General features: G+C 33.1%; 1 protein-coding gene across 1 annotated transcript; it reads right to left on the reverse strand.

Moving 5' to 3' along the window:
- Window positions 1-38,676: 38,676 nt before the first annotated feature.
- LOC133186204 (uncharacterized) lies at window positions 38,677-47,745 on the reverse strand. The gene is made up of 4 exons (XM_061321439.1): window positions 47,695-47,745; window positions 41,322-41,461; window positions 40,735-40,916; window positions 38,677-39,485 (listed from the first exon to the last, which is right to left on the reverse strand). Exons 1-4 carry the CDS (start codon window positions 47,743-47,745, stop codon window positions 38,677-38,679), a joined length of 1,182 nt encoding a protein of 393 aa, XP_061177423.1.
- Window positions 47,746-72,089: the final 24,344 nt, after the last annotated feature.

A 72,089-nucleotide genomic window follows, 5' to 3' on the forward strand; every position in this document is an offset into this window, starting at 1 on the left:
ATATGTTAAATTTTGAAAAATGACTTGTAGGTAGGCGGCAGAACAAAACTATCGTTCGCAGTTCTTTACATAAAGTGCATCGTCTCGACAAATAATTACATTTTTGTAATTTTTTTCAGATAATGAAAAGCGTTTGATGCGCTTCCTAAAACTAGTAAGACTTTCACGAGATGCCCTTCAAATATTTTTCGATGACATCTTCCCTGGACATGAACTGCAGAACATGTTGACCGAAAAAAAATACCTCATTGTGAACGGAGAAAAAAGAGTACAAAAAGATCAGATACCTGTCCTTTATCCAGGTTAGGGAAAGTAGGCCACCACGCTCACCTGAGTCATTATATGGCCCTTTTTTCCTCATCATCATGTATTTTTTTCCCAATATATATACATGTATATTACTTTGTAAAACTTTGATCGCCTATTCAATGCCACAAAGGTCATAGATTGAACAAACTTAAATCTGCACTACCTAAGGATGCTTCCATATCAAAATGACATAATGATGTATAATGCTTCTGCTATTCTTGAGAAAATTTTTCTTATATATTTCTATGTTTAACTGAGATCACCCATTATGGGGGTTATGATTTGAACCAACTTGAATCTACACTATATGATGAAGTTGTCAAATAAGTTTAAAATCTTCTTGCCCAGTGGTTCTTGGGAAGTTTTTGCTTATAAATTCATATGTAAAACTTTGTTCGATCATTGTGGCCCCATCCTACCCCCAGGGGTCATGATTTAAACACGTTTACATCTAGTCAATTTAATAAAGTTTTTCCAAAAGTGTTATCTTTTCTAGCGCAGTGGTTTAAGAAAAAAAGATGTTTTAAACATATCATAATTTTTACTAATTCTTAATTATTTCCCCTTTGAAAGAGGGTGTCGCCCTTCATTTTAATCCCTTTTACCTGAGGGTGCTTTGTGGCAAATTTGATTGAATTAGTCCAGTGGTTCTGGAGGAAAAAAAATACAATATAAAAAGTTTATGTACAAGGACTTCAACAGACATTTTACTGTCCTTTTTAGCATAAAAAAAATCTCGAAACATGTATTTCTGTTATGCAAAATCTTTCATCAATATTTACATTTGAAAAAATTATTTTCATATATGTTTGTTTAAAATCATAATGAACATTTAGGATTTTATAAGTATTTTGCTTATCTTAAATTCTGTACATATATTGCCCATTTATTAGGTGACAAACATTTCTTTTTCACTTGGTGATTAATATTTGCTTGTTTGTTTATATGTTTGTAGCTTAATGTCCCTCTCGAGAATGTTTCACTTATATGGAGAGGCCAATATTTGCCAGTTGAGGGCTGCACAGTTATACTGGTATTCGGCGCTCAAGGCCATTGAGAAGTGAGGGATATTTTTTTTTTTCGAGCTAGCATCTACTGCAACACGAGACCTCGTATTGCCGTCTCATCCAAAGGACTTGTCCCCACGTCCCACAGTATGATTCGAACCCGTGACATTAGGATCAACTCCAATCTCCGCGACTCTAGATCATTTGCTCTAGATACCCCTACGCGACGTTAATTAATATTTTAATAATTAGAGCTTGTGTTGTCATTAAAAATTCCTTTGTTAATGAGAGATAATTGCCTCATTTTTTAGCTCATCTGAGCTGAATACTCCAGTGAGCCTTTGATCTTATTAAAATAATAGACCCAGGTCCTTTCCAAATGGAGATAATCAAGAAAAGACAAAAATATATTGAATGCATTAAAAATGTCTACTCCAGAACCACTGGGCCAGAAAAAAACGCTGAAACTTATATGGAGGCTTTCTGTGTTAGTGTAAATTCTAATAGTTCACATCATTGCCCCCAAAAGGATAGCGTGGGGCCACAATAGGGAATCAAAGTTTTAAATTGAAATATATAGGGAAAAAGTTTATAAATCTCCTTCCCAATAACCACTGGACCAGAAAAGCTGAAGTTTATATGGAAGCTCTATTCGGTAGTGTAAATTATATTTTTTTTTTCCAAATTATAACCCCTGGGGGAACATGTGTGGTGGGGTTGCAATAAATATTAAAAAGGTGGAAATCTGGTGAAGAACAGCAGGGCCAATGTTACTCAAGTGAGTGTTGTGGCCCATGGACCTCTGGTTTTTCTTTTCTAACATAAACCAAATTCATGAGGTTGAATATCCTCTTCCTTGCAGAAGGAGGAAATCCTGCTGATTCTTGTGAGTTCGAAATATCAACAATGTACACCTTGTTGAGAAATTATGCAAAAAATGTCGACCTTCCAAGCAACGGATGGGGTAAGGAACCTAACATTGGCCACAAACGAAAAGGGGATGATGTAGAGAGGATAAGATTTCATAGAAATTATATCAGTCAGATGATAGAGTTTGAACATGAGATCGATGATTTCAACTTAAAGTGGGAGGATCTCAAACAGGTATAAATATGCATGTAACGGTACATTAGTTATGGTTCAATATTTGGGTTTTAATGAATAATACACTATATAAAGCATGAAGCAGTACCTATGACATATATATAAATATATGTGTGTGTGTGCATGAACAATTTGTGTGCAATTATTCGAGCATCATTGTAAAATGAAGTATTTCCATTATTTTACTGTTTTAAGCAACTATTCTTACATAAGTAATAAAACTTGACAAAACCTAGTAATCACAGATTGAAAAAATTAATTTACAATTCTATATAACTGATTTTAAAACGATTTTTCACCTTATAGGTAGATTGACATCGTAATAGTGTTATGATAAATGGAAGCTCTTTAAGAGGGGTCATAATAAATTTAATAAAAGAAAAAGTATTAGATATAAGCTCTTGAAATTTAAAACATAAAAATTTGAGAATTTTACAATCATTTCTGTTTTTTTTTTTAAAATAAATCTTTGATATTTGTCATATTTTGTAGTACTCCATAAAACAGGAAATTTCATCAATTTTGACGTTTTGAGATACCCCTTTAGAAACAAGACGATAGAATTTTATGTTTGTTACATTTATTGTACAATATAGATATCTCATCAAATGTTTTAATTTGAGCAAAAAAGTTGATTATAGTATTTGTATAATTTGCTTTGAAGTGCTTAAAATTGGCACTTTACTATACTAGATGTACCTGTATTTTGAGAAGGACCCTAAAATACATAGACGGCAGATTTTCCCTAAAATTGGCATGTACCCTGAAGTCAAGTTACGTATGATAAAAAAGTTAAAAGATTCTCTATAGTTTTCACAGTAGTTTTCACACAATAAAACCCCAGTCGGCTCCCTTAAGGGATATTTGAGAAAAAAGAGTATTTTTTGTGTCTAATTTCCATTTGTTACTTTTATTCACATTTAGGTCAATAAATGCTCAATATGTTCTTTCAGGCTGTCATAAGACTGAGCAAAGGCACACTGAGGGGAGATGTAGCAGCACTTTCAACTTAAACTCGATTTCAGTGACCAGAAATTGGTACATCGAGAGCTGATTATGAGACAATTTGCATCTATGATTCATTATTTTTTCATTATTTAACATAAAATCCAGATTGACTGAGGGAATAAAAACAAGGTTCATTAGATACTGAAATGGTGAAGGGAAAATACACACGATCCTGCCTTTGCATATTAAATATTCACATTCAACACTGGTCTGAGGAGAGGTAGTGGTTTGCAAGTTTTTAAATTTACTCTCTGCAAAATAACCAGGAAAGTTTTTAGTGACTCATGAATAAATTACACATTATAGTTGAAAAGAAATTGATAAAATATATTTTGATCACAAATCTTCTACATCTTTACCTGAGAACATGTACATTTCTAACTCACAAACAATTTGTTTTCTTTAATGGACTCTTGATAGAATTATGAAAATAAAATTCCCCTAGATAATCATTTAAAATGAAAGATATTCAATTAAGCACTTAAAATAACAGCTGACTGAAATAAATGGACGGTGTGCATAGCAAATAAAATATATTTCATGAGTAAAATTTAACTTAGTGTATATATTGGAATGTGGCAATATAATAACAATACTTCGTATACATGTATGCAACAAAATAAATAACACCTTTTAACAAGATAAAATTACTGTATGAAAAAATATTATATGTCAGTTTTCAACACAATAAATAAATAAAAATAAACATTTCAAATCCGAGAACAAAAATCTTTTGATTAAAAGGCAATGGATGAGAAACAATGTATATAAATTTTGTTTTTCCCTTTGAATAACTCAATTTTGGTGTAGATGTTTTGGGGATTTTTAAAAATACCTGGTACTTTTTGATAATATAATGTTTGAGAAATGAAAAAAAGTACATTAAGTTAAAACATTGTTTTAGTGGTTTTACATATTTGAAGTTGTCATATGTGACATCATCTGCTAAAAACAATACAAATCTAAGTATTTTTTAAAATTATACATTAAATGCAAGTTTATGAAGTCCACATATTATAACACATTTCTGTAACCAAATTTTAGATCATATATATTTGTGTTTAAACCCTATTCATCCCAATAAATACCCAAATACAATATGTATACACAATAGATATAAAAAGAGGATGCTTACTAGATTGGTCATTCAAACTCAGAGTTTTTTGGCTTACATTAGACCAAATTAAAATTTAAGCTTTTGGGTACAGGTTACTTTCTACCCTAAATAAAATTTCATATCTGTTCAAGAAATCATTCATGTAAAGGGAGAGAATGGCAAGGAAAACAAATTGTCATGAAAAAAATGCAATATGTTCCCTTTCTTATATATTGAAGCCGGAATGAATCAGTTGTATTCAATGTCAGGTAAAAATCAGTTAAAGTATTGAGTTGTTTTAATGATTGAATGACAATCAAGTTAGTTGAACATTAGTTGAATTTTGAAAAAATCAAACAAACAGTTCATATAATACATTATTACTGTACTGTATACAAGAAATTACTCTACGTGTATTAGCAACATTTCAAATTTATGTATGTCCTTTACTTGAATACAGTAATAACTTAAGGAATATCACACGAGCACCTTTGGTGTTTAAAAAAAAACAAAAAAAAAAAACAACAACAACAACAAAAAAAACACTGAATTTAAATGCACCCAATTTAAAAATATTTGGAGAACACGAAAACCATATGCTTTTTTTCAGGCCAACAAAAATGATGTTTTATTTATAATATAAAAACAGATTTGCTGGCTATGTGTGAAAAAATAAATACACTGAAAAAAAATACTGTAAATAATATACAAAAATAAGTATATGATAAATAAATTGTGCAAGATTAACAGCATAATACAATGATTATTGAATTTTTTCCAGTAAAAGTCTTCACAACCTTTTGCAATATCAACAATTCCAAATATATATATTCTATACTGACTGCTAAAGAGATAAGACGTGTTTTTATGAGCTCTTATGAGCTCAGCTGATAAGAAAAAATGATGAAGAAATGATGGATCTTAGTGTAAATTCCAGTTTTTTTTAAAAATCAACTTAACCCCTTCAGTGAGTATACCAGAATATCTTCAGGTTAAGCTTAAAAAAGAAAATGTGACCATACAAAACGATGGCAAGAAGCATGAATTCGTTTTATCTGAGCTTCAGAAAAAGCTTTCATTTCATAGGAATAATAAAAGAAATGGGTGCATCTACAAATCTGCATGTGATTCAGTAACTGTAGCGATTTACAGAAGCACTAATACCATTCTAATTCAAGGGGCTAGTGCTTATGAATGGTACAGGAATGACTTTCTGAATGAAATAAAAAGTCAACCTGATCTTGATACTGTAACTCAGTATGCCAGTCATAGTAATACAGAAAGCAAGCTGGTTATTCAGCAATCATCTCCATATTATTCATCCACTCCAAAAATACTTGCAAATCCGGAAAAAAATAACAGACTAGCTGTGGATCTTAATTGTTACCAATGCAGCAGTGCAGAGATCATCAAACAACTCTCTGAAATGGTTGAAACTTTAACACAGGAAGTTGAAAATCTAAAAAAAGCCGTTGCTTCCTAAAAGAGGGATATGTAAAAGTACTTCAACTCAAACATCAAATAAATCTCTGAAACAGAAAGGAACAACTACTGAAGGTCTTCCTGTGTTAAACGGAGTCTCCAGACACAAACAGTGCACCTTAACTGCTAACAGGACAGATTTAAGCACATCCACGGATGCAGAATCCAGTCCATATTTACCACTGAGCCAAAAGACGAAGAAATTTCGGAGACAGCCAAAAGATGGGAAACATGTGCTCTTGATTGGGAGTTCAATACTGCAGAGAATCAAAACCTGTAGATTACTGCCCTGTGTACAAGTTAGCACAAACAGAGGAGCCCAAGTCTCTCATATTCCGGCAAAATTAGCTAAGATAAATGTCTCTTCCTACAGTAATGTGGTTATTCTTGCTGGGGGAAATGATGTCGGAAACAACAGCGACATGGAGGCCATTGAAAAATGATCTTGTGGAAATTATTATCGATCTCAAGTCCCGGAATTGTAGTCTACAAGTGTTTATTTGTGAAGTGTTGGCAAGGAGTTATATCAATGTATGTGAAATCAATAATATGATTCGATATGTTTGTGAGGAAAACGGAGCTACAGTGATATCCACAACACAGGCGTTTAAGGAAGAGAAACCTCACCCGGAATTGTACTGGAAGAACGGAATCCATCTCTCTGACAAGGAACATCTTCCTTACTCAGGATCATGCAAGGACATGTAAATATTTTGAAATGCGACAGAGTACACGACCGCCTAAATACACCCCTTAAACACACCCCTGTCGAATCTGTGGTGAAGAGGGGCATTGCGCACGTAACTACAGGCATTGGAGAAAAGTTACTTGCTGGGAATGTTGTCACAAACTTAAATTTTGTGTATACATGTATTAGGGAATCCGCAATGAATGTACAGCCGTCATTACAAATAACAATTATCCTAGTTGTAAAAACCATTATGAAGAACTTACAAATTTATGTCCAGAAAGCAATAACGTAAAATGTTAATGTTTATATACTGCCAAAGGCCTTAATTCAAACAAGCCACATATCCCTAATTTTTCTGTAAATTCATTATCAAAAAAGAAACTTCAGAAATTCACACAAACAATGATGCATTCAGAAACTTCAAAGCTCGTCATGAAAAGTATACAAATCATCCCCCCGAAAAATCTAGAAATTCATTTGGCCTAAATAATAAGGCATTAAAATTTGGGAAATCTAAATGTTTGTCACATTTTGCCAAAATTTGATCAAATCTAAATACTTTTAAATAGTGAATAACCATTGGATGTGTTTGGGGTTTGTGAAACTTTTTTTAAATAAAAAAAGAAAATCGAGGTAATAATGAATTAAGTATAAATGGATATGTTTTTGAGAGAATGGATAGATCATATAAAGCAGGTGGAGGCTTTTGGTCTATGTGTCTAAAGATCTAAATTATAAGCGTCGAGATGACTTTGAACAGAATAAAATAGAAACAATATGGCTTGAAATTATAATTCCCAGTTCTAAACCAAGTTTCTATTGTTTTGCATATCGGCCTCCATCTGTTACTTCCAACTGAAAACAAGTGTGAAATTCAAGTGCCCCCATTGCTTTGTCAGACCACTAACATGTGTGTTTCACAAGAAAAACAAATAAATTCTTTATACGTAAAGGAAAGCACATTGAGATGTCATACAGATGCTTTAAAAACTTCAATGAGGTCGATTTCTCTGAAACCTGATTGTGTGATTTAGATAGTGCTAATTTTACCTCATTGAAAGTATATGTGACCCAAATGAAATTTTGAAAAACTTTTATACCATATTTAACAAAGTATTAGACAAACATGCAAAAATTAAAACAAAGCGAGTAAAAAACAAGAATATTTCTAAATGGTTAACACCAGAAATCACTAAGGCACAACATATGCGTGACAGTTTCCATCAAGGTGGTGATTTCGAAAACTTCAGAATCTGGAGAAACAAGGTCACGGCACCTATAGACATGGCAAAGGTCAATTATTATAGGTCAACCATAGAGCAAAGCAAAAATCCATAACAAATGTGGAACACATTGAACATACTAGCATCAAAATCGCATAATTTTGTACTAGGGGTGTCAATTTTACTCGGACAGCTTAGTCGAATAGTCGGAAGCTTTAGTCGAACGATAGTCGAGTACTCGTTGAAATTTAAATTAATTTTTCATGTCATTATTATAGAGGAAACGTTACTAGTACAAAAGATCTCCCCTTCTAAGCTATATTATGCTCGCTTATCACTCCCCTTGTTTATTCTATAGAGTTTTGCACCCAGCCACCCCTACCAACCCTACTAGAGTTCAAAATGCTTCAGTCCCTTGTTTGCATTTTAACTTCACCAAGAAATCCCGCGGGTCGTGACTTTTTGTGTGAAGTTTAGTTTTTAAAAATTCGAATCAAACAGACTAAAAGGATAAAGTATTTGTGAAAGTAATCGAATTTAGTTGGTAAACAAATTCCAAAATATTCATGCATGGCAATATTCAAAATTGACAGGAAGTCGTTTGATTTTTTAATACACTTAAAGATATGGTCAAGACGAAAGATTTTGAACACACGCAGGAAAATCACTTCTCCTTTTTAGTGCCTTCATGGCAAAAATCAATCGCCCTCTCTTTTTTCTCACTAGCACTTTGAATAATTTTGCTCACTTTCTGCAGGAGCAAATCGATCATTTCTTCTATTGAAAGAATGGAAGTGTGTTTAGTCAATAGTCTTTGGCTCTTCTCTGAATCTGTTTCAAAACTAATAAGTTTTTTTTTATTTCTTCATCACTAAAACATCTTGACGTATTTAAGCGTTGGATACTGTGTAAAAATTCTCTCTGTAAGTAAAAGAACATAATCACTGAGAATTTGCATTTCTGCTCTTTTTTGTGCGATAGACCTCTTCTAATTCATCATCTAAATATTTTCGATTTAAGAACAAAAATCGTTTTATGTTGCCTTTGTTGTCCCCCGCTTTCGCAAAAGCCAAGGGACATTAAATCGTATTAGTTTGTCTCCCAGTCTGTCAGTCTGTCTGTCTCCAAAAACTTTTAACTTTGGTCATAACTTTTGAATGAGAAGGGAAAGGGCTTTCATTTTTCACATGTACATTACCTGTGACAAGACCTTTCCAAATATACAATGATTTTTACCCCGTGACCTTGACCTTGAAGTTTGACATACTTTTAAAAAAAAATAACATTTCTTTAAATTGACCATAATTTTTGAATTAGAAAAAATAGGCTTTCATATTATACATGCATATTACCTGTGGCAAAACCTTTCCAAATTTATAACAATTTTGACCTTTGATTATTAAGTTTGACCTTCTTTTCAAAAAAAATTATCTTTGCCTATAACTTTTGATTGAGAAGAGATAGGGCTTTTATTTTCGACATGTGTCTTACCTGTGACAAGAATTTTCCAAATATATTATGGTTTTTGGCCCCTGGACCTTGAAGTTTGACCTACTTTTAAAAAAAATTTCTTTGCTTATAGCTTTTTTTCCCAGAAAAGATTGGTCTTTCATATTTGACATATGCATTACTTGTGACAAGATGTTTCCGAAAATGCTATGATTTTTGATCTTTGACTTTGACCTTCTTGTTTGACTCAATTTTCAAAAATTTTAACTTTGATTATTTTTTTTAATGTCGTGTAAAACGGCGTTCATATCTGAAAAGTGAATTATCTGTGTCAAAATGTTTCCGAATGTGCTTTGACCCCGAGACCTTGACTCTCAAGTTTGAGCTAATTTTCAAACATTTTATCGGTGTTGCTAACTTTTGCAGGAACGAATATAGGGCATTGTATTAGACACGTGCATTACCTCTGACAATCATTTATAAATGTACTATGATTTTAACCCCATGATAATGACTCTGAAGTTTGATCTAATTTCAAAAATTTAAACATTACTGATAACTTTATTGTATGATATGGCATTTACATTTGACATGTGCATTACCTGTTTCAAGACCTTTTCCATTTGTATACCTTGGTTTCTTGATATTTTTTTCCCATGTGCATTACTTCTGGCAAGAGTCACCCGCGTGGCGCAGTGGTTAGAGCGCCTACTCTAGAGTCGCGATGTAAGGAGTTGATCCTTACGTCGCGTGTTCGAATCCCACTGTGGGATGTGGAGACCGGTCCTTCGGATGAGACCGTAAAAACCGATGTCCCGTGTCGCAGTAGGTGCTGGCACGATAAAGATCCCTCACTGCTCAATGGCCGTAAGTGCCGAGCATAGGACAAAATTTGCAGCTCTCCACCGGCAAGTGGTGGCGTCTCCATATGAGTGAAAAATTCTCGAGAAGGACGTTAAACAACATACAAACAAACAAACAAACTTCTGGCAAGACCTTTTGGATTTTTTATTATATTTGACCTCATTGACCTCATGACCTTGATCTTGACGTTTGATGTAATTTTGATAAGCTATAATCTTTGCCATAACTGTTATTAATTCAATTATTTATACCTTTTTGCATGATGCACAAACAAGACAGGAAAAAAGGGAACTCGGAAATTTTCACGTCTTGTAGATCGTCATATACAAAATTACTTTGTTAAATATCATTCTGATTCAACACACAAGTACGGTACTCTGAGGTTGATATTGAAAGGATGCAGTGGTTCCTCATTGACAACATGCAGTCTACGGAGACCAGGTCGTCCAAAACAAACTGTTGGGAATTCGATGGGCACTAATTATGCTCAATTACTAGCTGAACTGTTTTTACATTCCTATGAATCAAATATTTTTCAGAAACTTCTACATGAGAAGAAAAACACTTGCCATTGACTTCAACTCGACATTTAGATATATCAACGATGTAATATCAATTAACAATAGTTACTTTCATTCACATCGATCGATATTTCCCAGTGAACTTGTAATTAAAGACACCACAGAGTCTGCCACATCTGTTTCATATTTTGATGTTTTACTGACTATACTGACTATAGACACCTGATCCATCTCTGGAATATCCAGTGATCCCTGTTTATGCTCTTTTTCACATGTTTGTATTGTTTGAAGTTTTTGTGAGATCGATAACTGTTATCTTCAGACTTTATCATGTATGTCAGATATAGACGATAAGTCGAGATAATGCTTCTAATTGGTACAATATAATCTTTCCGTACAAAGATAACCTAGTTCACTCTGCACATAATTTCTGCTAGTTTTTGCTCTGGTTGATCCACAAAAATGTGTCTCTCAAACAGAAAACTCATTCCTTCATAAATTTGTGTATATTCTTTACATTTGGTGAGTAGTAATATTTATTTTAAACTTCTTGCACATAAATTTTCTAATTCTTACTAATTTCCAAGACGATCTGAGTATTTCTTTAGAAAACAACTGTTTTTAGATATGAAATTGTACGGTGACTACTTTTGAGTAGTGTAAACTATCCTTATATCAACAGCAACTGCATACTGTGAAGTTACCATTTTGCCAAAGACAACAGAACAAATTTTAAGCGTTTTCCATAAATGTCATTTATTTTAAAATGATGATAACAAATCCAAATGTTATAAAATAGTGAGAGGCCAATAAAACCAACAAATAATAATAAACATCATAGAAAAACTATTTATTCTTCTGTCCTTAATAATTCAGATGTGAAAAAGGAATTAGATAGAATACACGATCAGTATGTACTGGTCCTAGCTGACACAGCAGGTACCAATATTGTCTTTGTTTGTAAGGCTCATTATATTTAATGTATTTTAGAGGAACTTGGATTTAATTCTACAAGTGGTAATCCAACTTATACTCATAGTTCTCTTTCTAAGGAAGAAATTCTTCAAAATCATTTGTCAGTTTTGAATATTTTTAATATTCCAAACAACCAAAATGAATTTGAATTACCATATCTATATTGGATTTCGAACTTCATAAAAATCCTTACAAACAAAGATAAATAGCGATTTCCAGTAAATGTTCAACCAAGCCTCTTTCTTTACTCCTCACTAAGATATTAACAATTGTGAAGGAGAAACTTCAAGAGTACTGTGCAACAAAATATTCGAGAAGTTGTGTAAATCAGATGTGGATACTTAAAAATCCCAAGGAACTTTTGGAAAATTTCAAATCACGAGTTTACCAAAATCAACAGCTTAAAAACTTACGACTTTTCGAATTTATACACCAGGCTTTTTGATATCATTGACAGCTGCTTTTTCAATAAAAACGGAACTCGTAAATTTACCTACCTTGTTATTGGTCATTTTCAAAATTATTTTGTTAAGAAGAATTCTGATTGTACACACAAGTATGCTGAAGTTATCAGTAAAAAGATGCTTGAGTTTCTGATTGACAATATCTATGTGGTTTTTGGAGACCAGGTCTTCCAACAATTTATTGTAATTACCAGGGGTACGAATTGTGCCCAGTTATTAGCAGACCTTTTTTGTATTCATATGAAGCAGAATTTGTTTGGCTAAGACAGCTTGTAAAAAGGCACGTAAAAGGGGGGCATAGAAGCAAATACCGTGAATATTGTGAGTGATTCATGTGAAGTTAAAGTTTGTTAAACAGGTATGCTAATTTATTTTCATCTTCTTTTGAAGACAGTTCTTCAGAGCTTTACTCTTTCCATTTAAGAGTTACCTGAAGAGCTGTGAAGAGCGGACAGAGTTGGATAGGTAACCTGATGAGCTATACAACACGCCTTCTGTCTGATTATGTAGCAAACTTCATCATAAACCAAGGAGGATGGGTAATAAACATGTTGTCTATAAGATATACTAAGAGAATGACAGACGACACAGTACTATTTAACAGTCAACTGAAGATTTCTTAGCAGCTTTGCATTCCTTCAAAATAATTGCATGCCATTCACATTATTACAGTTGTGTATTTTCATTAACTGAGTCAGTCTTGAATACGCCCACTTAACAAGATGTCATACAACATAAGTTCTACGTTAAGTGTACAATAAAGGTGCACAATATTTGTGAATTGATATTATTTGATTAGATACATTTAATTTTGTGGAAGAAAAGGGACCCCACCTTTTCCCCCCATATGTTAATGAGAATTTTCCCGTGAAAACCACACTATGTTTGTTTAAGTGTTTTGATGTGAAGCAGATTATTTATTTGTTAGGGATCGGATTTTTTTATTGCTGCAATATTCCTACTAATTCTGTACATTTACTTTCCCATCTATATTTACCAAAAAATGTCTCGACATTTGACCATGAGATATTTGTATGGTGGAACAAAAAATATTTTAAATATGCATATTACAGATCGTTCTTAGGATGTTAACTTTTACTAAGATTTTTGTTGTTCCAACTCCCTATCATAATATGCCCTTATTTGTTATTATGTTAATTGAGGGAATAACCAATCTCTCATTTGTTATTTGCGACCGTTAATGATTCAATGGTCACAAACTGAGTTTTACCGGTGATGCATAAGCAGAGCCCTTAAAACGGATGTTTGCAACTATTAGATCAGCATTAACAGTCGCAAGTAACAGATGAGAAGATAGTTTTCCCCACTGTAGTGCAGTTTTTGCATTTGTTTGATGTTTATGTCTTCTTTCGTTTAACTTTGCTACATGAAAAACGTCACAAACCATTGTGATTTTGCACCGGTCTATTATGACATCACAATCAAAAGCATTCATTCTCATTAATGCTTGTGTAACTGCCTCACACATTAGTGTATTATCCAATGAAAATGTGTTTACGAAACAGTTGCATTAAAATGTGACATAACCATACTAGTATGTTCTATTTATTAATATATTTACAGCTAGTCGGAAAGTTTTAGAGTTTGATTGATTGATTGTATGTTGTTTTACGTCCTATTCGAGAATTTTTCACTCATAAAGAAACCTCACCATATACCGGTGAAGGGCTTCAAATTTAGACCTTTGCCCGGCACTCAGAGCCATTGAGAAGTGAGGGATCTTTATCGTGCCAACGCCTGCCGTGACATGGGGCCTCGGTTTTTAAGGTCTCGTCCGAAAGACCCAAAACTTTCACCTCAAAGCGCCGAGCGCCTGGCGAAGGAACGATTGCTACCTATTTTTTTATCGACTTAGGTCAGTCGCTGCCTTTATTCGAACGCACGGCCTTCCGATCACGGACGACTTTTAAAGTATGAAGTAGCCTTATTATAAATTATTCAAAGTAATTATTGTGTGATATATAATTATGTAAAAAATTTAAGTAACAGATACTTTATGTTTATGCATTGTGTTCTGTAGAATTCATAATAGTAAAGCACAGAGGACACACTTCTTGTTTTGCACAAAGTTTATTTCATAATTTGCATGGTTCTTAGCAGTCCGTGCTTTAACATTCTCTCGAGAAAAAGTCTAGGAAATATTCTGAAAAATCCATATACCAGTATTATCAGTATTATTGTTCCATGGAATTTATTTATAATAGATTCCACCTTCATAGAAGGCTACGAATATTTTGGTTTGTTTGATCAATGTTTGAAAAAAAATTCCTAAAGTGTAATTGGAAACCTTTCATTTATGGTTTGCATTAGGGAAAAGTTAATACATTTTTTTTACATGTTTTCTCTAGTTTTAATTCACTTAACTGAAAAGTGTTGCTATCATTTTGTTTTCGTTTCTAAAAGATGTATATTTGTAAATAGAATCTTTTTTTATTTGTGATTTAGAAATACATCAAACGAATATGCGATATTTCAAAATTTGTTTATCTTAAGCTACATGTATTACATGTTATTTGTCACTCAGTTTAAAATATGAGATTATGTTTTGTTACAATAAATTATTGTTTTTATAAAAAAAAAAAATGAAAGTGTTTCTTATTACTGCTGGATAAGGAACAAAAAAAAAAAGACAGATAAGACTGGAAAACAGCTAAGATAGTAGTATTTGAATAAGATATCCTAATTTCACTTTTTTGAAAAGATTACTATAGGTGAGATATTGATAAAGTCATTTTCAACAGAGATACCTTGATTTTTGTTTTTGTTTAGTTTTTTAATTAGACTCTGAACTCTCATATCGAATAATATGACAATTTAATTTCAAAGACGAATTGCCTCTGAAATTACAATGACTACAATGACTACGAGGAGATAAGCATGTGTATGGACTTGCTGTGATGTTTGGGTCTTCTTTTTACTCAAAGAAAATTCTGAGGAAAAAATAAGAAATTTATTATTAAGTTACTATCTTTAAAACTTTTTTTTTTTGGGGGGGGGGGGTGTAAATTTATATGGATTGGATATATATTATACCAAAGTCCACAAATTCAGACGGGCCAATCTGTATTAAGATCTCATAAGAACTTTTAAAATGATACATTGTCTCTTTTTTGGCATTTGTGGCCGATTTATAGCAGACAATAATTTGTTGCCTATTATAGTTTGGCTTAAAGGCCTGATCTGACCTAGATAAATATCCACACGAACAGCAATTAAGCATATTAGGGAGCAGGTCACACCTCCCACTGATAAGACTGCAGAGTAATGCAATTAATAGACAGCAGCATACCACTAACACGTGCTAAAACTAAGACAACAAAGACTGTGCAAATACATGCATAAATGTTTTAATTATTATTATTATTATGTTTAGAAAAGAAATGTTTTATGTAACGCCTCCAAATGTTATTCCTGAACTGATTTTTTATTTTTATTTTTATAATTCTTTTTCCCAAGTTGCTTTCGTGGGGTTTTGGGGTTACGTTTATAGGTAATGGAAGTAATGTCTCTACCGACATTTTCATTCCAGTGACACGTTACCAGAAATGCTCGCACTTTATACTGTTCACTGCCAAAAGCGATTCTTTTATCCTCATATATATTTAAAGTGTTATTAAATTTCTCAACAAAATAAGTATCACGTCCTAATCGAAAATCATCCAGATTTTTTTATAAATCACCGAATTAATTATCACACCCTTTAATAGTTTTTTTCTGCGACAGGGTTTTGAATCATCACTCGGGAAGATTCGTAGTTTGGATCCACTTTACATCTTGAGGAAGGATGGCATCTTTCATGATTGTTTTTATACGATATCTTCCATCTCTCTGAGCGTACTTGAGTCTCCACCGCAGTGCCTGATGGCCGGATAGAAATGTGTAGACATTGCCTCCGGTTTATCGTACAGCTCCTCGGACCACGTTTTACCTTCTGTGTACCGTGGTCCACTTGAAATGGCAGACATGGCCTTCTTAATATTTTTTCATGCCATGCCAAATGTTGTTTTGGTTGCAGGTAAATCCATTTTCACGTTCCCTGACTAGTTTGTTAATTGACATATTTCTGACATGTGTGTGGACGTTGACAGAAACTTGTTTGTTGTCAAGATCCTCGTAAATTTTTTCAGTTCCAATTTTTTCATGTCTCTGGGTAACTGGATCGTCAGTGGTTGCAATGTGCACATGCACACAGATGAGAAATTTGTGCGTTTTCTCACCTATTGCCACCACACTGGTGTCCTCGGCATTTTTCCACCACCCATGCCGTTCGTCAGTTATGATATCACTTCCATCTAGATTGTCATATGGCCCAACTTCCTCTAGTAAAGCAGTGTTAATAAAATCTTCGTACTCTTGTTGGACAAATGTCTTGTATATTTAAAAAAAAACGAATTCCGTTTTTCTACGGAAAGTACACAGAATCCTGCTTCTCTGCAAAATCTAGAATAACAGGATGGTAGCATACCACTACACAAAAAAACATGAATAATTTTTTTCATTGATGAAATATTTCCCATTCGGAAGGTAGGTTGAAGACGCCCAGTTCTTGAACAACACAGTTTCAAAGAGGTGACATGTCCCCGTTTTGTTGCTTTTTTACCTCCAATTTTCCACCACAATGTTTTCCATGGACAGCAGCAACATCCATGAGTTTTTTTTCACGGAAGGCAACAATGTCACAAAGAAGTCCTGATTCTCTTAACATTAATATACGTTCCAGGTGTTTTTGGATGATAATCTTCAGCCACTGACTTCTTCAAGGTAGATAGCAAATTTTCCATGATGTCGGCATTGTTAAGAGCCATTCTCTGTAATTACTTAAACTTTTATATAGGAGCACGCATAGTCTCAGAATTTTTCCAAACTCTCTATGATAAGAGTCTTTAATACCATAAACTCAAATCAGGCAAAAAATTGTTGCTATGTGTCATGGTTACCATAACAACATGTCCTAATGTTTGAAAAATGGCATTTTTCAACATGTTCAGAGTCCCACAGTTAACGTTTGCAGCAAAGCAAACAAGTGGCAATGACTGTTTCTGAAAGTTGAAGGCCTGATGTCTTAAATGCATGATAAACATATTTGGTAAATCAACTATTACATACGTTACTATAAAGTATTCAAAAGTAATAATTTTGTTCATTTAATTTTAAAAAGTCATACACTTAAGAATAAAAACAATTATAGTTTGAAATGCAAGCAAATAATAGACAAAAGATCCTTGTAACATATACCAAGGACGAAATATGATATTTCTTATAGGTTGATAATGGTTGCCATGGTTTTAATACCACAAAGGGGTTTTAAATTTACATTCTTAGTGTTGTAATCTTATCCTATCTTTTTAAAAAGCATACATTATTTCTATATAACTGATGATCATTTTTTAAAGGCTTTGATGTGACCCTAATTTTCACATTTCAAAAAATTCAAATTAATTCTTTAAATAGAGCGTTGCTATGGAAATAAGCCTAAAAAATATGCATAAAAATCTGAAAAATATTCCGTTTCTTTTGATACGTACTCTTGTATGTAGATTCCCAAAACTTTTATGATTGATATTTATGAACAACTAACCTGACTTACAATTTTGACTATCACCCAATCTCTAATTGGAAGCAAAAAGCTGGCACATAGGGTTTAATATTGATATAAAATTAACAAAATCCAATATTTTCACTTCTTGGTAACCATAGCAACTGTGTTGTATTTTTCAACAAACTTTATCAATATATGATATGCAACTTTAGCTCTACAAGATAAGTGCTATTCAAGGTGAGTCAAATAATATGTGTTTTGATTAAAAGGTAAGTAAATTCCTAAAGCAGCCTAAAAATACCACTTTAAACAATTGGTACTTTGTTTCCACTACGTTTACACTGCAAAGTAACAATTAATCCCAATTTTTCTTATGTTGTCGGTGTTGCAAGGTACTAAGGATGTATATGTGCCAGTCATGAATTTTATTGTTTTTCCTCACGATAGTAGCATTAACCCAATCTTAGCAACAGATTTTGCATGGTTACAATGTGTTACCATGGCAACCATGAAAGTTATATTTAGAATAATATTGCCAATACCTAATTACTTAAAATCAATTATTTTTGTTGATTGAGTTTGATCATGTAACACCTATCATAGTGGATATTGAGCGTTTTTCAGCATCTAAAATGTATTCCAAATGTACTCATGGCTACCACTTACTTAGAGATAAATTCTAAATACTTTCTTTATAGCATAAGTGGCAACAAAGTGTCAAGTTTTTGTGAGAATGATTTGTTTGTTTTTCTTAGTCTTTATTAAGGCTTAATAAAGATTCAAAGTAGCTGAAAATCTCAATTTTTCCAACTTTTCTGGCTGTTACCATGGCAACCAAGACACATAGCAAGGAAATTTTATGTGATATATGTTTCTGGTGTCAAGTTGTAATAATGGGCAAAGTTTCATCAAAATCGGTGACCATGCGTTGCAAAGAAGTTTAAGTGGTTACAGAGAATCGCTATTAACAGGTCTACCTAGTTGTTTGACTAACATTTCCCTGACTTCCTGAAGATTTTGCAAGATGTTAATTTCCTTCTCTTCGTTAGCTGGTATTTCTAACTTAAAACTTGGAGGACGCTTTCGTTTGTTTTCAGCCATGATATAATTTCTTAGTAATAAAAAAGATTAGTTAATGACGATAATTCTTTGAATTTACTCCTGGTTGTATCTTATATAATATATTTATACTATCTATACAACAGGGTTCATATTTCAGTGGACTGTACCATTTTTGATAAGTTGTAATTAAACAAAATGACAATCAACAATTATCTGCTGAAATTGTTTTGAGAGAAATATTGAGGGAAAACAGCATGTGGATTTATTCACAACATTATAAAACGTGTATTAGCGTGTGTACAGAAAAGTACTATAAAAGTCATAATACTTGTATTATAATACAAATCTTACTGTGTATATGGGCCTTAAGATTCACCCTAACCCCTTATTTTCTTTGGAATTTTGAGGCATGATCGAGTAATTATCTTTTCCAAATACTTCTAAAAAAAAAATTGATATATATCATATTTCAGGAGAGACATGCCTTAATTAAAATAGTGTTATACGGGAGAAAACAGTTACAAATGTTAATGTTATCTAAATTCAAACGTTAATATAATACGCAAATCAAGACTGTGATTTTTTGCATACATGTATTTTACCAACTTTTGTCAAATAAGTCATTATCAGCTACTAAAAATAAAAGGGAATAACGAGAGAAGACTTTAATGCCTAAATTGTCAGCTATAACGACGAAACTATTGGATTTAGTGGAAACGATATTTAGTTAGTTTATTGTCCCCCACGCCCCCCGACAAATGAAGTTTAGGGGTATTAATAGGAATAACCTTGTCAGTCTATCAGTGTCCGGGCTATTACAGTACTTTGTACTTTTTAACCATTGAAAACTTGTATTTTGAACAAACATTTTTTTTTATATCACAGTATTTGGAGTTTCATGACCTTGACACAAGATCATTCCCGCAAGTTGAAGGTCACTGGCAGAAAAGGTATACACTTTTTTCTTGTCTTTAACTTTGTAAAAGAGAATCGTGGAAGTTCATACTCGGTACATATATTGTTTATTGGAGAAACACTGGAAGTTCTTATTTCATACACAGATTGCCTATGAACTGTGTAATCATCATTAGAGGTTCATGCTTATCAGAAATATTGCAAATGATCTAAGAGTATGTATTGTAACCCTAGGTCATTCCATCAAATTCAAGGTAACTGACAAAAAAAATGTTTTATTTATGTCCCACTTATAACTCCAAATTGGAAGCTGATTGTTAGTTGATACTAGACAAAATATTGTTGATGACTTAAAGTTGTGTCAAGATCTAACCAAAGTTCATTTTGGCAAGTACAGGGTCACTGGCAGAAGAAGTGTTTAATAAAGGTCTTGACTTTAACTTTCCAAAAGATAAACATTCAAAACAAATATCTTCAATAATGACTTATGCTTTGAAGGCGAGTCATGAATTTGACAAAAAGGTCTTTCCGTTTCCGACAAGCTCATGGTCAATGGAAGAAAAAGTATTTTTTTTTTTCAAGGAATGAAACATATAAGCAAAAGTTATTCGTGAGCTAATGATATTTAAAACTTGACTCAGGTTCCATGTGGCAAGTTAAGGTGTGACGGAAAGTGTAAAATGCATGTCAGGTTTATAATTTTTTTTTTTTTTAAGATACATTGGATCTCAATATTTCATTTAAAAAATCCTTAATTATTTGACCCGAGGATATGCCTTTTTTTTTTATTTCTACAACTATTGCTCTATTGGATGCGTCATTACTTACTAGTAAGGTGGATATATTTAAGAATGAGGACCTTAATTATAAACCACTTAATTCAAAATTAAGCGCATAATTCAGGGAACCCAGAACTTTCCACTAGCGTCAATTTTCCACAAATTTTATGAATTCTTTGAAAGATTACGCCAGGTGATACGTAAAACATGACAGTAGTCAGAAAGGATTAAAAGTATCAGGTTGATGTTGAGATATCACATTAAACGGTTGAAGGGAGACGCCCATACGAAACTTTCTATCCTTCTGTGTCTACATACAATGAAGCGCATTGAAGTGGTAAAATTCTCCGTTTAAATGGAGCGTTTTCAGATTGATTGTCATATAATGACAAGCCAATTTCTTTAGAAAGGAAAAACAACGGCCAAATGGTTCATTCTAATACCTGGAGAACAGGTATTCCATAAATATTATAGCCAATCAAATTGACAGCTAGTCTACCTAAACACCACGTAAACGCGTGTTCGACCGATACATGTGTTGTGGTAACTTTAATAAACATCAAAAATTCATAATTATGTACATATTCGTTGCAATACGTGTTTTACAGAGGCGGGTTATTTTACTCTCCTCTATCTTTATAAAGTCACCATTTCCGTGTAACTAATGTTGCTAGTCGCATAGAGTGGGGTGCCCTAGAACATAACGACAAATATTTCTTTCTCGTTTCTAAAGAAATGGGCGTGTCAGTATGTAGCAATTGACGTTCAATAGGAAACACCCAAACTTTCCACTCAAACAAAAATTTTACCTCTTCAATGCGCTTCGTTATATATCTTTGTGAAAAAGAAAAAGAAAGCTTACACGATCAATATGTACTGGTCTCTCAATATGCATTTGAAGTATGATTTCTCAGCTGAGTAAAAATAGAAATCATGTTCGAGATATGCATCAGAAGTAATAAAATATTGAAATAAAAATTTTTGCAGTACCCTTTTCTTCGAAAAATCATCAACTGGGTTAAAATACGTTACGGCTGTTTTTATATAAGAATATAGAAATGGATACAAAAGTGTGTGTATATATATATATATATATATATATATATATATATATATATATATATATATATATATATATATATATACATATATACATATATGTATACATATATGCATTAATATGGCACTATTTACACTATAAATCTATTTTTTATATCCGTATTATCCGTCTTAAAGCATTAAAGTTTTGCGGCTCTACAATATCCCCGGAGTCGAAAGGATTAAAAAAAACAAAGTATGAAATAAAAAAGGCTATAATGCACATTGATAATTGATAAAAATTAGAAATTATTCTTTAAATGCATATTGATAGAATTTTCACTTGATTATTTCTACCACAGTATGCTTCGAACAGGGTGTGACAGCTTATATTATTCCATTTTGGTTTGAAAAATATGTGAACTAAATCAGACATATACTGTTAATATTTTGAATCACGCTTTAAAAAAACATGAGGTAAGATATGATATCTTTTAATGCCTGCTATCACGCAAACCACTGACCTTCAATGATTAAGGTTCTTAAAAAAAAATCCCCGACTTTCCCCCCAAAAAAGCAATTTGTAAATCAGATACATTTACATTTTAGCCAAAGTAATTCCCTATTCACAGTGAAAGGCCGTAATTTGAGTTTTGAGAACTTTTTTTCTATAGATCCTAACACAATATGACCTAGTGAAAAAGGTCATCCTTTATTGTGAATGTTAAAATATATTGCTTGAAATTATACAAAATGTTCAACATAACTAAAAGTAACTTCAAAGATATCTTGATGAAAACTGTTTACCTAGTCTTTGTTGCATCCCGGGCAAGGACTCGGGTTTTCCATTTTTCTCTATGGAGAACATCTCTATTAACGATAAATAAAACAAACTTTTTTCCCCGAAATCACCAATATTTCTCATATATTTTTAATCAAAAAGGTAACCTGAATAATGTTTGCCAGGTAAAGTGGAACAATTTTGTAAGATTTTGTCACGTTAAAAATATGTGCAAATTTTCCTATAGAATTACTTGAAGACGATACAAAGTCGCATATCTAAGCACAAGAAAACTCACACTTTCTTTATACTTAAAGGATTTATTATTTGTGTCATTACTACTAAAAAATCAGTCAAAAAGTAAATATCAATCCATGGATCATTTTTTGTTTGTATTATGTATCCTTAAACTAAATTGTCTCAAGAACAGCATGACCAACCACTAGCTACTAAGCAAATAGCGGCTTCAGAATCAAAATTATTCAAATCATGGTCCTGGCATTAATGTGGGATCGGACCATAAAAGGGTATTTACACTGGAATGTAAAGGTCACAAAATGCCCATGTGCCACAAAGGTGACCTCTGATAGTTTTCATTAGCAGATTTATTTTCAAATTTCCTCTTTAATTTCATAAAAAATGATTCTGTATTATTGACCCAAATCTAGCCTTGTTAGAATTTTGATTAAATAAATTGAAAAAAAAGGTGAAAATAACAAATAGTGATCCTCACAACATTGAGGTTTTCAGTAGAATATCATCAACATGCAACTGCTATTCTGTATCAGATTTCTTTCCCTATACATAAACAATGTGTAAAATTTTGATCTTTTATTGTGGCCATACCCCAAGCCTAAGGCTTATGTTTATACAAAAACAAAATAGAGGAATTATTTACTTATTGAAAGTCAGTCCCTGTTCTGCCTTAAACTTTTATATAGGAAATGTGGCATGCACAGTCTCAGAATTTCGTCAAATTCTCGAATATATAATAGAAGTATTTGATATTATAAACTCAAATCAGTCAAAAGTTGGTTGCTTTGAATTATGGATACAAAATCAACATGCCATGTATTTTGTAATATGACATTTTTTTAAATAATGTTCAAAGTGCAATAGTTAAAGTGTGCACTGACAATGACTGGCTCAAACAATTGAAGGCTTTATGTCTTTAACGCATAATAAACATGTTTGGGAACCTACATGTACTTTTATGAGGCTGTTTTGAAAAATGGAGTCAATGATCGTAATATTTTATTCAGTCATTCTTATAAAGTCAAAGGCTAAAAAATAAAAGAATTGTAAGTTGATATGCGATCAAATGATAAAGATAGAGCTCAAATATACATTGATTATTGCTTCCAAACTTTTTAATTGCAACAAAAATCTTTACAGTGCCTAGATATCGAATATCTGAAACATCCTTTAACGTGTTCATGTTCTCCAACAACCTACAACTATAGTCCTGCTGGACACGTCATTACTGGTGACGTATATAATTAATAATGAGGACCTTAAATCACATTTAAAGAGCCAACATTTAGGGAACCCCGATCTTTCAATTGCGGTCATAATTTCATAAATGTTATAAAGAACTACGCACGCTAACTCTCGATTCCCGCCTACATTTTACACCCAATTAATTTAATATAATTGGCAATTTGGCATGTAAAATCTTTGTTAAATGCAAAGAGCAGTTCAATGATAATTGACTAATAATTTCAATTCCAGTGTTAAATAGTTATTTACCCATAATTCTAGTTCTTGACATACAGGGGGGGGGGGGGGGGTAGACGATATTTCTCATTGAAATCGGGCTTTAAAGCATCACCACATTTTAAAATACTCTTGGATATGAATAAATGTTCCTTAAATCTTTTTTTATGTTTACTCATATAAGATTAAATATAATTTTTTTAATAAAATACAATGTTTCAATTGTAAACCCCTTTGAAATTGGTGAAAAAATAAGTATTTTTGTAGTTTTTTGTCTGTAAACATATGCCCCCCCCCACACACACACACCGTGAAACACAAAAAGCTTTGGTATGAATTTGTGAAATGACAGTCCATATTACTTGTAAAGAGGAATTTTTGTTTCACGGGGGGGGGGGGGGGGGGGCTGAGCTGTTTTATAAATATATTCCGTTTTCCGTTGATTTTTATACTGAAAAACACAAGTTTTACCAAATTATAGAGTAATCTCTCTTTGTTTTCCCAAAGAAGTAATGTTCTATAAAAATTCATAAAAATATCTATATAGATATAAAAAAAATCATTCAAATGTGTTAAATTTTGAAAATTAACTTAACCTGGATATTTAAACCTCGAATTAAGCGATTTAGGGTCAATAGGAAAAAACCATCTAGCTATCCTTCTGTCTTCAATAATTCAGAAGTGAAAAGGAATCTTATAGATTACACCTTCATTCTGTACTGGTCCAAGCTGACAAAGCAGGTAACAACATTGTCTTTGTTTGTAATGCTCATTATTTTAATTGTATTTTAGAAGAGCTTGGATTTCATTTAATAAACGGTCATTCAACGTATACACATAGTTCTTTTTCTAAGGATTAATTAATTGCATATTGTTTACATCCCATTTGAGATTTTTTCCACTTATACAGAGACATCATTATATACTGGTGAAGCTTCAAATTTCCTCGTCAGTCAGGGCCATTGAGTAGTGAGGGTTCTTCATAGTACCAATGCCTACCGTGACACGAGGCCACGGGTTTTAAGGTTTCGTCTGAAAGACCTGCAACTTCACTTTAAAGTGCAGAGTGTTTGGCGAATGAACAGTTGCTATCTTTTTATCGACTTAGGTCAGCTGCGGCCGAAGTTCGAACCAGCGACCTTCCGATCACGGAGAGTAGCGTTCTACAGACTGTGCTATTGTGTGGCCTTTCTCTAGGGAGGAAATTCTTCAAAACATATGTCAATTTTAAATATCTTTTATATTCCCAACAATCAAATTGAATTAGAACTAGTATTAATTGTAACGGGGACCGTAACAGATGTTCCCCAAACGCTCCCCAACTTCGTTTCGATGTCTTATTCCCTGTAAGCTTCATTAAATAAGGCAATTAAGTATATTGGGTTTTTTACGCATTAGGCGCGCGCGCACGGACATGCATGTACAAAATGACCATGTCAACTTGTCTACACCTTTAATACATCTTTATATTCAAATTTCATCAAAAGATAAAAAAAAATCGGCTATATTAAGTATATCTGTCATTTTACGCATTGCAAGCGCGCGCACGTGCATGCATGTCCATGATGACCATGTCATCTTGTCAACACTATTAATATATCTACATATTTTTAGTATTAAAGCATTTCATCAAAAAAAAATAAAAGTTACAGCTATATCAAGTATATTGGTCATTTTAGCATTGCATGCGCGCGCATGTGCATGCATGTGCATGTTGATAATGTCGTCTTGTCTACATTTATAATATGTCTATATATTCTGAGTATCAAAGCATTACATCAAAAAATGTAAAAGTTATGGTTATATCAAGTATATTGGTAATGTTACTCATTGCACGCGTATGCACGTGCATGCATCTGTGCGCTGACCATGTCATCTTGTCTACACTATTAATATATCCTTATATTCTGAGTATTAAAGTATTTTATCAAAAGATTTGAAAGTTTTGGCTATATCAAGTATATTGGTCATTCTACTCATTGCACGCGCGCGCACGTGCACGCACGTACATGCATGTGTGCGTTGATCAAGTCTTCTTGTGTACACCTCTAATATATATTTATATTCTGAGTTTCAATGCAATTCATCAAAAAATGTACAAGTTAAGTCTATATCAATTGTATTGGTTATTTCAATCGATGCGCATGCGCGCACGTGCATGCATGCGCATTCTGACCATGTCATCTTGTCTACACTATTAATACATCCTTATATTCTGAGTATCAAAGCATTTCATCAAAAAATGTAAAAGTTACAGCTATATCAAGTATATTGGTCATTTTACGCATTGCACGCGCACGCACGTGCATGCGCGTGCGCGCAAAATGACCTTCGTTCCGCAAATCTACATAACATTCCTATTAACCCTAAAAAGGTTTCACCTCAATCGGATGTGTTGTTTCGGAGATCACTCACGGACAAAAAAGTACCCAGGAAGAATAATAATAATAACTAGAAACTCATTGCGAGCAATGAGAGGTCTTCCGTCCGATTTTGAAAATAAAAATGTAAATTCAAGCTGAAAAAGTGACACTCTGGAGATTTAACCCTGGTCGTCAGCGTGAGAATCCAATGTGCTAATCATTACGCCATTTCAACTCCCACTTCAAAGTGAAATTGACAAATATCAAGAGTTTGGATTTATCAATTCGAAAACAAATTATATATTTAGTATTTTGAAAGGAGGCTCTCTTAACCCTACAAATAATACAGAAAAATATTGAAGTTGAAAAATTTGATTTTTTAAATTCACTTCCGGAAGCGACCCGAACTAACGACGACGCATGAAAAGGTCCCTTCGCCAATCTAGAAATCATGTTCTATCATCTCTAACAAAAACAAAACAAAACAAAAAAAAACACTCAACATCATTTATAAAGTTGAAAACGTAAATTTAAGCAAACAAATTCGGGATTAAACCCAGATCGCCTTCGTGAATATTCAATATGGAAGACACTACACCAGCGCAATTTTACCAGCCATCATCAATGTTTATTTTGTATCATTGCCTGAAGTAACGAGCGTCAGGGAGGTTAAAAGTTTTTTTATATAATGCGGAATTATAAAATGAGAGCTAGCTAGCCAAATTTTGTGCAAGCAGATTCACATCGGACTTTGTTACTTGAGTTTAAACAATAACAAATAATCTATTACTGATGAACTGATGATACTGTTTACTTCCTTTATTCTTTGTGTATTCAACTTTTTTATTCCATGCAATTCCATATTACCTGTATTTTATACAAACGTATCCGTCTAATCTTTTTCTGCACTTCTACAACAAAACATTTTTCTACTATGAACGAAGAGTCACGATACATTACGTCACGAGTAAATCTTCGCGCCTTTTCTTTGAAATGTATGTTCTATTGAATGGTCTCCATTCTCATATATATTATTGTATGTACCGTGCAAATTACTCATTTTATTGCATTTGGAGGTCAGATTATTTATGTTTTCAATGACAGATTATCCATTTCATAACCTGAAAGATCCAACAATTCATTCATATTTCATTGATCCTTATGGTAGTTTCGTTCAACAAGACGCTCGGATGTCTCCGTAAACTCCAACCTGCCAATCGGCAATCCTCGACTGACTCCGCTACGCTCCATACAAACCTCGGAAGTGATTGGTGGAGAAATATGCATCATATCGATTACATTTCTCCGCCGGAAACTGCCTTGTAACTCATTTTCTATTTTACTTTGCATAACGTTCTTCAAACATTTTTTTCTCTTGTCTAATTCTTCCTTGGATCACAGCATCATGTAAGTAGTCTTTGAAAGCAAAACATAGTGTTGGGCATGCTTGAAACTAACTTCAAAGGTATAACATTTGGAGGAATTTCATATAAGATCACATGACTGTATCAGCAACATGGTAAAACACCATTGACGTCCGAAGTTAGTGTGCGAGGAACGATCCAACCGAGGATCTCCGAGTGCCGACCTGCTCGTCGGAGTTTGCGAAGACAGCCGCCATTTTGGACCCGCTTCAAATTTTAAAATGCGAATATCTAGAGTTTGGATTTATCAATTTTTAAACAAATTATATATTAAGCCTTTTTGGAAAGGCATCTATTAACCCTACTAATATAAAAGAAAAATATTGAAGAACAAAAAAGTTAGAAAATTCGAATTTTTAAATTCGCATCCAGTAACGACAGAAAGTACCGACGACGAACGAAAAGTCACGTCCCGGCTAGAATTTATCATGATCTATAATTCCTAAAAGTTTCACATTGATATCTTTAGCCGTTCTTGAGATTATCCCTGGACAAAATTTCATTTTAAAATCAGGAAATGGTCCATAACTTGGCACCGGATGTGATTAATGGAATTTACTCTCGGATAAAATAACTTCAGCCTACGACACGTTTTCCCTGCAAATTTCATGCCAATCCACCCAATAGTCTCCGAGAAATCGCGTGCACAAAATTAGAAAGTCAAAAAAATAATAATAAGAATAATAATAATAATAATAATAATAAGAAACAGTAGAATCACTATAAGGTCTTCCGTGAAGACGGAAGACCTTAATAAGAAACAGTAGAATCACTATAAGGTCTTCCGTGAAGACGGAAGACCTTAATAACAGAATGCGGTGTAAGGTTCACGTCAAAACATGGTTGACGCAAAACAATTCCTGAATTTTCCCCTTCAATTCGAGCATTTCTGCATTGGACAGGGCTGATGGTTGTTTATGAGATGAAAAACTATGTGTAAGCTTTCTTAGTTTAGCGGAATCATGAACATTTTCGGCGTGATGAATAATTTGTTTACAGTAGTGATGAGGCTTTCGCGCACCTGCAGGAGCGGATCCAAGGATTTACAAATGAATAAAATTTAATAGAAATGAAGTTTTAATACTTTTAAATATTATTTAATGAAATTATTAATATGCAAGTAATAGATATAGAAGAAAACGCGAAATGCTAATGAATGCAGCTGACAATCACTACTTTCTAAAGATAAATTAATTCTAAATAAAATAATTATAAATTTTAAAGACAAAACAGAAGAAGAATGAATGGTAGTAAAATATCAAATCACATCAGGGGAACCGAACTTTATTAATGAAACTCTTAAGAAGTTCCTTATAAGTTGTAAATTTTATATCTGTGTATTCTACCTGGTTGCTTCGAGGAAAGGGGGGGGGGGTCTTGAACATAAACATGTAAATTAGCATTACTTTGTAGAAAGAATTCAGGCTTATAATTTTAAAAACGTCAAGAAGAGTTGCTTGTGATATGAAAGTCAAGGTCATTTTATAAAGAATGCAAAACATAAAAGCGAAAAAGAGAGAAAGGGGGGGGGGTGTAAAGATGGCAATGTCTTCTACAGTTGACAAAAATAGGGGCGAATAAAATGCACACACATATCATATACAACCGTTTTTATTTAATATAAACTCGTTTCCATGGCAACGGCAAGGTTTTTCTGGCCTATCCCAATCACCCAGTAGGTTTTAACTCTACACCAGTTCCTACGTAAATGAGCACTGAGCAGTCCTCGCAAACTATATATACGGGGGAAAAATCAATATTCTGTAGTGTTTAAGAAACGTTGGTCCTACGTTTTCGGAAATTCTAAGATATTTAAAGATATTTAATTCCTTCTTAATCCTATCAGGAAACTGGTAATACGTAAAATCTTCAAAGAGGGGCCTTTACATACCCTATGAATATTACAGAAAAAAGAAGTTAGAAAGACAAAGAAATAGAAAAAATCGACTTTTTAATCCAATTTCTGTGACGACCGGAAGTAATGACGACGGAAAGAATATTCATGGTGACATCTACAAGTCATTATCTATGATATCTGACAAAGTTAACTTTCATATCTTAAGCTGTTCTGGAGAAATGGAGCGGACATAGTCCTTTACCAAATTTCGTCTATACAATAATATTAAGAATACTAGAAACTCATTGCGAGCAATGAGAGGTCTTCCGTCCGATTTTGAAAGTAAAAACGTAAATTCAAGCTGAAAAGGTGATAAAAGAAATTCAGACACTTTGGAGATTCAACCCTGGTTGTCAGGGTGAAAATCCAAGAAAGCTAACCATTAACCATTCACTTTTTTGCATCACTTCCTGTCACGACCAGAAGTAACGGCGATACAAGATTTCCTCCCGATTCAAATAAACTGATGAATGACTATCAGTTCTGAAAGTTTTAGACTTCAGTCGTTTACTGTTGCCGAACAATATTGTGAGAACAAATTCTAATTCTGAGGACAGGTAAACACGCGACCGGAAGTGAATTTTATAAAAAAAAAAAAAATCTCTGACGTTTTTCTATACATTTGCAGTATCTACAAAATGCATAAAAACATTTCAAGTACTTTATCGATAAGCAATATTTATGAGAAGGTTAAATATCGAAGTAACGTAGTTTATCACCTAAAACCGGAAGTTGACGTTTTTGTTTCCGGTGGAATCTAACATGTTTCAAAACAGCGAAAGAGATGCAATAAAGTGATGCAAACTTTGATTTAAAAAAGAAAAGTTAAAATTTTTGATTTCTTTGATCACTTCCCGTGACGACCGGAAGTTACGACGGACGCGTTTAACCAAAATGGTTTTGCCTACTCCTCAAGGTCTGCAACTCATAAGAATTTGGTGTTTTAATCTTTTACCTGTTTTTGAGATCTCGCTCAGACAATTTTCCATGTTGAGGACAGAGAAACACGCGACCGGAAGTAAATTTTTGAAAGATATTTAAGTTTACTCTAGACCTTTGCAGTCTGAATAACATAATTAAAATTCATTTCAAATACGTTATCTATAAAGAATATTTATAGGAAAGTAAAATACTCAAATTTTGTAGTTTTTCTCTTATATCCGGAAGTTGTCGTTTTTGTTTCCGGTTGGACCAACATCTTTCGAATCTGCGAAAAAGATGCAGTAAAGTGATGCAACCTTTAAATAAAAAAAAGAAAAGTTGAAATTTTCGATTTCTTTGATCACTTCCTGTGACGACCGGAAGTAACGGCTGACGCTCTGAACCCAAGTGGTTTTGGCTACATCTTAAGGTCTGTTGCTCATATAAGTCTGGTGTCTTAATCTCTTACCGTTTCCGAGATCTTGCTCAGACAACTTCTCATTTTTAGGACAGAAAAACACGCGACCGGAAGTGAATTTTTGAAATATATTTGAGGTTACTCTAGACATTTGCTGTCTGAATAACATATTTAAAATTCATTACAAATACTTTATCTACAAAAGATATTAATGGGAAAGAAAAATACTCAAATTATGTAGTTTTTCTCTTATAACCGGAAGTTGACGTTTTTGTTTCCGGTGGGACCAACATATTTCAAAACTACAAAAGAGATGCAATATTGTGATGTAAGAATTGATTTAAAAAAAGAAAGTTGAAATTTAACGATTTCTTTGATCACTTCCGTAAGCGACCGGAAGTGCCGACGACGAACGAAAACTTGCCCTCTCCAATCTAGAAATCATGTTCTATCATCTCTAATAAGTCTCCAGTTAATATCTTAAGCCATTCTTGAGAACACTCGCGGACAAAATTGCATTTTAAAATCAGAAAATTGTCCATAACTTGGCACTGGAACCGAATTTACCAAAAAACGGAATTTTATATAAAATTCATATGAAGACCTTTTATCCCTGAAAATTTCAAGAAAATTCATTGAATAGTTTTCGAGAAATCGCGTGCACAAAATTTTGTCTAAAAAAAAAGAATAATAATAATAATAATAATAATAATAATAAGAAACAATAGAATCACTATAAGGTCTTCCGTGGAGACGGAAGACCTTAATAATAACTAGATACTTATTGCCTAGGCAATAACAGGTCTTCCATTTTCTTGACTTCTTTGAAAAAAAAAACTCACAATCATCTCAATAAGATTACTCTAAATAATAACAAAAGTTATCTCAAGGCTTCCAAAGATATGTCGATACAGATAAAAACAAACAGAATTACTTCTCTGTTTTCTTTATGTACTTCGTCATGAACGAAAGTGCTCCAAACGAATAAAATGTATAAAAATAATTTGCATGGTCATGGTCTATCTAACATCTGCATTAGTCAAACATTTCTGCAAAAAGAAAAAAACTTTAAAAATTCACTTTTTTGCATCGCTTCCTGTCACGACCGGATGTGACGACAACGTACGATTTTTACATGATGTAGATAAACTGGTAACTAACTATAAGTTCTGATAGTTTTTGACTTCAGTCATGTAGTGTTTTTGAGCATTTGTGTGAACAAAATCTCAACTTGAGGACAGGAAAACACGCGACCGGAAGTGCATTTTCCTAAGATGGTTGACTTCACACTAGACAATTGCAGTCTCAATAACATATGTAAAAATCATTTCAAAAACTTTATCAATAAGTGACATTTTTGGGAATATTAAAAATCCCAATAACATAGTTTCTCTCTTATAACCGGAAAGTGTCGTTTTTTGTTTTCAGTGAGACCAACACATATAGAAACTGTGAAAGAGATTCAATTATATGATGCAAGTTTTATTTCAAAAGTGAAAAGTTGAAATTTTCGACTTCTTTGATCACTTCCTGTAACGACCGGAAGTGACGGCTGATGCTATTAAGCCAAAGAGTTTTGCCTACTCATTAAGTTCTATTACTTATATAAGTTTGGTGTCTTAATCTCTTACCGTTTCTGAGATCTCACTTTGACAAGTTCTTATTTTGCGGACAGTAAAACATGCGACCGGAAGTGAATATTACCAAGACATTTGAAGTTACTCTAGACATTTGCAGTCTAAATAACATATCTAAAAATCATTTCAAATACTTCATCTATAAGCGATATTTATTGGAAAGTAAAATACTCAAATTATGTAGTTGTTCTCTTATAACCGGAAGTTGACGTTTCTGTTTTCGGTGGGACTAACATATTTCGAAACTGTAAAACAGATGCAATAATGCAATGCAAGATTTAATAAAAATAAGAAAAGTTAAAATTTCGATTTCTTTGATCTCCTCCTGTGACGACCGGAAATGACGGCTGACGGATTTAAACATATTCTGCAAACGTACTTGTCATGATCTATAATCCCTGAAAGTTTGAGGTCTTAATCTTTTACCGTTTCTGAGATATCGTCCGGACATGATCTCTTTTGAAAAAACGGAAATTGGACATATCTGACGACCGGAAGTGAATTTTGCCAAAATCCTTAAAAATGTTTTTAGTTTATTTTATTTGTCATAATCCCTGAAAATTTCAAGAAAATCCATCGAGCCATCTCTGAGAAATCGCTTGGACAAAAAATGGGAAAATAATAATAATAATAATAATAAACAGTAGAATCACTATAAGGTCTTCCGTCTGAAACGGAAGACCTTAATAATAATAATAATAAGAAACAGAGTAAAAACAATATGTTCCCAAACTTCGTTTGGGGAACATAATTACCACACTTATACTGATTTTCTGAACTACATAAAAATCATTACAAACAAAGTTACATACATGTACTTGGTTCCAGTAACTGTTTTACCAAGCCCCTTTCTTTACTCATCACTAAAATCTTAACAGCAGTGAAAGAAAAGCTTCAGGAGCTCTGCACAATAATATATCCCAGAAGTGGTATAAATCAGTTGTGGATACTTTAAAAACTCCAAGGAACTTTAAGAAAATTTGACTAAGTTTCACCAAAAATATAAAAACGTACGCTTTTCCACACCTTATACAAGCAGTTCCTTCAATAAATTAATGTCCGCAGCTATGTTAAGGCTGTCCGAAGGCTTAATATGCATTAGATATATACTATTTCATTTTGAGCTATGTTTTAATTTCAATTTGTAATCAATGTATACATACACAGTTAAGTTGTAAAGAGAGTTGAATAAGGTATTATAAAAAAGCATTTCTGTGATGTCACATGACTGCGTTGATCACGTGACAGACACTTATAAATTTTCTTAAATGTTGCACAAAAATCGCATCGGCACAAGTGAAAAACAAAATTATTGTGAACGGCTTGTTACATAAATCAATTAAACGTATTCTTGGGTATATATAAAGTGCTGGGGGCAAGTCTGAATTTTATTTCTAAAGAAAATATTTCACGAGAAATTCAACTAACCCACATACAAGGGGTCATTTTCCACTCTTCATCGCAATTTATACAAAATGGGATAAATTACATACAATCCCCCAGCACAATTCAGTTAAAGGACATATTTCTCTAGTAGATTCACACAGAATATCATCAATTAATCCTTATTATTCACTTGTGCCAGTCTAATATATACACGATTTATAAATTCTCACTCTGTCTACAGACGTGTAAGGGGTGGGGGCGTTTCACATTTTTTTTGTAATTGTATGAATACGTACATGTTAGACAAGAAAAAGGAAGAACGATATTATACTGCAAATATTCACCATCATAACAGCCTTAAAACAACAATCCAGACACATGAATTAAACATCAACGTAAAACAATTCTACATGTGGTGTGAAAGGAATGTAAAAGTTATGACACTTTTCCCGTCATATCTGCTCAAATTTGCAGTGACTTGACCTCATATGCCATTATGACGTCATATCTAGGTAGTTCAGAGAAGTTACTGCTGCTGGTACACTGTGACATTCTTTGGCCTTATCCTAGCCGCGTCCAGGCATTTTTACATCATAGACAACCTACTTTTTCAAGAAAAATGGAACTTGAAAATAAACTTACCTTGTCATTTGATATTTTCAAATTCTTTTGTTCAAAAAGATTCTGATTGTAAAAACAAGTACACTGTACTCCGATGTTGATATTAAACAGATGCTTGAGTTTCCGATTGTCAATATCGATGAAGCTTTTGGAGATCAAGTCTTCCAACAATCTTTCGGAAATTTCATGGTTAAACTACATCCCGTTATTAGCAGACCTATATTGTTATTCACCCAAAGCAGATTTTATTCAAAAACTTATACATAAGAAGACGAAGACACATTCTGTGGCCTTCAACTCGACATTTAGATATATCAATTAACAATGGTTACTTCTATTCCATACGACTCGATATATCCCAGTAAACTCGAAATAAAAGAAAACACAGAGTCTGACATATCTGTTTCATGATAAAATTTTACTAGAAAAAGACGGTAATGGTAATCTAACAAAATCTAACTTTATGATAAACGTGATGACGTGAGTTTTTCTTTTGTCAAATTATTACATTAGTGTAGCAGTATACCCTTATCACCTGCATATGGAGTTTACGTCTCCCAGTTTATTAGCTACGCAAGAGCATCCTCTACCTATGAATAATTTCTAAAACGAGGGTAGCTATCAACAAACAAGTTGATGAAACAAGGATTTCAATAGTCTCGTGTAAGGATAAATAATACAAACTTTTTTTTCAGATATCAGCAATATTTCTCATAGACATATATTCAAATTAGTAACCAGGTAAAGTGAGAGAACTTTGTAAAGATTTTGTCGCAATGTTAAAAATATGTGCAACATTTTGTATAGAATTATATAGAAAACAAAACAAAGTCGCATATTAAAGCACCAAAGAAAACTTTCGATTTCTTTATATTCAAGGGATTTATTATATATGTTATTTCTATTCAAAATCAGTCCAAAAATTTATATCAATCCAGGCATGAAATTTTTGTTTGTGTTATGTATCCTTAAAGTCAACATTTTGCAAGTTCTATGGTCGATACAATAATGTTGTCAGCAAATACTTTCTATCATTAAGTCGAATGCTGACTTAAGTTTTTCATTCTACATGCATATAATTGTTAGGCTATTTTTACATACTAAATTTTCTAAGCATGTTTTTGTTTGCCCGATATAAGCGAGTTTGACCGATCAATAGGGGATGCTAACTCCTCCTTGACCCCTCATCCCACCTCTGATGTTTTTGAAAGTCCGTGTTTGCTTCACTCCCGCTTGATTTATTTATGTGGTCCCTTGCGCCTAGGATATGAATACACTTTTAAGGTATGTTACTCCTCAAATTTCTTATATCAAGGATTTTATGAAATGTTGTTTTTAACATTCTATAACATATACTTATGCAAATTTTAAAAAAAATATATAGGTCAGTGATCATAATTTTAAGCTGGGGCCCTCAGAAGGGGGAGGACTGAAAAAATGTCATTTTTGTTACTAAAAATAGCCAGATTTGAATGTTTTGCATTATTTTAAAAGAGAAATGCAGTCAAAGTTAACGGATATAGCAAAACATAAAGTGGTGATGTGCTCATTAAAATTCTGTATTTAAAATGCTCCGTTGCCATGGTTACCAGTGATGACCTACCTTAAAATTTCGAAAAAACCTGCCTTAAATAGCCAAAAACTAAGCATTATTTAGGTTTGAAAAATCTAGAATTCGAATATCAAGAATTTTAAGAGAGACAAAGCTGACGTTAGAACATTTCCTCCTCTGCTCAAAACAAAAGAAAAAAAATATAGGTCAGTGATCATCTAAGAGAGATAAATGAGGTCAAAGGTCACCTAAAATGCTATTATTCCTGTGTAATTGCGACTATAAACAAAGTCCATTTGTAACTGTAATTTTGGAATTTATTGGGTATTTCAAATATGAATCACCGAATAACATGACCAGAAATTGAATGTCTCTCAATTATTCTAAGATAAATAAAAAATAATTGTTGTCATGGTTACCAATAACAGCTATATTGGTAACCTAAAAATAACACGTAATTATATACGTGTACATATGGCAAACACCCCAAAATACTAGCATGAAATTAATTGAAAAATATATTGCATTCGAATATCAAGAATTTTAAGAGAGACAAATCTGATGTTAGAACATTTCCTCCTCTGCTCAACACAAAAGAAAAAAATATAGGTCAGTGTTCATCTAAGAGAGGTAAATGAGGTCAAAGGTCACCTAAAATGCTATTATTCCAGTGAAACAAAGTCCATTTGTGACTGTAATTTTGGAATTTATTGGGTATTTCAAATATGAATCACCGAATAACATGACCAGAAATTGAATGTCTCTCATTTATTCTGAGTTAAAAAAAAATATTGTTGTCATGGTTACCAATAACAGTTATCTTGGTAACCTAGAAATAACATGTAATTATATACATGTACATGTGGTAAATACCCCAAAATACTAGCATTGATATTAATTGAAAAAATATATTGCATTGGAATATCAAGAATTTTAAGAGAGACAAATCTGATGTTAGAACATCTGCTCAACACAAAAGAAAAAAAAATATAGGTCAGTGATCATCTAAGAGAGATAAATGAGGTCAAAGGTCACCTAAAAGGCTATTATTCCAGTGTGCTTGCGTCTATAAACAAAGTCCATTTGTAACTTTTTTGGAATAAACTGGATATTTCAAATATGAATCACTGTAAAACAAGACCTGGAAATGATTGCATCTGAACTATTCTGGGGTAAATATAAATTGTTGCCATAACAATAACAGTTATCTTTGTAACTAAAAATTACATGTAATTATATACTTGTGTGAGGAAAATACCCCAAAATACTAGCATAATAAATATATCTGACAATCAAATTTTAAGAAATTTAAGTGAAACAAATCATTCTGATTTTAAAATATATCCTCCTCTAATCAATAAAAAAAAATATAGGTCATTGATCATCTAAGAGAGATAATTGAGGTCAAAGGTCATCAAAAATGCTATTATTCCAGTGTACATGTACTTGTGACTACAAACAGAGTCCAATTGTAATTGTACGTGTTTTTTTTAATATACTGGGTATTTCAAATACAGAATGAATCATTTTATAACATAACCAGGAATATTGGATTCCCAAGTTTACAATGTTTGTTGCCATGATTACCAGTAATCATTTAAAAATCTTCTATCCTGCCCTTTGCTTTATATTTCAATCAGGAGAATTAATCATAAGGAATTGATGATGATATCAAATATTTTATTCAGTGACCCAATGATGTCATGCTATACCATTTTGGGCAACTCACAAAACAATATTTATACAATTACACAGCAAGATGCAGTAAAACATGCTACAGGAAAATATAAGCAAGGAACGAAAACAAATTTGACCTCTAACTATAAATGTTTGTTATATCTAGTGAGTTCATAATACATTCTATAACTATTGATGAAATCCCTTTGCTATAGGGGTGAATTCTTCATATGCATTCTCTCACTATCCATATTTTACTGTGGGTATTTCAACAAAATACAAGCAACAAGTGAACTACATTCAGTTCTGTAACAAAGTAATTCAACACAATATATGTCCCAGACAATGATCTTGTACAGGCAGTTTAGTTTTCATATGTGCATATTTTTTTTATCTGGTCTATGTACTATGATCTGCTTGGACATAACTTTTTCCATGGGTACTTTTTTGGTGAAGTGGGAACCACATACAATGTAGGGCGAACAGAAGAAAAAAATATGCTCTCAACAAAAATTTCGTACAGAGATCTTTTAAGAACTTGACTTCTAACCTAGAAATATGGTTCAAATTCTCTGTATACCGATTATCCTTGAATATTGAAGCAGGTAGGATCTAAAGGGGAAAATTTGTTCAAAATAAGGATTTCACAGAAATATGCTGACTTTGAACTCTGACCCTAGAGACTGTTCAAGTTTGCTGCACACTCATAACCCATTCTATGGGCAAAATAACACATTTACTTTGAAAAGTAGTCACAAAGAGAAGTAATCAGTTTCTTGGATTTTGACACTCTAACTCTTCCTGATACAGTTTCTGAAAGAAGTGTTAACAGACCCTCTTGGCCATTCCTTCTGAAAACTACCTCTAAGTGATGAAAAGTCAAATTGCTCCCTGCAATTTTTCTCGCCATTGCAGCTGTCAGAACCTTCTGATTTATGAGAACTTGTAAAGTGGGTAGGTTTGCTTTTACTCGTGTGTTATGATTTATAGATTCAGTTATATAAGTTGTGGAAAACTCACAGAGTTCTTTATCACTTGAGGACACAGAAGGCAAAAGGACTAGTTTTTTCAAAGTTCTAACATCTTCCATCGCATCATGTGCAGCATATGTAAAGTTTTCACCAAGAAGAGCCCTGCTTAGATTAATTTGCGAGAATGATTTTTGACTAGGAAATGATAGGCGGAAAAGTTTTCTGGTCTCCATGTATCCAATCACTTGTTGGTGAAAGTCATCCACCATTCCACAGCTCCTCAGGGCATGCATCAGCACGAGACAATCATATGATTTTATGTTGTGGCCTACAAGAATCTTCTGCTGATCTGATGGTAAGTTATCAAGAAAAGAAATAAAACCTCTGAGAACTTCATGAATGGATTCTGCTGGAACGGGCATACCATTATGGTACATTGTGTTTTCCTTAATCCTTAGTCCAGTTACCCTTGAAGCTTGGAAACTTATGGGTTTCTTTGGAATGATATAACTGCAGAAACATTCATCACTTTCTTCATCAAGAGCAGCTATCTGTGTTATGTGGGAATCTCTTTCTGAAAATGAATGATACATTTGCAAATAAACATGCTTCTTTCCTTATGCACAAGAAAAGAGGCCCATAGAGGCCACAAAGCTATAATGAATTCACACTTATAACGAAGTGATTTTCATTCCATGTACTTTTAAAACATATGATAAACTTAGTGGATGTATAAGTTCATAACAACTCCAAATTGTTGGTCTATCTGTCACTTCGTTATAAGCATATTTACTGTACATGTAGTATCAATAGTTACCATCAAATTTTGTCTAACAAAATAACATTTTTATCAGGTTATTTATGACGTGCATGAAGGATACATGAACTGCTGATTCTGCAAAATTCACAGTGCTTTCTAGTCTAAACAGATGATTTGATGAAGTTGATGATAATTACATGGACATGGTTGGTGAAGCTAATGGACATGGATGGAATGAAGATGATGATGACATTTGATGATTTAACAAGTGGCAAAGGATTGTAGTACAAAAAATGCTTGCTTAAATGCCAAGTCAAATTATGTACTTCAACCAGTAGCCACAACATAAAACTAGTTAATGAATCCTTACAAAATGCTCTGGTGAATAAAAAAATAATTAGAATCAACAATAACCCATATGCTAAAACAATCACTTGAGTGACCTTGGCCCAAATGTTCTTTAGAAGATTTTTCAAATATTTTCCCTGTCTTCTTTATTCTTATAAAAATATTTTGGCTGAAAAGGGTCATGACTTCATTGAAATACACAACATGGGGATACTTCAAAATTAATATGACAGTGGCATGTTTTCACTATTCCAGGAAATATTTTGAAAGATTACATTTCTCTAGTAAACAATTGTTATGTAAAATCCCCTCCCCCCTTTAAGCACACCCTAATTACAGGGTTCATAATTTGAAAGTTTGCATGGTTTGAACAAATTTGACATCTCTTCATCCTAGGATATGCCCCGTGTCATGTTAGGATAAAATTTGCCAACTAGTTCTGGAAAAGTTGAAAATGTTTAATAGAGGACAGACAGACACAAGACAACAAGTTACCAGAAAAACCTACTTCAGCTTATAATTCAGGTGTCAGCTTAAAAATAATGAATATTGAAAAAAAAATAAAACAGACAGATGGACAGACAACAGGTGATCAGAAAAGAAATAACCTTAGAATGACATTCAAGGTGGGTTATCTTTTAAAACAAATGTAACAAAATTGGCCTTAATCCCAATGATAATACATCGCTAATTATTCAAGCAATAATTCACTTACCCAGGCCAGTTGCTTCAAGATCAAAATACACATAAGCTCCTTTAGCCAATGGCGGTTTCTCCACAGGGGGATAACAGGGGGGAGGAATGGCTTCCACATCTACAGCATCTGATTCACTAAGGTCAATACCAGGCTGGTATGTAGTCCCTTCCCTCAGTTCTGCTGAAGATGACTTCTTTCCCCTAATGTGTATTCAGCACATTTCCAATATACATGTATTCAACAACTTTTTTCAGTGAGGCCACCTTTATTAAAATAATGTTTGCTTGCCCTCTCCCAACTCAGGATGAAAAAAATTAGGTCAGTGGGTAGGTAAGAAATTTTTTTTTCTCAAAAAATTTCAATTTCAATGCTATTTTTTTTTAATTTATTGTCCAAAATACATAAAAAAAATAATTGCTTCCTGGAGGTTAAAAAAAGTTTTGAGTCGGGCCATTTTTAGCCAGTCATTCGGGAGAGGGCGACCAAAAATTTTTTTAAAGATGGCCTCAAATTCAAAATTTTTTTGAGGGGGGGGGGGGGGGTATTAAAACTGATGTTTAAAAATGCCAATGAATTTCATATTTCACAGTAAGAAGAAAACATACCGTTCTAGCTTCAGCTTCAGTCTTCTTTTCCTTGCCTCTCTGGTCCTTGCTATGGCTTTATTCTTTGCTTTTATGATATCGTTGATTATCAATCTGCATCTTGTGAATTTACCAGGTGATAAGCCTATTTTTTCATGAACCTGAAAAATGAAAAATCATCATATGTATTCATTCAAGTAATTATATAAATGCACTTGCATATCATTATCATTACTATTTGATTTTAAAGCTATTTTAACTTAAAACCCAAATCAAAATCATCACAGAACTCCAACATAATAAGAAAATAATAAACAAAATGCATACAATTGTACATTTAATGTGAAACTTCACATACACTTTGCTATTCATTTCATAGAGTGTAGCCCACATTTAAATTAGATGTCCTTTTTAATATATACAACTTTCTGGAGTCAAGAGGACATGACATGCAAATACCTTCAAATGTCAAAGAAAAATCTTTAATTTAGATCTAAATTTTAACAAATTATCTGAGTAATCTTGTAATGGAAAATGACATTTTATTTGAAGGGAAAAAGTTATCCTCTCTCTCTGAGTGCTCTGGCCTCAAGGTACACAACAGACACATGATACTAAGATTCGACAGAAAACATACAAATCTTGATCAGAAGTATTACAGCTCATAAAAACCCTCAATTCAGTACAGCCTGAAATCATCAAATAAACCTAATAATTAATGTAAACTTAATTAATTTAAAAGAAAAACATGCATAAGGACAATATTACTTTTTCATGCATCTTACTCTCAAAAGATATTCATGGCCCTGATTTTTTTGTGCAACTGAGGAAGCAACCCGGTAGTTCAGATTAGCAGATCCTGATAAATGCAGGGACTTAGGAGCTTTTGAAGAGACTATTTTATTAAATGCCTCATTTCCCTGGGTACTACCAAGGAAAGCCAACTTTTTTGACTGTTTCCTGTAGATGCCAAAGAGCTGTTCCAAAGCAAGTTTAAGGGAACCACATGTAAGTGGTCTTCCAAATGGAAGAGACTTGTATCTGCTGTCAGGGTTTGATATAAAAACACACCAGCTTTCATTGCAATTGTCATGGTCTCCCCAAGTCAAAGTGGAAGGCAGTTCTTTGGCAGTTTTTTAACCTTCACAGTTCAATGCTTTAGCAGTTTTTAGACAGTTTACTAGCCTTCTCCTCTGTTGTTGGCTGAAGGTTTTTGCATGCTAGTCATTAGACAGTTTTTATTAGCAGTCCACCATTTAAGCAGTTGCTAAGCAGTTCATTAGCAGTATCTTAGCAGTTGCTAAGCAGTTTCCTTGGCGGTATCTTAGCAGTCAATAGGAAGGTTAAGGTGAACAGCTTAAAAACTGCTAAGCAACTACTATAGGCAGTTTCCTTTGCTATACTTATATGGAAATGACTCCACCTACATATAAGTATGAAAATATATGAACTGCTTAAAAACTGGTAAGAAACTGCTATAAGCAGTTTTCTTGTCTACTTATAAGGAGATAACTCCACCCATATATGAATATGAAAATGCATAAAATTTATGCTTCCAGGGTGATTTATTCATAAAAATAACATTACAGATGGGAATTTAGCTTAGTACATGTATTAAACATTGTGCAGATGAATAAACATCATTTTTTAAGGATTTCATTTTCCACTCAATTATGACATACAATTATCATACAGGTATAAATTGTAAATAAGTCCTTTCATGAAGTTTATTTTCTTGCATTTCTTATAAACAAGTGCCAACTTTAGAGCTTGGTCAATATAGGGGACTAATCTGCAGATCCCCAATCAGCAATTAACTTTTATCTGCAAAAATTTTGAATATATATTTAATTATAATAGTTTTCATGGTTCAGTTGCATGCTTACATGTATGAAGTGCCAGTCAATAAAAAGATCATATATATCAATATAAGCACTCATCTTGAAAGAATTATAAATTACTGCATTTAGCTTTACAATTTGACCTAATATAACTGACTATATAGTTCGTAAAAAGAATCTGTTAGTCTTGTTGAAGAGAGTTTGCAATATATTGAGGAATGTTTGATCCTATATTCAGAATTATAATTAACATTTATTTTATTTATTTATCTAATGATGTAAATGAATTCATGTACATATGTATACTGTAATTACTGATAACATACTGCATTTACCATGTTTATATCTAAATTAAGTACTAATAATTAAAATACAAACAAATTATATGTTTTATAATTCGTAATCTGAAATGAGAGAGGGGATATAATATATTATATCACAAGCCCACTTACACTTTTCTCAGCATACTTTAGTGCCAGCAAATCTTTAAAATTTTCCTAGCACCCTTTTTCATTGTTGCTGCATGGTCATATTAAATTGATCTTTAATATTTCCCATCTCATGGACTTCAGATACATTTGTTACTAATTAATGTTCACATCCAATCCAATATGCTGATGACAGATATGTATTTCCCAAAGCAATTATTTCACTTCTTTACTGTAAAATCTATATAATTTCATATCCTCACAAACAATTTGTACTGAAATTTTGAACTGGTCTGGAAAGAGCGCACAAATCTTGACTGGCTCACCTCATTGGATAAGTTTCAAGCAACCGTGGGGGACACAGCAGGTTGTTAATGTAACAAGAGGACTGCATTTGCAAGCTGATGGGATAAAGATTAGAAGCTCATGTGTGCATGCCATTTTTTAATATGTAGCCTCAATTTATTATAAACTACTGTATCATTTCTAGTAAGATTTTAAATATATCTTTGTTTTTTTCTAATTTTATTTTCTGTATAAGAAATTCCTGCCTGGCCCCCAATTATTTGTGATGCATTAACAGTAACACATGGGCATTTGTAATGAAGGTTAGAGAAAGCTCGGACCACCAAGAGTGACAAAGTATTGTATTTCCTCTTGTGAGAAATTGAAATGAATTAGTTGCACTTTTAGCAGTTTTGAGAAACTGCTTGTTTGACTGTTTAGGTTTGTTCAATACTGAACTGCTAACACAAATTCTTAGCAGTTTCATAACCAGTCTGTTAGCAGTTTTAAGGAATGCTAAGACTAAGACTGTTAGAAACTGCTTAAAAACTGCCCAAAAACCTCCAGACTGCCTAATAACTGTTTATAAACTGCTTAAATAAGCAGTTCACTCTGACTTGGGCTCCAAAGGCATGGTTTGTAATTGCTCCTAAAGCTTTATCAAGGCCATCTGGGTTTCCCTTGTTCTGTGATATGGCATAATTAAAGCATTTTGAGATATATTTAATTACTTTAGTTGATAGAGCCTTGTGTTCTCTTTGCAAAGAATCTAGAGCAGATGAAAAATTTTTTCTAATATGATTTCTGTCTGATTCTTTGGAAATGTCTCCTGACTCTGCTCGCAGACGACACATTGTGGTAGAATCATCATCTGCAACTATTGTGGCTGTTTTGATTCCTTTCTCTTTCATGTCTTTAACCATTGATACTACCATATCTGACTCCATACTCTTGGCACTTCCATCATAATTTCTTCTGCAGTCATGAGCTACTGGTGTGGAATTTGACTTTGCTGCATTTTCGCACACAGGATTTTGATCTGACTGCATAATTTATAACTCTACCTGTTTCTGCACCAATCATGGAACAATGGCCTATAATATGGACAACTAATCTTTTATAATTTCTATTTTTAGGTCACCTGAGTGACTCAGGTGACCTATTCCTATCCGTTTTCATCTGTCGTCGTGCGTCGTGCGTTAACATTTGAAAATTTTAAGCTTCTTCTCTAAAACCGATTGACCAATTTCAACCAAATTTAGCAGAAAGCATCTATTGGTGAAGGGGAACAGAAATTGTGAATTTCATGGTCCCTGCCCCCCTGGGGCCTGAGGGGTGGGGCTAAAACCACCAAAATTAATGCAATCTTTAAAAATCTTCTTCTTTACTCCTGGACATCAAGCAGTCAAACTGTTGGCATGATTGTAATAAACATTGAGCCCTCTACCAAAATTATGAAATTCATGGCCCCAGGGTCAGGGGTTCTGGTGCTAGGGCAGGGCTATATAGATCATATAGTGAAAGTGCATTATTCCTCTCTGCTGCTGGGTATGAAATAAAGTAACTAAGTACATAGTTATGATGAGCAAGAGTGCATCTACCAAGTTTATGAATTTCATGGCCCCAGGGTCAGAGGTTCTGGTGTTGGGGGGTGGGGGGGGGGGGGGGGGGCTCTATTGATTATATAGTGAAAATGCATTAATTCTTTGAAAATCTTCTTCTCTGCTCCTGGGTATTAAATAAAGTAACTAAGTACATAGTTATGATGAGCAAGATTGCCTCTTCCAAAATTGTGAATTTCATGGCCCCAGGGTCATGGGTTCTGGTGAAAATAAATTATCATCATTTCCTGACAAACTATCTGGTGAAAAGGGGGGGGTCTATTGATTATATAGTGAAAAAAGCAAAATTTCTTTGAAAATATTCTTTTCTGCTTCTGGTTAAGAAGCAAAGAAGCTAAGTGTATAGTTATGATGAGCATGATTGCTTCTTCCAGAGTAGTGAATTGCATGACCCCTGGGTCAGATATGCTGGTGTAAGGGTGGGGCTCTTGATAATATAGTGAAAATGCATTAATTCTGTTAAATAATCCTGTCTGCTCCTTAATGTTAATCAGATATTTAACAAAGTGATTACTTACATGTATGATGAGCAAATTTCTGGTCTCAGGGTGAGAGGCTCTGGTGTTTCTCGGGAGGGGGGGGGGGGCTCTATTGATAAGGCCACATAAATTTAAAATTTAGATTCTCATCCTAATTTGCTAAAAAAACTGGGGCGGGTGGGTGGATTTTATTTTTTATAATTGAAAGTATCAACAAAACATTCGTACACATAATTTTTATATTATGTTAATGCCAATATGAATAGATTTTATTGATTTCATATTCTTTTAAATATCTACATAAGATTCTTGTTATAGAAAATTAAAATATTTATAGTTTTATTAACAAATTATCAAGTATACACAGATACGGCAAACGCCAAACAAAATGAGGTGCTAATCCTAAAAAATTGCATATGCATGTCTTCTGGTCGGCCTTTCCCCAAATACCTTATAGTTTTACCAACAACTCCTTCTGTTCTGTGTGATATATCATAGATTTCCACTGTCCTCATGCATTCAATTGTTCTTGAGACTTGAGAAGTTAGACATTAAAATATATCATATTTGAAAAACAGGATTGTGTAAAATATTCTACTGAAAAGCCTAGGCCTGAACAGGTTCCTTAGCACTATTATTCTCTAAAGTCTTTGGACGATGTTTTATTATAATTATTTTTTTTTAATGCAAAATCGCATACAACTGGAGATCGTTATTTAAAACTTGACCATGTGTCATTTTCTTCGTCTGTTTTTACTTGGTTAAAATCTCTTTAAAAACTTGCTCATGCCAGTGATGGTATCTAAGATATATTTATGTTATTTTTGCTTTTCTGCCTTCTCTATACTGACAAATTATCTTTTCCTTACATATTTAAACTGCTTTTATTGCCAATTTTTCTCCATTCTTCACATAGTTTTTTTTGCTATAAATAGAGCCACGCGACTTTTAATACAGACGGGAGATAACTCTTAAATTTTGACCCAGATTCTTGCTGAATAAAAATACATGAAAATAATACGTTTGACACCCAAAAAGCAAAATAAAAAACAACGGGGCGGGGCATTTTGAGAGGGGCGGGCGGGGATGAGAATCTAAAGATTAATTTTACCTGGCCTAATGTAGTGAATCTATTAATTTGTATTCTACTGAGAGGAGTTATTCCCCTTTGCCATTTACTTTTGATAATTAGTCACTGTAAATAATGTACTTGAAAGGTTAATAGAATAAGAGAATTATGCAAGATTTTTTTATCATATAATACAAAATGTACTTTCATAGTTTTAATGATCAGGTAGACTTGCAAGTAATTGTAAGTAATAGCTAAATAAAAGTGAGACAAAAATAAGTTGTCTTATTCAATGTTCATCAAAGACCCAGAGAGTCCAATGTAAGAGATTTCAACAAGGAATTAATTAATAGTACAGAAGCACTGATAGTTTGTTAATATACTGTATGGTGATAGTGATAAATGGGGAACATATTAGAACCTAATTTATGAACTGTTAATGAACACTAGACTAATTATTTTGTTGATCCTGATCACCCTATTTTTCTTGCTTTGGGCAACAAAGCTTCACCTTTCAGTTCATATTTTAACTCTATGGATCCTCTAAATTGTTGTATTATACTCAGGTGACCATTAAGGCCCTTGGGCCTCTTGTCTATCATGCTGTATATCATGTGGTTTACTAAATTACACACTTGAGTTATGACTGAAAATAAATTATCATCATTACCTGACAAACTATCATATGAACGGCCACTGCCTCTTTTTTGCCATCCTGCATCAACACTTGCAGTTATAGCTTCTGTGCCATGATTCCTGAAATAAGAATATATTTATAACAAGAGATGTTTGTGAAACACTAATGCCCTCCCCCTTGTACATACATTATAGGGTGCACAAGCCTTTATTATGGGCAGTATACATTATGGGCAGTGTACATGGAAATGAAATTGACCTTTTGAACTTACAATAGGGGTCATCTACATCAGAGATGCATCAACCAGAAATAGTCTTCTAAATCACATCTTTTGCAAAAACATGTTTCTCATGATATATCAATAATTAATTTGTTCAACCTTTGCAGAGATAATGAATGGAAACTGCAAATAATTGGAATTTTTCTAAGTCCAAGGGGCATAACTCTGTCAAAAATTGCTAGATTGTACCGTACCCAAAACAGAACTTAACCTAGATATTCTTATGATAAATCTGTATACCAAATTTCATTTCAGTATGTGCAGCAACCTCTGCGAAGAAAATGAAGGAAAACTGTTGGTGGAATGACAGACAGACAGACCGACCAACAGACAGCAGCAAAGCAATATGCCCTCCCTTCTTCATTTGGCCATATATATAAATATCCACAAGTACAATTGTACTTGTAGTTGTATGTATATATACAACCTTCTACATGTATATGAGCATCACTTCCTAAATAAGTTGTTAATTTAAAATGATACTCTAATCCTGGGGTAAATGATCATGCAGTTTATCTCTAAGGAATACCTGTTGTGAAGTTGATTGATAGTATAATTCTACCAAGGCATACACTGGTTCAATGCATAACTAATCAATTATTCCTAAAAATTTTTGACAATGAAAATTTATTTTTTATCAGATGATTTACTCAAGCATACTTCTGAGTGAGGAGTGTCTCTTGTAGCCGAGAGTCTGTCATAGATTCTTCTGCAATTTCCTCAATAGTCTGTCCTCCCGTACGAAACAGTCCGGGCGGCTTAGACACGGCTCAGGCACGGATTCCGTTTCCAGAAACCCGTGCTTTTAGCATTCCTGCTCCTATGTAAAATATGTATGGAAAGCCGTGCCTAAAAGTGGTCGAGGCACGGACACGGCACGGGATATTGGCCGAATTATTTAAATTAGATCACATGGTTTTACAAAACCCGTGTCAGAAAGCCGTGCTTGTTTCCATATATGGACTCACGGATTCTGTAAACCCGTGTCTAAAACCCGTGTCCTTTTCCATATATGGAGACACGGATTTTTGGAAACCCGTGTCAAAAAAAGCCGTGTGACATACCATATATGGAGTCACGGGATCTGTGCATTTGTTTAGATCTAGGTCAGGGCCTTTAGAGAATCTCCTGATGCAACTGTAGATGCCAAAATGGTGACTGAAACCAAAACTTCACAATGCTTTACATTATTTTTATGCTTAGTTTTAGAATTTTAAAAGTTAAAAATCTTATATGAATGTGTCCATTTACTTTCTGTTAAGTGTTAAAAATTTACTTTATCAGTGACAATCCATGCTAGCTTTTAATTAAGAATTTAATGATAGTGTACAATTCAATTGTAATTTTATCTAATCTAAGTTTGCACAATCTGAGAAAGAATTTAATTTAAATAAAACTTTCTGTAACATAGTAATCATAAATGACACATAAAATGTCTAGGGATTAATTAGTGAAAGTCCAACTAAAGTCATTCAAATAAACAAAGACTCATCAGGTTCATTGTCAACATTGCAATACAGAAATTTCATGAAAATTGAAAATGACTTATTTATTCTATATTACACTTACTGCATTTAGTTCAAAAGTGATGAAATCATTCCAGACTGACATAAATACAATTCCAACTGACATCTATTAGTTAAATATCCTTTAACTAGAGTAAAAAAGACACATTCTTAGCTCATGACCATGAATCCCTCCAATTTAATATTCAAATAAAGGAAGTTATGATTGAGCATGCTCAGTAAAAAGCCGTGAGATATAAATGAACAGTTTGAAGCAAAACCCGCTTGAGTTAAAAACCGTCTCTCTGGGACACGGATTCCGTGCCTCCACACGGGTTTCTGTGAGCGAGGATTCCTCACTTTCAGACTCAGAATCCGTGTCCGTGTCTTGGACATGCAGAACCCGTACGACTTTTTAAAAACCCGTGCGGGTTCCGTGCCTTAGCCGTGCCCAAGCCGTGCCTATTCCGCCTCGAACTTTCGTACGGGCTGCTTCCTTCATTCTCTCATTCAAGAGGCGGTTGCTGACAGGTGGGATATTGACACAGGCTAAAAAATTGTTGACCTGGGTTGCACTCATTCCTGTGTGCACCATTGCTGCAATATGTCAAAGTTCAAACATTAGAATTTGGAATTTATTTTATATTCTGATTCATTGCGACTAAAAAAATAAAAAGAAAGTTGACACAGTCAAGGATTGATAAGTGGACAAAAGTCAAAAGCATAAAGTATGACCTTTGATCTAAGTTTTAATTTCTGTGATTCACAAAGATGATGGGAAGATGTCTGTTTGTCATCATGCAAATGCAATATCAGGTTAATTCCCACAGTTCAATGTGGAGGCAAAACTTAAATTATTTCAGTATATATGTACTGCCACTGATAAACAAACTAGCTTATTAACCTATACAGCATATCATATTTACAGGTAGTGTGGTGAAATAATGTGATAAGGGCTGTTTAAAAGAAAATAATCATATAAAATAGATGTAGTATCTAATTAACACAATCTTACCAGTAGCTAACTTTGTGTTTGCATCCCAAACCTTGTCATGTTTCTTTCCAGTTGGTATCTTATTAATGTGGTGGCAATTGGTATTGCTACATGGCACTACAAAATTTATAACCATATATAAATCTTAATAGACCTGGAGATTTATGCAATGATTGATGTGATAATTTTTTTTATGGTTTAAATCATTGAAGTGTGAGATTTATATGAGCACAGGTATTCAATAATTGACAGATGTGATCTCAGTTATATACCTTTTTTAGCAGAACCTTATTAATTGTTCAAATTGACTACATTTATTTGGTATTCTACATACATGTACATGTTATATAAAACTAATATTTTTTTTCCATTTCCAACTTAAACTGTGTTTACTAATGATTAAAAATTAAGTTATTATTATTAGCACCATATTCCTAAATATGAATGCATGAATCTCACAGATACATGTACTGATTTATGATGAAAGTGAATTTGAAGTTTTCTGAATTTTTTTTTTCTTCTTCTTCTTCTTGTAAGTTAACCCATTTGGTCAGAGTTATAGGGTGTACTGTGTTACGTATCTGTGTATATAACCATAGGTATGACAGAGTAAGTTGTTACATCAAATATAACTGGATCCACCTAACCACGTTCTCTGAATTAATCTCTCTTTATATATGATACATGTATGGTATTAATATTATGTTGAGCTTTTTAATGAAAAAACTCTGTAATGACTAAAAAAATGTAAAATTTTGTTGGAATTATTTTAAATGACCATACTTTCACTACAGCTGTACCTTTCAAGATAGCCCCAAGTCCATATGTGATGATACCGGTGCAGTGGGAAAGATGCAGTGGGGTACCGCAGTTATGACACGCCCGAAGCCCCTCTGCAATAACACCTAACTCCACGACACGCCTGCCTCTCATCCATTCTAAATCAGTCCGCGGCTCTGCTTCGTCTATGATGATGTCGTCTGCGATGTCCGAGAGGGAAGGCCGGGACTCCCGAATATCGTAATTGTGCTCTCGTTTAACATAATCATGTTCAGCTTTAATAGAAAATGTCGACCAGCGACTTTGTAAACGATGTAAAACTTTATCAAATTTTTCTTCTTGTTTCTTGCTTTTAAAGCCAATACCTCTCCGTTTGTTTAGCTTTCCCATCTCTGTTTATCTCTCTCATGGGAACATACCGCAAATGAGTTTAATGTCGTAATATTGCAAGGCGATTTCTCAGAACCTTCTAACATCTATTATAACGCAATAAAAACAAAGACATAGAAGATTTTTAATTCTTAAATGAATATTTCGTCAAATCTGCAAAGAAAATTTCATCTAATCATTTAACTTTGAAATACGACAGGCATTCCGTAACTTGGCAGTTCCAGATGCACAGAGTGTTCAAAATCGTGACGAGTGACATACCTTAAACCTTTTAGTGCACAATCTGTTGTATCTTCTCTTTATTAGAAATGACGCCATAACAGTATGTCATCCCGTCACTGTGAAGGTGAGAGGATAATACGGGGAAGGTGTCATAACCCTAATATTATTGACAAAATGTTAATGATAAATTCAGGTGTTTTGATTGTTATATGTGAGTCCTTACCTATAACTTGAAATTGCTATTAGAGAGACTTTATAAAGCGTCTGAAACTTGAATGCCGATTTGATTTATTATGATAAATTGAAGATATTCAGCGTAAATCTGTACGAAGAATACGTTCTTTACCTTAAAATTAACGGGAGATGACATATTTATATACATACATATACGTGATTATGTCGATGATTTCTGCAGGCGCATTAAGCTGGCGAACATCACAATAAATGTAAAGTATGGACAAATTTCTATTTAGTCTTTGCACCTGAAGCAAATTAAAAACAAAATTCAATACCAATTTTCTCGTATATTTCAATTACTGTTTTCTAGAAACTCGATCGGGATCATATCGATTTGATTGTTTGTTTGTATATTGTTTAACGTCCCTCTCGAGAATTTCTCACTCATACAGAGACGCCACTCGGCACACCTCGGCCGATTCGTACCTCATCTAACCTCGACTGTATCATGTAAACCTCCATTGAACCGGAGCTACTTTATACGCAATATGGCTGCGCCCTATAATTACATGTGCACAGTGTGCTGAATTCGATCCGCTAAAAAACATGTGATTATGTAAAGATACTAAGTGCTATTTTCTTTGTAAGTGTTATTCTTAGTGTTACCTTACTGCTTTTGAAAAATTTTATCGTATGTCAGATGCTTGTTTATTATCGTTTTCAAAGCGTTACGTTTTCCCAAAGCAGTAAACAGGCTGCCTTATCACAAATGTTAAGCGGAGACGCATATCAAGCTTCCTCGTACAGCCGAGGTTTGATGAAGGTGACGGAATCAGCCGAGGTTTGCCGAATGACAGAGACGCCATCACTTGCCGATGGAGAGCTACAAATTTTGACCTATACTCGGTACTCAGGGTCATTGAGCAGTAAGGGAGCTTTTTTGTGCCAATCCCTACTGCGACACGGGACCTCGGTTTATACGGTCTCATCCGAAGAACCGGTCTCCACGTCCCAAATGGGATCAACTCCTTACAAGTTATCAAAATGAATGACTTTCACATCATTATCCCTTTTGTTAATAACCTTTGCCTCAGAGGAAGAGGCCCCCTGTTCATTTGTTCCGACGACAGTCATTTTGTAAGACTAAACCATGTGCGTGATTTAAAATCATTAAATCCTCTACTTTGTGGAAATTAGTTTTAGTCAGATGCGTGCTTTGATGAACCTTGATATGATTAAGTGGCCCGCTTTTCACTAGGAAGATAAATTTTGTTAAACAGTGATTTTTGAAATTCAGTGATTGGATTAAGGATTTATGTTTGTCTTTAAAATAAATTCACCTAGGATTTTGCTACTGAATTACAACTTACAAGTTTTGCAACTTGAGTAAACACATTTATTAAAATTTGAAATGTATTTATGAAAAAAACAACAACAAAGAATATATCAGCAAACTATCAACCTTAGTTTAAAACAATATTTATTCAGAATAATAAATAGATTGGGCAACAGGCAATGCCTATAAATACCCTCTCTATAAATATCAGTACTATTGACATCAACCCTCTCTATAAATATCAACGTTTGTACAACCAAAAAAATCAATAAAAAGTTAGCCTTATTTCAATCAAAGTACAACAACTTTTTTTTTTTCAAATGTTCATATTTGACGTTGAAACAACTTTGAAGTTTCAATGTTGCCACACCTTTTAATATGCAACCAAAATTCAACTATAAATTAACCAAAGCTCAACCCATTTTCAACGTCTATTCAACGTTGAAAATTGACGTTGAAACAACGTTGATGTCTCAACTTTGCCTCAACTTTCATATGCAACCAAAATTCAACGTTGAGACATCAACGTTGAAATACTTGATGGTAAAATAATTGCTGATTAAAATTCATAAAAACCTGAAATGCACTAAAAACAATAATAAAGACACACTAGTGATATAAAATTTATTTATAATTCTGATGCATGCTATCAATTAGGAATTATTTTATATATATATAAAAAAAAATAACACTTCATTGCCCCATTTTCTCTCACAACCACAAATAGATCGGCCACTGCGCAGACCGATAATGATAGACCTAGGCCAACAGGAGTCATAATTTCTATCCAACTGTAACAAGTGCGTTAATGCTTTTACTTCATTTCTCAATCACTATATATGTTTTTAATCTTATGATATATAAACCTTATAATGATTTTAAAATATGATTGAAATTATTGATTAATTAAGCCACAAAATGAGTGTTAAATAATTCAGTATCATTTGCATACGCAATTTGAAATGCATTGTATGTTCTCAATTAATCTTCGAGATCTCAACATATGTGACGTAAGTTACTTTCGAATGACGATGAATGCACAATGATAAACAAATTTTTTTTATGCCAAAAAAAGTCTCCTTCATCGAAATCAACTCAGAAAAAAATTTCATGCTGTATTTCAATGATTCATACAGAAAACTACGATGTACTAAAATAAAATGGAATAATTCCTTGATCGTTATCTAGATAGTCATTTAATAACATCTTCTGATTCTACGGGTGTAATATTTCTATATATGTGACCTAAAAATGTCAAATAAAAATGAAGGTAGTGACATTTGACAGGTTTGTCAAAAGGAAAAAGTCATAATGATGTTATTTTGCGGTTTTGAAGCAATTGGATATACACAGAGGTTATATTTTAAACCTTACATTCTGGAAGTTTATTTAATGACACATTAAATAAACTCATTTTTGATGTGGTTTCAAATTTTATATTTTATAAGGGTGAACCCTATATTCCAAATTGACAGGTGTTATTTTAGATACTTAAAAGGGGATTTCCTTTAAGAAAAAAAAAAACAATAACAGATTTACAATTTACACAAATTTATATTTATATAATTAACTCAAACAGGTGCATTATAGAAGGGACAGCAAAATAAAAAGGTACTGTGCTTCACCGTACCTTTTCCGGGTTTTCATTCAGAGTTTGATATATGATTCATTACAGACTCTGATATAATAATAAGAAGAAACAAATCGGCAATATCTTCTTTTTCAAAAATTTATTCATAAGTAGAAAATTCCTCTAATAAAAACACTGAACTATGGAGTAACATTCCTCTATAAATATACGCACATGTACAGTTCTAGTCTCTCATAAATTTGACCTTCGGAGTAATATTCCTCCAGAAGGCCATTGCAGAAGATCTGAAGTATGAAAAATTCACTACGGAGTAATATTCCTCTAGAATGCTATATACAGCTCTAGTAAGAAGGTTATGTACAGTTCTTGTAATATTCCTCTAGAAGACTGTGGAATTCTAATGAGAGAAAATTTGAACTACAGAGTAATATTCCTCTAGAAGGCTATGTACAATTCTAATAAGAGAAAATCTGAACTACGGAGTAACATATTCCTCTATGTACAGTTGTACTACGACAAGAACTAATATACGGAGTAATATTCCTCCAGAAGGCTAAGTATGCACAATTCTATTGAGACAAAATCTGAACTACGGAGTAATATTCATCCATATACACACTTCTATTACGATAAAATCTGAACTACGGAGTAATATTCATCCATATACACACTTCTATTACGATAAAATCTGAACTACGGAGTAATATTCCTCTATGTACAGTTCTACCACAACAAAAACTAATCTACGGAGTAATATTCCTCCAGAAGGCTAAGTATGCAGTTCTATTAAGACAAAATCTGAAGTACGGAGTATTATTCATCTATGTACAGTTCTACTACGACGAAAACTTATCTACGGAGTAATATTCCTCCAGAAGGCTATTTACAGCTCTTAGAAGACAAAGGCTTATCTACGGAAAAATATTTTTTTACTAGAGGACTGCAATTCTGATAAGACAAAAAATAAACTACAGAGTAATATTCCACTGAAAGAGTGTGCAGTTCTAAAAAGACAAAATCTTATCTACGGAGTAATATTCCTCTAAAAGACTTTGTGCAATTTTAATAAGACCAAAAATTAACTGCAATATTAAATTAACTGTAATATTCCTCTACAAGGCTATGTAAAATTCTTAAAAAAAAAATCTTATCTACGGAGTAATATTCCTCTAGAAGGCTATGTACAACACTAATAAAAAAAATCTTATCTACGGAATTCCGATAAAACAAAATATTAACTACAGAGTAATATTCATCTGAGAGAATTTGTGTAGTTCTAAAGAGACATCCAGAATGCGGGGGTGAAAACTCAACACAAGTGGACGTAGCCGAAGTCTTTACCACAGGGTAATATTCCTCCAGCAGGCTAAGTATGTACAGTTCTATTAAGAAAAAAAAAATTGAACTACGGAGTAATATTCCTCTAGGAGGCTATGTACAGTTCTAATAAGACAAAATATGAACTACGTAGTAATATTCCTCTAGGAGGCTATGTACAGTTCTAATAAGACAAAATCTGAAGTACGGAGTAATATTCCTCTAGGATGCTAAGTATGCACAGATCTATTAAGACAAAATCTGAACTATGGAGGAATATTCCTCTCGGAGGCTTTGTACAGTTCTAATAAGACAAAATCTGAACTACGGGCTAATATTCCTCTAGGAGGCTATGTGCAGTTCTAATAAGACAAAATCTGAACGACGAGAAATATTCCTTTAGAATTCTATGTACAGTTCTTATAAGACAAAATTTGATCTATAGAGTAATATTCCTCTAGAAGGCTACGTACAGTTCTTATAAGAAAAAATCTGAACTGCAGAGTAATATTCCTCTAGAGGGCTTTGTTCAGTTCTACTTAGAAAAAAAAAACTTAGCTCCAAAGTAATATTTTTCTTGAAGGCTATGCACAAATCTAGTGAGACTATTTAATTTTAATTTTAACTTCGTAGAAATACTTCTCTCAAATAATTTATATGACTGAGTAACATACAGTTCTTGTAATACAAAATCTTAACTACGCTGTTACATTCCCCTAGACAAAAAACCTCAAAAAACTCTGGACTACCATTCCTTTATTAGGTTACGCACAGCGTTTAGTAAGACAATAAAAAAAGTTTTAAAAAATTACTCCAGGTATATTGCTCTAGAAAGATATGCACAGTTCTAATGACTCAGAGACAAAATCATAAATGTATCTGTAGGCCCCGGAATGATAAAAACAGCTCTATATACATGTAGTTAGACAAAATCTTTAGTAAGAAATTATATTCCTCTCTTTGGGCAATTCCAGTAAGACAAAATCTTAACTAAGAAGTTTTTTTTTTCTAGTAAGCTTGATACATGTATAGCTCTTGTAAGCTTAAACATTTATTACTTATAACGTTTGAAATTGATGTTAATAAGTTTTAATGAAGTGGTTTCCAGTGCTCATGCATTGTCCTCGCCTTCATTTTGAACGTGTAGAGAAATTGAATAGAGGTATATTTGACTTAAACATGCAGGGACTGAACCAGGTCTTAATATCGTAGAGTTCTTGCACAATTATTTCACCATTCAAAACCTTTGGTATATAGTGGAGGATTATTTCTGTATCTTTTTTGCCATATTTTTTCTTTGCAATTACAGAAAACGCTGCATCTACGTACTCGTGTGTATCCAATACAGAGGAATCACTTCTGTACAATGTCCCTAAAAATAATAAAATTAATTATTCTATAGGAAAAATGCAGAATGAATATACATGTATATATAACATACATAATACACAGTCTCCTGAGCACACCTATTAATTAATAAGATACTAGGTCACTCACTTCCGTGCACGCTTGTTTTCAGTAATGACAAATCTGCATATTATTCATTGCACAGATGGCCATGATTTAAAAGGGTTGAGGATGCTCCTTTGATAACCACGGAATGTGTGAAGTCAAATTATTTTTTATTTAAAAATTGCATATTAATTAATATATCTACTTTCAAAAACAAAGACTCTAATGAAATATTATACTTACAGAACACAATGAATAAATTTCACCAACAAAACTTTGAATAAAAATATATTTTTAAAAATCAATTAATTAAATTAATTTTTTTCAGCAGAAAATCTGTAAAGTTATTTAACTGGTAATTATTTTCTCAGATGGATACATGATGTAGAAATGCATGTACATTATATATAATTCTTTGCAATGTAAAGAAAACGATGTTTATTCCGAATATCTTAAGAGATTATTTATGTAAGTTAAAAAGTATTTAGAAATGTAAATTAAAAAAAAAAAAAAAAAAAAAAAAAAAAAAAAAATCGAATAAAATCGACCGAACTGATTTATATGATAAATATTCAAAGAGTCGGCGAATTGCTTACATTCCTCCTTTAAACCAAAATATGTTTAGAAATATATTATTGTAGAAGAAGAAACAAAGTCTAATCAACACCTTCTACAGTATATTTAGATAGCCACAGTAGTTGATGTTTCAGCCTTGAAAGTTGAGGGGATCCAGAATTGTAGATAGACCCTCTAAAGCATATAGCATATAGCATTACAGATCCGGGTTAGATTTCCACTGTGGGTAAAAAAAAAACAAAACCCTAAAACACAATTTCCTCCGTGCAAAGTCTGTATTATTTTTTTTTCTCTTTTGACGCAAACCATCCTAAGACATAACCCCCTCCCCTCTCTTATTTAAAACAAAAATTCATCTGTAAGAGTATAAATTTCACTCCGCTTAAATACTATGTACTTTAAGTTTTTTTTTCATCGACAGTTTAAGGAAATAGAGGTTGACGGTATAAAGAAATTTTATATCATTCAATGTTTATTAAACTCACTTATCTACTTATTGTTGCAGATAAAAAAATTTCCTGAATTTGTTTTATTGCTTGTTGATTTTTTTTTCAAATCTGCTTGACACAAAGCTTTACATCGTATTTTATAAAGATATAATACTTATATAGATAAGGCACACATTCTTAGCAATATATAATCCCATCTTCAAACAAAAATACTGAATTATTTTATAAGAAAACGTTTAGGGTATATTTATATTACTTACTGCTTTTACTCTAGTTTTTAGTTCTTGCTGAAAGATCTCTTTCTTAGTTTAGAAGTATTTTTTGAAAACGTATGGGCCAAAATGAAAGTTAGTTACAGGTTATAAAAGTCTTGTAATAAAACAACATGACATATTAAAGAGTCATTAACAACAAATCAAACGCTTCTCCGCCGCCACCCACTGCGAGCATCTTGCAATACTCAAGGATGCAGATCACATTCTATCCGTGCTGGTCATAGAACGAAGACAACTGTTCGCTAATCGATTATGGCAATTTAACCTTGACAAATGGTCTGCAATTGATCATACAAACGGTTTACTTAGCTTTGAAACAATGTTGCAATCCTCTGGGTTTTGCAATTTAGTCTAAATATTCTCACAGGTTGAACGGGATTGAAAAGCATTAATTTTTTCTTGAAGAAAAAGTTATGTAACTTCAATTTTAACATTGAAACGATGTCACTTTTTGATATGTATTTTCATGGTATGATAATTCAAACTTTGGGACAGAGGGCTTGGGATTTCTTTTATATAGGCCCAGCTGTAGAAAACAATACTGTAACAAAGCTTTTATAAAAGGCTTCCTCGTCTTTTTTTTTTTTTTAATGTGCTTGTTATAATTTGGTGTTGCTTTTTTTAATAATTGGTGCAAATATTTATTTTAACTAAAGGACACACAAAATATTTTATTGAAATCAGGTCTGAAAGAACGTCTTGAACATTAAAATGAGGAGTACTGATAGTTGCATGAACCAAAGATGCACAAGTTAAAGCAATTTAATTGAAACGTGACTATACTTTTAACGCAAATTGTACATACTAAATAAAACGAAAATGTCTAGATGTATAATCATTTCTTCTAACATCCGTAACAATTCATTACAAACACATGGTAGATATTTGATCAAATGTACAATACATTGACATGAAAGAGGGTCTCAACCTATCTGAATGTTTGAAATGGTAGGCATGTAAAGAAACTGTGTTCATTGAGTAAGATTTAAGACAACTTTCATATTACACTTTCCTTTTTATCATAACCTAAGATTGAACTATCTTAAAAAACATTCAAAATGCAAAGGAACGTTGTAATATATAAAAAAATATGTATATATTTACACGTATGCCAATTTCCTGAAAATACACGTGCTACGTATTTGCTATTTATTTATTTAATTATGTTTATTAATATCTTATTTTTATACCTGCAACATTGTATGAAATTTGTAGTTTGTGGACGTGCCGGCATAACAAAAACAAAAATTCTTGAAAAACTGAAACAGGCCACCTTGACTTTATACTGATTCTGTAATTGTGACTTCAATTATAAGCAATAAGTCCGTCGTATCAAGTAATCACTTAAATAATTAATTGTTTATTTGCTGAATTGTTTAATTTGGTACATTTTTTACCATATACATGTAGCTGTAAGATTAAGACCACTTTAGGAATTTCCTAAGCTCTACGTATATAATATTTGTGTAACAAACATCGAGGAGTAATATCTCTATTTCTAAAATTATAGATAAATAAACAATTGATACTTTATGTTAACTGCATGTTTCTCACTGTAAGGTTGATCAGTAAAAGATCCTGGTTCTTCACATGTTAGCTGATCAATAAATGATGTTTAAGTCCTTTGTTTTTTAATATTTCGGAGTCTTTTAATTGATTATGTCACATTTGATTACTTTGTGTTCAATTAATGTTCGCCATTATAAAGCATTTATTTTTAGCCACGATGTCGTGATTTAATATCTCGAAGCAGTTTTGAAATGTAATGATTCAATTCCGCAGTGGCAGCCTAGCCTGAAGGGTTCATGACACAATTAAATTTGAGTCCAACTTGTTTATTCTTGAAAAGATTTTTCAAAGATCTTTTTTTTTCTATTTATTCCATATAAACGTTGTTCCTTTATAGTCACCCCGCCTTACCACAACGGACTGTGATATATAAAATATAGTTCATGTATATAATTATAAAAATGAATGTGCACTGTTTGCAAATAAATTATGGCCTGGATGAGTCAAACCATGCAGTTAACATTTTCCAATGTATTGACACTCAAAAGATCGTTTTCCTTGTGGCCTCATCCTACCCCAACTTTACTATCGCAAACTTCCCTTATTTATGTAGCAATATACGATTATGACCTGCATATGAAGTTCACGTCTCTCAGTTGATTCGAAGCGCAAGAAAATATTCTACGTACGAAAAATTTCTAAAACAAAACAGCCTTTTGATAAAAGGGTAATGATGATATAAGGATATCAAAAATTCCGTTTAAAGAAGAATTCTACATGTTCTAGAGTCGATACAATGACTTCGTTTGCAAACACAATCTGTCGTTAAGTCGAATGTTGACTGACGTTTTTCATACAAATTATTAGGTCACTATACTTACACACTTGCAAATTTTAATATTATATTTAAAAGACCGTATAACTACGTATAAACATGAACATACAGTATATATGCACTGCATATATCTATCTGTACCAACAACATGTAGGTGCGTATTAAATGCACATTTAGGTGTTACGTCTTAATAATATATATTGTTCTGTTTGTCCTGGGTTCGGGTTAACTGATAGAAACCAAGAAAATACATATGGATAGATTTGCTGAGATTGCAAGAAATGTGAAAGGGGAATGCGTGCTGCCATAACTTCTACACTGTAGACTGAGGTGGGCTTTTCCACCTAAGGAAAAGATCCACATTTCCAGACGAAAAAAAACTAATCCAGACCAGTTTTCCTGCCGAAAAACTTTGCAGAAAGAGTGAAGGGGTCTAAGCTAGCAACCAGATTGTATGCTACTTAAAATAAGTCATGCAAAGCATCTCACTTATTTATTAATTGACTCGTTATCCAAGGTACAATACCAGTTCACAATGTCTACATCATGTGCATTCGTGTTTTATTTAAAATTCATAAAAGTAGCCAGGGAATATTTTAGAATCGTGTTTCCTCTTTAAACCTTTTCGAATTATGCAGATATTTAATTATATTCTTGTTAATAACAAAAAGGAAATTGATTTTACATATAAACATACTTACATGTATTTTATACTCACTGTATATCTCATTGTTGGAAAAATAAGTACATGTACATGTAGTAAGGCTTGAAACATATTTGGAACAGTCTTAAATCTTATTTGTTTGTTTGTTTGTTTTTTTTTAAATTTATTCATCTATTTATTTTACGAATGTAATTTATCTGATCTGACTTACCGACTTGTTGCTTGAGTGTCGAGAAAAAATATTTGGATCAGTTTCGTCACAAGCGTCTTCCACAATGTCCTTATGTAACTTGCTGCGTAATATAGGATAGATAGTTTGACTGCTTTGTAAATGTACTGAGAAGTCCAAGATTTACATACTTCATGTCCCGAAATTGCATACTCTAGAGCACGAAACAAACCGTTCATATCACATTTGCTGCAACCCTAAGGAAGTCCCATTTTTCTTTGATAATGATTCAGCTCATTTCTCAGATTGGACAGCAAATGTCTGTTTGCTATTGGTGGTTCACTGTAAGAGTGGAATGCACACGTTTACATACCTAACACCGTCAGGAAGTACTGTTTATTTTGATATGTGATCCACGACCTGCATGATTGTATTTCGTAACATCGGACTAAGCGTTTTCGTTACTAACAAATAATAGAAGCACTTTTTATGCGTAAGAATCAACACAAGCAAAACAAGTGTAACTGTAAGGAGGCTATATCTTTTTTTCTTTGTTTTTGTATCCAGAACTAAACATTGTTTTCACTGGGACCGGTAACATACAATGTACTTTGCTTGATTTTACTATCATATTATTGAAGATATATAAAAATAGGAAGGAAATATCAAGCAAAGTATGTTACCGACCCCTGTGATTGTTGTGGTTAAAGATGCAATTGATCCGTACCTGAGGCCTGTTCAACAGAGCGAACGTTCGCAAGCGCTCGCCAAAATTCCTTATCCCTTCAACAGAAATGTTTGCGAGCGCTCGCTCTGTTGAACAGGCCTCTTGACTCACTCTGTATATTCATTCTTTCTTTATTTCCTCCGATTGTAGATTCATTATTGTACAAAATACAAAGTCAAAGAAAGTTACTTAACATAAGTGGTAACTTGTACAAAATTGCAAAAGTTAATGAGAAAATTAACTGAGTCTGGGAGATATTCACACGTAAAATATCGTACGTTTACATAAAATAAAATTCAGATTTTGGCCAAAAAGCTTATCAACTTAGGAAGTCATTTTTAAAATGCACCTATAAATGTACATGCATGCGACACGTAAAAGAAAAAAAAAAATCAAAATTCCAGTTTGATTTGTTTGATATCGATGTGTGACAACATGAAATCATTCAACGTTGTAATTTTTAAAAAAAAAAAAAATGAAATTCGGTTCCTTGCAATCTTTTAATTGTGTTAAAGAACAAAAGTATTCATTTAAAAATTGAGTACCTCGAGTTCCTTCTTTAAATTATAGCGAGCGCAGCGAGCGGCGCAAAGCGCCGCTCGTCACTGCGAGCTCTAACGACAACGCCTAGGCGAAGAGAAAATTCGGACTACTGCACATTCATTGCTAGCGCTCTCGGGGCGCTAGCAACTACGTTAGTCTATATTTCTGGAATACGCATGCTCGGCTTCACGGTCGGGCATTCTGGGAAAACTACTGAAGATAGACTGTACGATGAGAATTTCGTTTTATCATAAAAAATAGATATGATCCGAATTCTGAATTTCTAAATTTATTGTCTAACCTAAGATTAAAAGTACAAGAAAAATTTAGGTCATATAATTCCAAGATTGTAGAGATCAACTGGTAAAATCTAGCTTTCCTTACAGCTAACCATGTAGATGTATACTACATGTACCTTCCTAGATAGTTCCGGCAAGCTCAGAAAAAAACCAATAAATCTTTCAGAGTATGTCGGACAGACACGAGAAGCGATTGATACAATGCATTAGCACTGATATATTATAATTCTTTAATTTTTCATTTTTCCTTTTTTGACGGAAAAGCCCGAGTAATGATCCGATTGTTATTGCTATAGCGCTCTCGAGCGCTAGCAACTACGTTAGCCTTTTTTACTGGAATACGTATGCTCGACTTCACGGTAGGGCATTCTGGGAATACTACTGTAGATAAATGTACCATGTCAATTTCGTTTTTTAATCTGAAAATACCTATGATCTGAAGTTTCGTGTTTTGTTATCTAATCTTAAATAAATGTACAAAAGGCAACAGTGACTGCCAAAACTGTACAGATCAGTTATAATTTTTAAAACTATAAATAATCTGACCTTGATCATCTTGAAAATAAATAATCTGTCCTTGACTGGCATGAACATAAATAATCTTACTCGAAAAATTTTGCCAGACCCCCCCCCCCCTCCTCAGAATCAAATAGTCGTCCCCTTAATCGATTCAGCAAATTAATCCAATAATTTAGATACCTCATTCTGTGGTTTATGATAGCTAAAGCGCTAGCTCACCTATCTTTTTAAAAGATAAGCTTGTTCAATAGAATTTTTTTCCGCAGTAATTCTGACCCACAATGCATCACTTCTTGTTCTCGCTGCTAACTTCATTCACGCGGTAACAACAACTTAAAATTCACAAAAAATAAACTCACCTTAATTTAATGGATATTGCATGCAGATAGTAGATTAAACGTTCTTTGTTAAAATATGTGCACTTTTTAAACTTTGTTTATGGAAATGCAGCTAACATACGTCATGTGACGTCACAGTGTAGACGTTCCAAATGTCTCGTGCGGTTTGAAGAGGGGGATCTTAAAATGAAGTCAACAATGCGCTCGCCCCAACGGTCGCACCGTCAACATATTAACAATGTAAAGAGAAAAAATATGATCCGGGTTGAACATTGAATTTTTGAACTGGGATTACTAGTAACTTTTTTTTTTTGAAAGTCAAGACCAAATTTAAACACCCGGTCATTTTGAACAGTTTAGGTTTTTCTCCGCACTATGTTCAACGAAATTTGACACAGTCGAATACATGTATCTACCTCGATTAGATGTCTAATTTTGATTAGGCCGTTGATTAACAAGATTTATACGTATCTCCTTACTTACTGATATGTTTTAATTTAATATAAAATTTGATTTTTTTCCCCTAACATATCTTTTTTAAAAAATCGGATAAACAGCAATTTCATAATATTCTAAATAAGAGAATGTGCTGATCAGTACACGGCATGTCTCATTTTCATGTTTGATGCCACAGTCATATATTGCAAAAGTCGAGATGAAGCAATCACAATAAGGTTTATCCTAAATTACCTTTTAAAAAAAATTAAATCTTGTCAAAAATTTTACCTCCACTTATGATTCCCATGGCCTTAGTCTTGTGAAATGTAAAAACAAGATGATCGAATGTTGTCTAGTCGTATTAAATACAAAAAATTATCCTCAGTCCACATCAAAATAAACATTTAACTCCCCAGTTACGTGACCATGACTTTATGTTGGTCTTCCATTAAAAGAAAAGTTTTTGTAGTTTAGAGTTTTTCATTTCTGATGCTTCTCTGATCTGTGTGACTTGACCTTGTCGTAATGAGTTTTGATCAGGGTCATGTCACATCATATGATCATTATTAACCTTTAAGACAATATTACCTTTGCAAGTTTCATATCTCATTATAAAGTTATGTGACAACAATTTTACACATCAAAACTAGTGATCTTGTCTATTTCCAAATGACCATTGCGCCTCTAGATCTTTGATTAGTATTATCTTCAAATGTTTTCTATATCAAAATTATCGATATTTCAACAGCTGTTCAAGAATTTTATACTTCTCAAACCAGTGTCATTGACCTTGTCCAAATAACCCTAGGTTAGGATGAGGACATACCCTTAAGGACAATTGATACGAACAAAAAAGCTATGCCTGAATTGATATATAATTTGACTTATTTTGGCTAGAGGCCATGGATGGGCTAACCCCCTAGGGCCATATAAAAAAAGTTGAGACTAATTAGATATTTAGTACCTGTTCGGACAAATTGGATTTTTTTCGGACAATTGTTTTTCTTTCTGACGAATAAGTTATCGGAAAAAACTACTAGATATTCCTTCGAATAAATAAGATATTTTTGATAGGACGAATTGAAATAGTTTTAGGACAAATTAGCTTTCTTTCAGACAAATAACATGCATTCCTTCGGACAAATTTGATATTTGATTTAAATGAGCTTCATTTACAAAAGTATCCATTTCTCTGATAATGGATCAAAGCAGATGCAGAAAGATCAAGGATGGTACAAAAAGGCATATAAATCAGTGCACACTGAGGATAAATTTATAATATTGTATTTTTTTAAGAATAAATCATATATATATACCTGGGCAATGTCTTGTTTTTGTTTTTTTCCCTCTATTCCTTCCCCACTACTGGAGTTTCATAGAAGTTTTGTCGCAGGTTAAAGTTACAATGTGGCTGCATACATGTATCTAAGTCTTGGTTGTGTACAGCAGATAGATATTGCATCTTATGTCGGTATAAATGAAAACTTATCTTCGCAAAGTCTTAAAAACATTAAATATATGCAATAAATCTTTTAAATGTATATTCAGTCGGGTTGAACCATTGATAAAAAAATGCACTTGAAATGAGACCGTGGCGCATAAACGTAAAATTTAACAAAAATAGAATTTTGGCATAATCCGTGCAAATTTTGTTCATTTCCCGAAAGTATTAGGTTTCAGAAAATTACTGGTTTCCAAACCTAAAATAATCTACTTTTATGGAGTAAAAATAATGTTTGTCTGGCCCTCCTTCTAATTATTGTACGCGTGCGCAGAAAAGTTGAAGAAGTTACCATGATCTGAAGTACCAAAAAATGAATGTCGGTACACCAAGAATTGGATACATTCATCAAAAGGATCATTAAAACATATTTCTCACCTTTGCTTGCTCCAATTCAATGTTGTTTACAAGTTCTCGCTAAAAATAAAAGTTGTATGACCTTGACATGCACGATAACATAAAACCTTTGTTTTTACGGTACTTATACTTTGCAGTCTTTTCTTGCTTTACAGTACAATTAAGTTTGTCATATCTTCGCTATACTCATTTTTTTTTCATACATCTTTCGCGTTATGATACAGATACATGTATCTTAAAAGGAACAAATGATTTACACTAATTATGAAACTTTAAACAAGAAAAACGTCTTGATTTACATGTAGACAATGTAACCCTTAACCCCCCCACCCCCCACCCCCCGTTCCCCCTCCCTTTTTAATTATCTGTTATGATACACGTGTGATCATGCATAATAATCATGGTTTTCAATTAGTCCAGTAATCTTGATATTGTTGTGTACGTATTAATGAATCTTTTCAATCATAATAGGCCTTGCCCCCCCCCCCCCCCCCCACACACACACACGCACCCTCTCACACAATTTTTTGAACTCTTAACAATAGTTATGTTATTAGTGTCATGTTCTAATTTTTGAAATCCCATATAAAAGTATTGGTCTGACTTTTTTGTCAAAAATACGTATATATACATGTATCTAGTTTACAATCAAATAAAAAAAATATGTTTTGCCAAGAATACCATACATACTGACACGTCCAAATTTGTGTCTATTTGACTTGCTCTATAATTGATCAACGCTTTATTTGGGGGATAAATCGCTTGTTGCAAGTAATTTCCGTGGTGTCAGCTCTACTGACGATGATTCTAGATCTTTCAGTTTTAGCTGTAAATCCAAAGGGAGAAGATTATAAAAAATTAAGTAGTGAACGGGGTAGACCAAAAAAAAAAAATGCCCAGCTGGTGCACACCAACAAAATTTACCTTAGATGCGGGTGATTTAATCAAAATATTTACAAATCGGGAGCACATAAAAATTAAATAGAAATATGAAAAGGAAGAAGAATGTGTAACAAATTTATTGACGTATGCATATTCCATGTTTTCTTATGTTTTAGATAAATAATCACGCGAAGTTCAAGAAAGGTGAGGCAGACGATGAGAAAAGAGTTGCAAGCCTTCTCTCTTTTTATGTTTCAGTCGAAAACAATATATTTAAAAACAGCTTATAGAGACAATACGGTTACTTTATCGATAACATGTAGTGCATATTAGAATACAAAAATAGGAAAAAGGTTACTCGACCCCAGACTTAAAAAGAAGAAAAAAAATGGAAAGGAGGAGGGGGGTCCATACCCCAAGTGCCTGTGTCGAAAACCTGCAGAAAAATGAAATATTAGTGAATCATTTTCGGCTTCTTCATCGAAATTCAGCGAACTTTTTGTAGACCTCTGGATTTTCCCTTGTTTCATTAACACATCGGAACTCACCAGTAATTAAACCATAACATGTATCTCTGTCGTATTCACATTACTTTCGAAGCTTTGACATTTCCAAAATTTTGTAACATTTTTCGCCTTTGATGATAAATAGTGGAATTATAGAGAAATACAGGGACTTAAATCACGATTTTAAAAGAAAATATCTACTAAAACAAGATTTGGGTTTAAAATATCTACTAAAACAAAAACATATCTACCAAAACAAGATTTAGGTTTAAAATATCTACCAAAACAAGATTTGGTGACAGAAGTAGGTAAACATGATTTTTACGCCTGATATCCAAAAGGGTTTAATGTAAACAACGACTACTTCACTTTTTTAATACCACGAGTATAATTCCTTTATAAGGTGTTTATTTTCCATTATTGTTTGGATTTTTTTTATATCGTATAGTAAGATAGTAATTTATTTATTTACACACATAGAGACATGTGTATATGTTATGTTTAAATACAGCTTATAAATACATAAATCAGCCAGCCCATCGGGCCTATATGCCACATTGATACATAAAGAAAAGAGCACTACGTTAAGAGGTTAACAAAAAAGAATATGAAAATATACATAATATTGAAATATTTAAATTCTTTAAGTATAAACCTGTGTGCTAAGATAAGCAGTGTCTGTTAGAAGCTATTGGAAAATCGTATGCCATTTAAGTACAATTATTATTCTCATTTTCTGAAAATAAGTGATTGTAAAAGAGGAATACAAATATTTTGCAAACTGTTGATGGTAATTTGAAATAAGCATACGCATTGCATCCATATCTGCTAGCATTTGGTTACAACCAGTGTTTTTAAAAAGTTTTGACCGATATTCAGAATACATAGGACAGTGCAGTAAAAATTGAATTTCGTCTTGAGTAAATTCAATTTTGAACAGGTTCGCCGTGATTTATATCAGTCTCTATTCGTAATGGTAAGATCCTCATCTAAATTGCGCCAAAATTGAACTAAAGTTTTAGGCACTAAAAAAAATTTCCAGACAAAAATTATTTTGAAACATACATAAGTACGCACTTTGGAAACACTGAAAATCTCGTTGCCCTATGTACGATAATGTACATTTTATGAGTACTAAAAGAATAGTTTATGAAACAAAACAAATAAAAAACAAGGGCACCGTAGGGCGGAGCATCCCCTCGCAAAGAGCATTTCGATCCCGATGCAAATAACGTCACTTCCGTTTTGCAGAGCGCTAACTCACTCACAAACGAACACACACGATTGCTTTACTATATCCCCACCAACTCCGTTGCGAGGGATAAAAATCCTGACCCCAGCGTGTATATTGAGAGATGGGGGGGGGGGGGGGGTTCTGTCCACAAGTAGAAGGTGAGAGAATAATTTCAGATTCAAATATTCCATCAAATAGCCCAAAAACTCAGTAAATTTAACAAAAAGTTGTACTACCAATGTACTCAATAAGACATGCATTCCTCACCTCAACATTATACATTTATCGCTGTTTTAAGATCAATGTAATGATTAGAACCTAAGTAGTACATGTATACACCTATTTACGGGCTATGAGGACAATAGCAAGTTTATCGTTCCCCAAGACAGTAACTATTTCCCGAGGCGCAGCCGACGGAAATAATTGCTGTCGAGGGGGACGATAAACTTGCTATTGTCCGAATAGTCAGTAAATAGGTGTTTTATTATTGTTAATACCGAAGCAGTCTTTACTTGTGTTACGTCACAATCTGGATAAAACCAGAAGAGTTTCGAGATGAAAAGCGAGGGAAACAGAATGCTGCCGGTGAATAGTTTAATGACTATTTCACCATGGGCAAATAGCACAAAAACTATTCCACGATAGGGGCTATTTGGAAAAAATGGCATGTTTATTCGTCATATTTTTATATAGAAGAAAATTCACAGAGGTATAATAATACATTAAAACATTGCTGTGACGTCATGCCTTTGTTCTTGCAGTCTAAAACGTTACCTGTAGCCGTCCGATAATAATAATTAGCAGTCCAATAATATATTATCGGACGGCAATGATAACAAAATCAGACAGTAGTTAAAAAACAACAACTAGAGTGAAATCAAGGTTTAATTTGTCCAGAAACCAAAAAAAAAAAAAAGGTTAGGAAGAAAAAAGTCAGGGAAAGCAAACGCGAGGAAATTAAGTTGTTAAAAATAGCAAATCCAAGAAGAAACTGGAGTTTTAACCTTCCTCAAAAGTAACACTTTCCATTCGGTTTTATGCAAAGCATTTTCGATACAGCACTGAGAATAAGGCAATTTAAATCCATTTCTGATAAAGAACCAGTCTGCGAATCTCTTCATTTAACGAGGTTTGTTCGCCAATGACCGCACTTTTAAAACCCAAGATCCAATAAAAATTTTAGATAAAAATCCGCATTTTTACTTTAAATGCATTTTGAAGATATCATCCAACACTGTATCTGTATCAATGTCAAATGCATTTAATAAAAAAAATATTCCGAATCATAAAAAAATCCTTCATCAACTGACCGCTGTCCATAGTTCCTGCTAAGCCAAACGACTGCCATGGAATGAATGAAACAAAAGAGTTCACTCACTGATTTTACTGTCTAAAGAAAAAAAAACTTTCTCTTTTCTTTTGTCTACTTATTAGATGGTTTCAGGTAGAAAACTATTGATGCCTGAACTCCTATTGTGTAATTATCGGACTTCTCCAGGTAACTTTTGGACATTTAAATAGCAATGTTTTAAGTAAGATATATGCCTCATACAATTCTATATGTAAAATTATCAGACTGTTTTCGGCCCTAACGGGCCTCAAACAGTCTGATAATTTTACATATAGAACAGTATTCGGCATATATCCATTACAAATATTCCAAAAACGAAGGGCCTGAATACTATACACGTATATGTACTCAGGGTGACTAAATCATCGTATTGACCGAAGATAAATTGTTTTTAATATGATTCTTTGATACAAACTCGGTAAGCACGTTTGTTTTGAAAGTCCTAGTCGAACGCAGTGAAAGAAGCATTAAGATTAAAATAATTCATAACAACTAGTATAACTTAGGAATTTTCTTTTAGTGAGATATAGAAAAAAATGACATGTTCACCTGAAAGTCGGGGTGCAGGTGAAAGAACTTTCATAAGCTACTTAGTGTATCAGTTAAGAAGCTCTCGATCTATTTCAGGTCCATTGAAGATAAAAATTTAAAATATGGGGTGCAGATGAAAAAAGTTTTCATAACTAATTGTATCAATCTGGAAGTTCTGGATCTCGACACAATTCAATACATCAACTTGTAACCGAAAGGCAAAAGACAACTCGTTACAAAGACTCTGGTTACACAAAATCACTTTTAGTTTTTGAGGGTAGAAGCCAAGTCACTTAAAAATACATGTACCTTCAAATTTTTATGCCCCCGTAATCGAAGATTTTGTGCTAATCCCGGGCAGAGAGCAACATTATATAAAAAAAAATGAGTGGGTTTTAAAATTCAATTCCAGTGTTTAAATATTGCAGTAAATAAAATTTGTTTACGTCTCATTTTCCATAAAAACACTACGATATAATTTTAGAAACAGATTTTTAGTCAATCAAAATCTCTGCCCGGGATTACATGTAGCACATACCATTTCATGGTGAATTCGACTTTTCCACTGGGCGAGCAGAGTTTTGAGGCTGTTTACGGAGATAAAAGAAAATAAAGACAAGCATGCCATATATGGTTGTGTAGATAAATTATCACAGAAGACAATGGTAATAAACATGCAGT

Source organism: Saccostrea echinata, unplaced genomic scaffold (genome assembly GCF_033153115.1).
Source record: "Saccostrea echinata isolate AGI-Se365-2 ecotype Australia unplaced genomic scaffold, CSIRO_AGI_Sech_v1 ptg000013l, whole genome shotgun sequence".
Classification (NCBI taxonomy): Eukaryota; Metazoa; Mollusca; class Bivalvia; order Ostreida; family Ostreidae; genus Saccostrea; species Saccostrea echinata.

Coding starts and splice junctions, on each gene's coding strand:
- LOC133186204 (XM_061321439.1), bottom strand. CDS start 47,745: ATGCAGGATGGCAAAAAAGAGGCAGTGGCCGTTCATATGATAGTTTGT. Junction 41,462..47,694: donor TTCATATGATAGTTTGTCAG/GTAATGATGATA, acceptor TTCATTTTTCAG/GTTCATGAAAAAATAGGCTT. Junction 39,486..40,734: donor TCTTGAAGCAACTGGCCTGG/GTAAGTGAATTA, acceptor ATTCATTTTCAG/AAAGAGATTCCCACATAACA.